At 36.4% G+C, this 72,089-nt stretch overlaps 2 protein-coding genes and 2 non-coding genes across 4 annotated transcripts; 2 read left to right on the forward strand and 2 right to left on the reverse strand.

Moving 5' to 3' along the window:
• Positions 1 to 15,308: 15,308 nt before the first annotated feature.
• Positions 15,309 to 18,779, reverse strand: LOC127093070 (pentatricopeptide repeat-containing protein At5g11310, mitochondrial). Its single transcript, XM_051031968.1, has 2 exons — positions 18,082 to 18,779; positions 15,309 to 16,875 (listed from the first exon to the last, which is right to left on the reverse strand). The coding sequence occupies exons 1-2, from the start codon at positions 18,674 to 18,676 to the stop codon at positions 15,656 to 15,658; spliced, it is 1,815 nt and encodes a 604-aa protein (XP_050887925.1). The 5' UTR covers positions 18,677 to 18,779; the 3' UTR covers positions 15,309 to 15,655.
• A 19,826-nt stretch (positions 18,780 to 38,605) lies between these two features.
• LOC127096909 (photosynthetic NDH subunit of subcomplex B 3, chloroplastic) lies at positions 38,606 to 41,843 on the forward strand. The gene is made up of 6 exons (XM_051035442.1): positions 38,606 to 38,897; positions 38,980 to 39,093; positions 40,647 to 40,700; positions 40,871 to 40,933; positions 41,352 to 41,414; positions 41,608 to 41,843. Exons 1-6 carry the CDS (start codon positions 38,745 to 38,747, stop codon positions 41,641 to 41,643), a joined length of 483 nt encoding a protein of 160 aa, XP_050891399.1. The 5' UTR covers positions 38,606 to 38,744; the 3' UTR covers positions 41,644 to 41,843.
• Positions 40,134 to 40,229, forward strand: LOC127099483 (small nucleolar RNA snoR1). The gene has a single exon (XR_007793979.1). It is a non-coding gene; the product is annotated as a small nucleolar RNA snoR1 (small nucleolar RNA).
• A 26,098-nt stretch (positions 41,844 to 67,941) lies between the features above and the next one.
• LOC127098840 (small nucleolar RNA R71) lies at positions 67,942 to 68,048 on the reverse strand. Its single transcript, XR_007793528.1, has one exon. It is a non-coding gene; the product is annotated as a small nucleolar RNA R71 (small nucleolar RNA).
• Between the last annotated feature and the right edge of the window lie 4,041 nt (positions 68,049 to 72,089).

Consider the following 72,089-nt stretch of genomic DNA (forward strand, 5'->3'; position numbering starts at 1 on the left):
TGGGGAAAGGGTACTTCATGCATAAATAAAAAGTAGACAAGACGGGGCTCAGTCGGTTAAAGGTTGGTCGCCCTATAATCATATTATATGAAGAAGGGACATTGATAACCATATCCCTAACCTTTATCTCCTTAGCTTAATCATCTTCTCCAAATGTTATCCTCAAGGTGATATATCCCTTTACATGTACATGTTCTATGGAGAATCTAACCAGGGATCCTCTAAAGGGCTTTAGGTCTTCTGAGTTGAGGCAAAGTCTTTCAAACGCCTCCTAGTACAATATGCATGCAAAACTCCCCTGGTCAACGAGAACTTTATTAATCTTCTAGTATTCACGATTGACAATAATGACCATGGTATCGTCCTTATGAGTGTGAAAGTCGGTTGCATATTTCTCCGAGAAGGCGGTCTTAGCTTCCGAAGCTTCGAGCTCGCCTTCAATATTAACCCGCGGGAGGTTTTCTACACTCAGTATTTGGCGAGCGTACCTTTTTCTGGAAGAGTTGGTTTCCCGCCCTCCGATGAACCCCCTGCTATAGTTTTGAGTGTGTGGTACATAACTTTGTTATTCTCTCCCTAAGATGCCTCTTTGGCTTTGTTGGGCCTTGGGCTCCCATTGTCGTCTCTCCTACGCGATCTAGATTTGTCTAATGAACGGGAGGAGTCTCACTTCATATATTTTTTTAGGTATCACTCATGTAATAGTCTTTTAATTTCCTTCTTGAGGTGAGAGCAGTCATATGTATGATGTCATACTACCCTGTGGAACTTGCACTATCTTCCTAGTTCATAACTCGACATATCTCCCTTAGGGGAAGACGATGTTGTGATGTTGTGCAAGTGGAGTACCTCGCACAAGATTTTCTCATGGTGAGTGCTCTAAGGTGTGAAGCTCTCTATCGTCTTACCTACCCTTTTGAATATTGTCTTGCCGTTTATGGGCAAGGTTTAGTTGCTCTTCCTCTAGTGGTGTGAGCTCTTGGTGTTGGGAACGCGCTCCTTGATGTCACGTGCCTTCTTTTCGGTGTTGCTTTCCTCACCCTTTATGCAACACTCAGCTATGGAGACCACTTCTGCCAGCGATAATGTTGGCTTCTAGGCGAGGGGCTCGTTGAAGTGTCCTTCCTTAAGTCCATTTCAGAATGCTCGCATAAACTTTTCTTGATTTGGTGGGATGACCCTGATGGTAGCTTTGTTGAAGTGGGCGATATAGTCCCTCAACAACTCCATGAACCCTAACGTAAATTAAACAGGCTAGTAGTGGACATCTTCATGTGGTGGTTGGTGGCGAACTAGTGTACCAGTTTTTGATAGACGTTTATAGAAGCATGGGGTAAACCCATATAACATATGATGGCGGTCTCCCTGAAAGTTCTAGATAGCTGCTTGCATTTTAGGGAATTAGGCACTCCTATGATGGTCATCTATGTATTTATGGAGTAAATATGCTTGTAGGGATTGTTACGCCCATCAAACTTTGTTATGAAGGTAAGTTTGAAACCATTTAGGATAGGTGTAACACACTGATCCCTTACTCGACATTAATAAAATAATTCAACGTATAGGATATTACACGTACTTCACCAAAACATAATCTTCAATAAAATATAAAGACTACTAATGCAGCGAAATAAAAGCATAAAGTTCGACATGAAAGTCTCAACACCAAAGGATAGTAACCTAATTCAAAACATCCCAGATGAGAACATAACATAAATAGAACAGTTTGTCCCTAATGTTACGTATCAAAGTGACTCCACTAAAAGACCTGAAAAATGATAAAGTAACTAAATAGGCCTCAACATCGTCCTTTAGCTCAAAAGCAGCTACTCCTCTATCTGAGTATTTATACCCCAAATGAGCACAAACACCACAATAAAACAAACAGAGGTGAGAAAATGTTCGACAAATGTTAACGGTGCATAAATTTGATAAAGGATAACTATACAAAACATATCAATGTATTCATATTATTCACCTTCATCACCAATCACTAACCTGTTCATAACTCGAGTACAATCATCACCAAATACAATTAGATATGTCACTAATTTTTATTACATTCATCGCCAATTGCAAACAATCGTCACCAAATACAATCACATATGTCACCAATTATAATTACATTCAATACCAATTACAACCAATAACCACCAAATACTATCACATATGTCACCAATTATAATTACATTCACCAATTACAAATTCAAATGTATATGTAATGTACTTTTCACCTCATCACCATATACATGTGGTATCGATCCTACTCACCAATTGGATGTTCGAGTTTTATTACTGAACAATCTCATCACCAATATTTGGACATCAAAGTTTAATTACCAATTAGTCCCATCACCAACATTTTGACATCAGAGTTACTAATTTGATAAAGGATAACTATACAAAACATATCAATGTATTCATATTATTCACTTTCATCACCAATCGCTAACATGTTCATAACTCGAGTACAATCATCACCAAATACAATTAGATATGTCACTAATTTTTATTACATTCATCGCCAATTGCAAACAATCGTCACCAAATACAATCACATATGTCACCGATTATAATTACATTCAATACCAATTAAAACCAATAGCCACCAAATACTGTCACATACGTCACCAATTATAATTACATTCACCAATTACAAATTCAGATGTATATGTAATGTACTCTTCACCTCATGACCATATACATGTGGTACCAATCCTACTCACCAATTGGATGTTAGAGTTATATTACTGAACAATCTCATCACCAATATTTGGACATCAAAGTTTAATTACTCATTAGTCCCATCACCAATATTTTGACATCAGAGTTACTAATTTGATAAAGGATAACTATACAAAACATATCAATGTATTCATATTATTCACTTTCATCACCAATCGCCAACCTGTTCATAACTCGAGTACAATCATCACCAAATACAATTAGATATGTCACCAATTTTTATTACATTCATCGTCAATTGCAAACAATCGTCACCAAATACAATCACATATGTCACCGATTATATCTACATTCAATACCAATTACAACCAATAGCCACCAAATGCTATCACATATGTCACCAATTATAATCACATTCACCAATTACAAATTCATATGTATATGTAATGTACTCTTCACCTCATCACCATATACATATGGTATCAATCCTACTCACCAATTGGATGTTAGAGTTATATTACTGAACAATCCCATCACCAATATTTAGACATCAAAGTTTAATTACTGATTAGTCTCATCACCAATATTTTGACATCAGAGTTATATTCTTGATTTAGTCTCATCAACAATCCCTAACTTCGATATATATGATGCATGAAAATCCCACACAAAGAATATTTAACCCAACACCAATAGTTCTTATCGAAACTACATGTTTCACCATGATACAACACCATAAAGTAACTCATTAGTATATAAGAAACACCATATAAACTCACCAATAAACATGCAACACCAACAGTATATAAGTAACACTATATGGACTAACCAATAAACATGCAATACCATCAATATATAAGCAACACCATATAAACTCACCAATAAACATCCAACATCATCAGTATATAAGAAATACCATATAAAATCATCAATAAACATACAACATCATCAGTATATAAGCAACACCATTTAAACTCATCAATAAACATGCAACACAATAGATTATCTCACTAATAATTAATAACATGGAAACAATACATCATGAATAACTAATTCATCACATAACAGCGACTCAACTCCCCACCAGAAGATAATAAATTCAGGTTTTCATGTACATATTTAACCTTACAATCCCTTAATATATGGTAGTCTTACGCGTTAGCTTCCCAACGCTTCAAACCGCGCCTCAAACGGAGTCACGTAACTCAGGTTATGATGAAAACAGTATTTTGAACAAAATCTGCATTAATGATTTGAATGAAGTGTAATTTGGGATTCGAATCAAATGAGACAGAGGCATCCATGAGGTTATGCTTCGAATCAAAATTTCATAGTACACAATCCCATCACCGATATTTGGACATCAAAGTTATATTACTGATTTGTCTCATCATCAATATTTGGACATCAGAATTATATTACTGATTTAGTCTCATCACCAATCCCTAACTTCGATATACATGATGCATGAAAATACCACAAAAAGAAATACTTAACCCAACACCAATAGTTCTTATTGGAACTACATGTTTCACCATGACATAACACCATAAAGTAACTCATCAGTATATAAGCAACACCATATAAACTCACCAATAAACATGCAACACTGTCAATATATAAGTAACATTATATGAATTAACCAATAAACATGCAACACCATCAATATATACGCAACACCATATAAACTCATCAATAAACATGCAACATCATCAATATATAAGCAACACCATATAAAATCATCAATAAATATACAACATCATCAGTATATAAGCAACACCATATAAACTCACCAATAAACATGCAACACAATAGATTATCTCACCAATAATTAATAACATGCAAACAATACATCACCGATAACTAGTTCATCATAGTATACTGACTCAACTCCCCACCAGAAGACACTAAATTCAGGTTTTCATATACATATTTAACCTCTCCCTCCCTTACTATATGGTAGTCTTACGCATTAGCTTCCCAACGCTTCAAATCGGACCTCAAACGGAGTCACAAAACTCAGGCTATGATGAAAACAGTATTTTGAACAAATTTTGCCTTCATGATTTGAATCAAGTGTAATTTGGGATTCGAATCAAATCAGGCAGAGGCACCCATGAGGCTATGTATCGAATCAAAATTCATAGTATACAATATCATCACCAATATTTGGACATCAGAGTTATATTACTGATTAGTCTCATCTCCAATATTTGGACATCAGAGTTATATTATTGATTTAGTCTCATCACCAATCTCTAACTTCGATATACATGATGCATGAAAATCCCACACAAAGAAATATTTAACCCAACACCAATAGTTCTTATTGAAACTATATGTTTCACCATGATACAACACCATAAAGTAACTCATTAGTATATAAGCAACACCATATAAACTCACCAATAAACATGCAACACCGTCAGTATATAAGTAACACTATATGAACTAACCAATAAACATGCAACACCATCAGTATATAAGCAACACCATATAAACTTACCAATAAACATGCAACACCATTAGTATATAAGCAACACCATATAAAATCATCAATAAACATACAACATCATCAGTATATAAGCAACATAATATAAACTCACCAATAAACATGCAACATCATAGATTATCTCACCAATAATTAATAACATGTAAACCATACATCACCGATAACTAATTCATCACAGTACACCGACTCAACTCTCCATCAGAAGACACTAAATTTCGGTTTTAATGTAAATATTTAACCTCTCAATCCCTTACCATATAGTAGTCTTACGCGTTAGCTTCCCAACGCTTGAAATTGCGCCACAAATGGAGTCACGAAACTTAAGTTATGATGAAAACAAAATTTTGAACAAAATACACCTTCATGATTTTAATCAAGTGTAATTTGAGATTCGAATCAAATCAGGCAGAGGCACACATGAGGCTATGATTCATCAGAATTCATAGTGTAACCCCATGATTCAAATCAAATAAGTCTGCAGCGTTTTTCTGCTAATTTTTCACGGAATTCCAATTCTAAGCCATGTTTCTCCAACCTAGACCTATCCCAATTCAATTTTTAACATGAATGATCACACATACTCATGTGTATACAATATAAAACTCACAGGCAATAATTATTATTATCATTAATCATTAATTCAATATTATCTCATCAATTCATCATACTTTTTCATCAACATATAACCTAAGCATATGAACTACATCATCTCTAATTTTATCATGACATTCAATCATACAAAGCCCGCATCCAAAAATAGCCATTGACAAGTTACAACATTGAATAAACAATAGAAACCTAAGGGTTTTTCACAAACCCCTTCAAGATCCAAATTTCTCAACAATGAAAGAAGAGGGTTAGGATCCCTCATATCCGTTATAATTACGTACACCCATTAGAGAATAATCCATCCCTCTTACCTGAATTTTCCAGCAAAGAAACTAAATTTTGGTTATGGATTCTCCTTCCTAGAGCTCTCTTCAGAGCTCCTTGCCTCTTTCTCTATTTTTTTTCCAACTTTTCATATATCAGACCAAATTGTCCACTCATTTCTCTCTTTCTATTTATTTAACCCAATTTTCTATTATTTTAATATTTCTATTTTCCTTCCCTCACCTTATGTTTTTCTTTCACATTGTCCCTTCAAATTCTTCAGTATCTCACTTCTTACCCCATATCCCCTTATTTCCTTATTTCTCTATTTAATTCAATTCTCTCTATTTTATTTTAGTTAAGAAAATATTGAATAATAATATAAATTATACTCCACCTCCCATAATTCCACCAAAACATCCAAAAGACATCAATAGATCATATAATTATGTAATGACTCAATAGAATAGTTAAAATAAGTTAATTAAATAAAAATCTCACAAATTCCAATAAACTCAAAAAATACCAAATAAATCATATCAAAACACCAACACTTAAAAATAAATAAATAAAAGCGATTAAAAATTAAAATAAATAATTAATTGAAAATCGGGGGTGTTACAACAGGCGCACTCCATATCTCGTCCGAGAGTGGTTGGGAGTTCAACCATTACATATCCTCTAGAGGGTTGAAATCTTGTTGGCGTTGTCTGATGTTGTGGGCATTTTCTTTCAACGTCTGGTTATGATGGCGTAATTCGTCCATGACGGCACACATCTCCGTCAGCGCGTCACCATCACCGTTACTGTTGGTATCTTCCGACGTATATGATGTATCTCTCCTATTAACTATAGTTGAATGTGTCTAAGTATAGGAGTGAAGGGTAGCAGTGGGAAGGGTGATGGTGATAAGGAGGGTGTGGCCCAACTTAATTTTACTGGGGGCCCATGATGGGCGTCACTATACTAGTAAAAAAGTAAAGTTGTGTATGTTCCCTCTACAAGGGCATGGTGACTCGGAGGCCATAGTAGGTTTATAACACGATATGGTGAGTAAGAGTTGCCCATGAAGACAAGAAATCATGTACGGTGGCGTTTTGAGGTAGTTTAGAAGTCCTGCTCACGTGAAATAAGAGGTTTTGCACGTGATCAGTGACGTTTAAGAGCGAGTGTATGATTATGGTCAATCACGGTATTGTGACCTTAGTAAGCGTTATTCTCTTTTGGGGTGTAAATATTGATATCATTTTACCCCTTGGGAGAAAGAGTATTTATAGAGACTCTTTAGACCTAGGGTTTGAGTCCTCCTCAGTGGTATCAACTACTCCCCTCTAATCAGGGGTGGTTATTGACCACCTACTTTTCAGGAGTCAGTGGAGACTCCCTCTTTCTTGACCCACATGTTATGGATACCTCTAGGCAGGTCTTCGAGTCATCGCCTGAGGGATACGACTCCCGGGCGAGGGCGCCCTAGTTTAGGACTTCCACAAATATAACACTACAATGTCCTTGAAAAGAGTCGGAACATCGTGGTTCTATAGAAACTTGTAGAAGTTATTCTTGATTTGCAAGAGGAAAGTATTAAGAAACAAGTTGCACATTTTCAAGCTCAATCTCTAACTAACATGGAACTTAGGATCTTCCCAATACACCCCTCATGACCAACACTCTATTGGACTTTGTGCGTGGATATAAATGGTTGACGATACATGGGGATCGATAGAATCTGCTATCATATTAGAATTAAAGTTTGACCTAACTCATCCCTATAAAATCGGCTTGTAAGGTGAAAATGTTACTTTATATAAACTCCTTAAACGCTCTATGTCTAACCAATATGTGATTTGAGATTTTCTCAATACACCTTCTCACGTCCAACACTATTGTGTTTGATATGTGAATATAAACGAAAGATGACCATGATTCAATCGATAAACTATAATACCATATTAAAATTAAAGTTTGATATAATTCATTACAAAAACCAATTTGTAAGATAATGAGTGTCATTATATATAAAGCATTTTCAAGCTCATTCAGATAGGATGAAAAACTTTTGTAACCACACTTTGGGAGTGAAAATAACCATAAAGTTGTTAAAATTGTTTCACCTTTTCTAAAAAAGAATCCAAAACATTGTCATGCATAAGCACTTTTACGAGAACAATGAAACCAAATGCAGAGTGTTCATGTCACTTTAATTTTGTCACATTTATAAGATTTTTATATGTTATAAACTTACATGTTGTTAGTATATTGATATACTCATACTTTTAATTCTAGTCTTATTAAATTTGTGTTACTTTCGATACACTCTATCAATTTAAATGGATGAATATTATTTGCTTAGTTTAAACAAAAAAGTTAAACGACATCAATCTTAAAATCTAAGAGTTGTCATTGTAGTTGATAATTTTATTAAATATTTTTTATTAAATAGCTTACTGACTCAATAACTTTAAATATGAAAAAATTCCATTCGAATTCAGATGTATATTTTACCATTACTAATTGAACCATACTCGGAGATTCTCCGAATAATTAATAAAATATACTATGAAGTAGTTAAAAACGATTGCAGAGAGTGTAGATAGAAAATGCAATCAAATAGGTCCATTATATGAGACAAAAACCGAAATTGATTGCAGAAGAGGTACTATTTACTAAATAAAAAAAGATTAAGAATGGCAGCAAGGTAGTCGGCACCGACTGTATGTCTCTTTCAAGTTTGCATGATATAGAAATGTGTGTGTCGTATTATGATGTTGGTTACCATTCCAAATGGATTCCTTATTCTCATCCATTCATGCAATCAAACATCTTTGGTATCCAATAAAATCATATGGTTTGTGTTAGTTTAGGCAGAGAAAGAATTTGAATTATTAATCTTTTGTCAGATTTCGTGAGAATATTCTGCGACACATTAGTTTCTTTCGATTCACTTGTATAGAATCAAGGAGTGACGGTTTACTCCGCATCTCAGAAGGAGTTTCTCTCGATTACTATGGGTGATTCTTACTTTAGTGGAGAGCATTCAAAACTTGTTGGCTTTGGAATGACATGTCCAATTTTAGCATACTTAGAAGAAAATAAATAATTGTGTTAATTGCTCACGTTTAATCCTCTCTCAAGTATTTCTAAATTATAATTATGTAAAGTCTCCTTCTAGTGAACTTCATAAAAAAATTAATAACATCATTAGTGTTTGCATGTCTAGGGATGCCCTTTGAGATATGTGATGTTATAGCATATTCTTTGAATAATATAGATAAGCTCATTTATTACACTATTTCTTTTAATGAATTGAATATTCTTTTAGTCGATATCTCTATCTCAAATAAGAATTGAATTGAATATCGCTATCTCAAATTAGATTTACTGATGTTATCCCATTAGAATAATTTAATACATTTTTTTGTTAATATACTTTTTTTATATTTTAAGTCATCTAACTATTCTATTAATTATTATTAATTAAAATCTTTTAATGAATAAAAAATATTTTGGTTATAAAATCAACAACAAATAATTATTTTTAAGAATAAACAAAATTCTAAAAAGGAAAAATACCTAGTTTAAAACGGAGCAAGTAATTTCTTTAAAATCTCTTTTATTAGATAGGTTAGAATTGTACGAAAATTTAAGTTGTCATCTTCTAAATTATATCTGACATCCCTCGTATTTTTATATTGTCCAGATTGTTTATGATTGAAAATTGAATGAAAAATTCAAACAAAATTTTTGTTAATAAAATTTCTGATAGTTTAAAATTTATGGTAATACATTTTAAATTTTTGATATATTGGATATTTCAAAATTTCCAGTTTTTTTCATTAATTTCCAAAAATTTGAAATTCATATGTGGCTGTCGGAAATTTCAACCTAAATGAAATTTCCGATAGGGTTATTTATTTGATTTTTTGGACGTTCAGGATTTTTTCGACAATTTTGGATTGCTGTGATTGCATCGACAATTTTGTATGGTCTAGAGTAAATGCAAAGTTGTATAAATAAGGGGTCACATGTTTGATAAAAACATCTCAAAAAATGTCTCTTTCTCGATTTTTTATTAAGGCAGAAGTGTATTTCAACGGAGTTTCACCTCCCGTAGAGTTCCGACTTCCAGATGGCACAACATCTTTCGCCAACCTAACGTCCAAGTTGAATGAATTATTGTCTGATACTGATACTAGAAAAGTGGGAAAGATCGAGTTTCGTGAAGATTTGATTGATACTGACGTGAGGGTGAAATATAACCTTATTGAGTTGAAAATCGACAAAGATGTGAAGGAACTGTGGAGATCATTTCGTTGTAGGATAATAAAGGGGTCGATCGAGTTAGATGTTAGGCTTTCAAGATTTGTTGACGACATAATGGATATGCTGAAACGTTCAGAATCATCTGATAGTGTTTAGGTTTTTATTATTTATTATTGTTTTTTTAAGTTATGTTTAAGTTATGTTTAAGTTAATGTTGATGTTGCATTTGTATTTCAGTTAATGTTGATGTTTAAGTTATGTCATCAAAAATATTATGTAATAAAAAGTTATGATGAAAATGTCTGAATAATATACAAATAATAAATAATATATGAAATCCATGATATACAAAAGATGTCTAAATAGGCCCCCCATAGGTTATATATGCAGTCTGAGATAATCCAGTATAAATCTCACCATCTGGGTTTACCAAACTCGTGATGTTATCCATAATAACTGCAATCATCTAGAGGCACTGCTAGGCATCAGCATTAACTGCATGAGGCGGCGGCACGTCATCAATAAGTACCCCAACATCAGAAGTCCCCGCATCAGCAGTAGGTGGGATGATACGAGGGTGTGATATAGTGACGTACCACTCTAAGTAACCATCCTCACACTGCGATGGGTGATGAACCCTAACTGCTTGATCTCTAATGGCACGACCGGAGCTGATGAAGTTACTCTGAAACCACCAATGCCCGCATATGGTATATCTGGAACTGGTCATTGGATACTCTGAACATAACCATATTGTCGCATACACCTCTCAAGCAAGTGTCTAGCAACCATGGTCTTCCATCGCATATAACCTGAATATAATGACGACTCCTTGAACTCACTTTGGACTCTATAACTAGAGTATGATGTCCATATGATATCATCTATAGTCAGTGCATTAAGCCTCCTCCTTTACTCAGAAACACCATCGAGATGTGCTTGTCGGTCATTCCATCTCTTCGCCCGTGCGGACCCCACTAGGCAATGTTGCACCCTTCTATCACAAATGGTGGGGAAATGCTCGTATATCCAGCATTGATATCAAAACAGAGACAAAACACATAATAAATAAGAAATATTATTCGTAACAATTAAATAAGAAATCAATAACAAATAATAATTTCAAGTATACCTGTAACAGACTCAAATAGCCAGCAAGTTGTTTGGTCTCAAAGACTGTCGCCACTCCAAAGGTTGTATACAGAAGTGTCAATGCAACACACACCCAGGCCCAACTGGTATCCTCGAGCCTACTGAAGAGCACACGTACCAGGCATCGATATAAACACCAGACATGTCCGTAAAGAGAGTACATGCTACTATATATAGCATGAGCGCCCTAGCGGCAGACTCATAACTCCCATCCGCTATAAGCTCGTCGTACGTCTTTCGAAACCAACCTCCTCCAAACCAGTCTTCTCAACAACCTCCTCAACCACAACAACCGGATCTGCAGCCTCCTCAACCATCAGATCAGCCATAAAATCGGAAACATTAGCATTTGGCACCACCTCATCTCTAGTCTGCTCTACTGATCATACTGATCGGCATCGAGTGCAACAAGGTGCCCAGAACTGACCCTGCTCAGCCAACCGCTTCCGGTGTGAACCGATTGGGGCCACTCGTCCAACCCGTATCTGGAAAGACTCAACCTTAGCACCCCTGGCAGCCCTAGCCTGGTCTACCTCTCGATCAACAAGTTTCCCTGCAATAGTGTCGTCTCTGCCTCTGATTAATCAAAAATGGCAAAAATATCTTTTGTCTTGCCACGAACTGCGAAGCTTTTAGTTCCTCATTGTATTGGAGGATACGTAGGAGCAAGACTCGTAATCTTGTCAAGCACCCTAATAAAAACATTTTTTGTGACCCATTTTCTTTTTCTTTTACACTTTTGATCATTCGAAGAAAATAATTAACGATAACCAACATTCAATCACAAGTTTAACTAAAAGGTTCCCGTTGAGTACAACACACGTGAGGGGTGTTAATACCTTCCCCTTGCGTAATCGAATCCCGAACCCGAATATGGTTGCAACGATCATTTTCTTTTTCAAAGGTTTATCGATATTTTTCCTTTCCTTCATTGAAATCAATAAAATTCGGTGGCGACTCTGTTCGAATCATTTTTTTCCGCGACCATCGTGAAGGATCATATTTTTCAAGATGCGACAAAGAGGAAATATTTTATAGGGTAGTGAGAACCATAAAGTATCTTTTGAACTCCCTCATGGTTTTGAAAAAAAAAACTCAACACGTTTCTGATATGTGCCACTAACGATTAAGGTCTCGAAAAGCAGGCCATCATTGCTTATATTAAATGAAAATAAGTGTGACAAGCTAAGTGATTGATTGATATCCTCGACTGACATTTTTTAGCTATTCAGGAGACATCTGGAAGATGACTCATCCCTCAATTAAGGTCTTACGCAAATAAAAAGGTCACTTTCAACTGAAGGACTCACCCTTTAATAATAGTTGCCTTCAGTTGAATTACTCACCCCAAACTAAGGGACTCACCCTTTAATAATATTCGTCTTAAATTGAAGGACTTTCCTTAAGTTGGGGGACTCGCTCTTTAATAATAGTCGCCTTCAGATGAAGGACTCACCCCAAGATAATGAACCAACCCATTAATACATAGTCTTCCTCAGACAAGGAACTCACTAAAGGGGCAAGAGGCATACCTCAAATGAAAAGGCCTTAAAAACACTTTGTCCTTAGCAGAATTTGTTGTGCTTGACGGACTATGTAGTGCTATATTTGTGAGTAGTGTTATATTTGTGAGCGTCCTAAATTATGGCATCACCGCCCAAAAGCGTTACTGTCTAGGCGATGACTAAAGGACTCGCTCTTGACACATGACGTGCGTAATATAGTTAGTCAAAGGAGAGGGAGACCATCATTAGTCCTTAAAAGTTAGGTGGTGAACAACTCCTTCTGATTAAGAGGGAGCAATTATCACTCAGGTTACCCAAACATATGCTCAAAAGGCCTCTATAAATACACCTCCCTCGTATGAGGAAGGGATAGATCATAGATCATATTGATCACACCCCTCATACGCTTACACTTAAGCACATCATCCATCCACAAAGTCTCTCACCTCACATGGCTTCTCGTTGGCAAAGCCTAACTACCATACAATATAATATATATGCTAAGATCTTTGAATCCCCTTACCCTTGCATGAGGAACACATATGTATTTTTTAACCCATACATAATAATTGTTTGTCAAATTAATAAGTAGTTGGTTTTTAAAAAATCAAATTTAACTCTCTTTTAACAACCTAAGAACTTTATTAGTGGATAATATGTAAATATTAATGTTAACATTCATTGAATATTAAGACCGAACTTGATCTTGATAAAATTTTAAGATCCACTCACCTAAATAATTTTATAAAAAAAAAATTATACTAATATTTTAAGAGAAATAAATGCTAACCTCCCCTATTTTAAGGATACCCAACATATTTGAAGGCTTAGTTGAAAATATTGTTAGAAATCTCGAGAAGATTAAATAGATTCAGGTTGAATAGTGAACAAAGTCACTTTCCTTAAAAGTATTTCAAGCACTCTCTTTGATGTTTTAGAGTCGGAAAGCAAGAATATTCAGGATAATTCAGCCTTTTGATTGAGTCTGCACAAGACAGATGAAGAACTCGAATGCAAGGAAGTGTGTCTGGAATATTTAAGAGGATGTACAGATTTTGAGTGAGTCATTTTCGAATTCAGAAACATGTATTTATAGGTCATGCATGTGTTGTTTCATAAGTTTTTTTAATTATTAAAAAAAATACTAATATATATTTCAATCTCCATCTTTTTAATTTTATGCATAGTGTATTTCTATTTAGGATTTCCTATAGAACTATTTCACTATTAATAGTCAAAATATTAAATGGATTTACTCTGAAACTCTCCCTATTCAAGACCACTTTTCTAATATTACCTATGAAGCTACATTTTAGATTCCCCTAAATATAAGAATCCTCTCACTTTTATTCAAACACTCTTTCAAGTCTTTAAACAATTACAATATGATTGAAAAGATGAAACAATCATAACACACAAATATTTTGTTCGCAAGCTTATAGAATTAATATCTAGGAACAAAGTATTACAACCAAACAAAGACTCGACTAAAACAAGATTCTACTAATGAGTAGATATTTTTTCCTTAAGCTATGAGTCTTCACAAAGGAGATTGACACGCCGCAAGTGTACAGCTGTGCGAAGTAGTATAAAAATAGATTACCGAACCACAAATATCAAAGGTTTGATTATCAAATCCTATTTTATCGGTGTATATCTAAAGAGATCGAAAACTGATGTTTTGTAAAACAACTTAAATAAAAAACACTTTTTGAAAACAACTTAAATAAAAATCAATTAAAATATTATGAGAGAAATAACACTTAGGGTTCATGGTTCATATTTTGACATATCCATATAATCAGTTTGCTTCTATACAGCAAACTATATGAGAATTTCAACATTGTTATAGAAAAAAGATAAATGTGGACAACGCCTACTTTCATCAATGTGTTGTCCTATCTATGGTGAATAATTCGTCTTCTTTCGCACATCCAAATTATTCACCAAAGGTTCTTTTCTTCACGCGATATAAAAGATGAGACTTTTCTCAACCGCGTCCGAGCACTTTCGTTGTTTTGGATTCAATTGTTTAAAACCCTGTTCTCGGCTACTAATGCATATCCTTTTAGATTATAATCGATATCTGAAAACTCTTTACTTTTGTATAAGGGTTGGATTGAAAAATCCAAGTTTTAAAATAACATGTGAATAAAATTCTCGTAAGTGAATTGTGAAGATTCATATCAATAGTCATGAGATAAGTCTCACAACCCTTAGTCTCTAGTGAACTACTCAGTCATGGTGAGCAACTAACACATACAGAGCAATAATTGCAATTGAAAACATGATGTAAATGATGATAAATATAACCGGACCGATAACAAAATATATTGAATTGATAAAGATCTAGGTGCTCCAATTGTTTATGTTAATGATCTCTTTCTTTCCTGGCAAGTAAAATTTACAAATTTAAAAAAAAAAATCTGGATTATGGCTCCAACTAAAAACAAAGCTAATCAATTCACAACCTCTGTAAGGCCACTTGAACTTATTAATTTAATTCCAGTTGCTGGCCACCTCCATCGATATCCAGAATTTTGCTTACAATGAGCCATTTTCTGTATAAAGAACTCCTTTAAATTTTCATATGATATTGCTGGTTAGACAACAGTGAATCAGTTCAGTGACTACTGCTGTGAAGCATGATAATAGCACAGTGAATCTTTCATCTTACATCTGTCTTTTTCTCAATATCCTCTATCAAACAGTTTGCACTTGAGACAGCATCTCCCGATGAACTTCTAAGCTTATCAAGTTCTTTGGGGTCCTTCAGCAAATCAGAAACTGCTTTGGCTTTCTGAATTATAGATTTCCTACGTGCATGTGCATTATCTCTGACTTCACCATATGTATTTGGCAAGTTGGAAGAATGTGGAACAGACGACATCAACTGGCAAAGTTTTCGAGCCATTTCAGTCATACCTTGTTTCTTTAGCTCAACATTCAATTTTTGAAATGTAAGATATTGAGGAACTATACCTCTTCTTATCATGCTCTCAAATTCTGCAAAAGCCTCTTCCAACTTATGCATTTTGCATAGCAAATGAGTTAACATGGTACTCGTAGCCAAGTCCATGTCATGTCCTTTATGCTTCATTTCCTTGCTAACTTGAACTGCCAACTCTAACTTCTCCTCTTCGCATAACATCTTCAACACAAGATGGTAAGTTAGACGATCTGGGTTATGTCCAGATTCAATCATCTTGGTATACAGGTTCATCCCTTCATCAACTTTTCCGCATCTTGAAAAGTACCTAAAAAAGTAATTATAGGTAGTGGGGATTGGAAGGAAACCTCTACTTATCATCTTTTTTAGAATCTTACTAGCACCTTCAAGATCTCCTGCCTTACAAAAACCCTTCACCAGAGAATTGTAAGTTGAAAGAGTAGGACCTATTTTCAAAATATGAAAACGCTCAATCATACCCAAAGCCTCTTTAAATCTCCCATCTTCTGCCAATGCATCGATTATAGGGTTATATACAATTGCATTTGGTTCAATTCCCTCTTTGGTCATTTCGCCAATCATCTCAAGTGCCTTTTCAACACGGCGCATCCGACAATATCCTTCCACAAGAGTACCGTATGTCACAACACTCGGTCTCACATTCTCCTTCTTCATCTCTTCCCAAAGTCTCTCAGCATGTTTGAGTTTCCTCGCTCGAAACCATCCATTTAACAATATGTTATAAATCCGAATTGAAGGAACCCAACCCAGATCTGTCTCCTTCCTCCTAAAGAAATACTCTGAAGCTTCCCTAACAGACCCTTCTTTGCAAAGTGAATCAACCAATATCCCAAATAAACTCATTTCTGATCCTGAATCCACAATTGACTTCTTATCTTTAGCAAACTCAAACGTCCTAATAGCAGCCTTGTGCATACCTACAAAACATATAAATCAATAAAAAGCTTGATCCCTCATCACAAAAGGAGAATAATTGATGAAACTACACTACAATTTGTGATTAACAAAATTCAAATTAATTATTGTACAGTTTGAAAAATCTAAAATTGCATGGTTTTGTCACCCAGCTCTAAACAATGATTTGTTTTGCTGTTTTTGAGACGAAAACAAAATCATTCTCATAATTTAAAGTTACATCATTACTGCAAGCCATGTTTGGAAAATAAAATACTCATGTATAAACTATTTCTATACCAAAACATAAAATAAAAGGAAATTGTTTTCATATTAGCTATAAACCGTGTTCGGAAGCTATCCGGGAGAGCTTAATAAGCTGAAAGCAACTTATGGACGTTGCATAAGCTGTTTCTATAAGTTCTCTCAAATAATCTCAAAAGTTTTTATGTCAATTAATAAGCTCAAATAAGTTGATTCAAACCGACACTAATTCAAAAATATTTACACACTGATGTTAATAATTAATTTTCATCAACAAATCCAAACATCAATGGTACCAATATCAACTTTAAATATTTTCAAGCCAGTGTCACTATCTATAAACTCACTATCTGTATGAGCGCATGTGATTAGCTTATTTGAGTTTATCAACTAGAATATGCAATTTGGGAGAGCTTATAAAAATAGTTTCGATATGTCGACATGAACGGACAAAATAGAAAGAAGTGGAGCGGAATGGAAAGGAGCGGAGTGGAGCATAATGGAACCGGGAATGGAGATTCATTCCATCATTTGAATATTTTACAAGGAACAAGAGAAGTACTTCATTCCGCCCAAATCAGATGGGAAAAAATATGATGGTAAGTGATGGAATCTATACCACTTCATTCTCCATTCAATTTTGCTTAATCTTATACCAATCCATTTCATATCATTTCATTCCACTCCATCATTCTAAACAAAACCAAGAGTTTTTAAGTTTAATTTCATAAGCTACTTATATGAAAACTTGCTTTTATCTTTTGTTATAGAAAAGACTTATACTTAAGAACTGACCGAGGCTTATAATCAAGTTAACAAAACCTCAAGTTACTGTAAAATCATGTAAAATCATGTAAAATCAAGTATGCAAACTCTAAACCCTAATTCAAATACACAATTCAATTCGAGCAATAAAAATTGTAAATTGAAAACCTAAACCAGGAAAAAAGGTTTGTTTATACTACCTGCACGAGCATAGCGTCGAATCATGATAGCAAATGTACCAACCGAGACCAATTTCTCATCTTCTACGTCGTCTCTATCAATGCGATCAAGAACAAGAGTCCAAGCGGAGTCAAACTCCCTCATTTTCGCAAGAGCGTTAACCGCTGAGTCAAACAGACTCGAATCGGGTCTGAACCCGGGTTGATTCTCAGCCCATAGGAAAAGCGAGTGTAGTAATTTGGGCGAGGAGGCGAAGTGTTGGAAGACGGCGTGAATGAGAGGGGAATCCGGTTTGATTCCGGTTTGGTTTAATTGGGCGTGGAGTTGTGAACCGGGAGAGATGGATGGGTTGGTGAAGAGGTTGGAAATGAGAGAGAAATCGTTGGTGGAAAAAGTGGGGTTGGGTGGAGGAGTGTCGGGTTTTGGAACCGGGTTTGGGTTTGGAGCGGGTTTGGGTTGGTTTGGTGGGAATGATGGCCAGTGAATGAGTGGGTTTCCGGGTTGGGATAGCCATGAAGAAGAAGAAGAAGAGGAAGAGGAGGAGAATGGTTTGAGGGTCGATGATAGGAAGAAACGAAGGGAGAACAGTGTACGATGAAAGTTCAGAGAATGCATTTGTTGTTGTTTTTGGTTGCAGTGTGTCACGAGCAGAAATGTGGGAGGAACGGGAAACGAAGAGAGAGAAAAAAAAGCTTCAATTCCGAAATTATCCTCGTTTATATTATTTTTAACAATATCTTTAAAGACTAAATATCTTAATTATTTAGAAAATCTAAAAAGTAAATTGTCTCTTATATAAATAAATTGTATTTCGGTTTTTCTACCGAGATAATCCAGTTTTTCAAAAAAAATTCCAAAATACCCTAGATTTCAGAAAAATTCCCAAACTAGCCCACTTTTAGGAGGAGGCGTCAATTGAATTGGCGACTCCTCTTAAAAATTGAATGGAGGCGCCAATTGGATTGGCTAGGGCAGGTGCCCTAACCAATTCAATTGGCGCCTATGTGTAAGTTTTAAGAGGAGGCGCCAATTCAATTGGAGACTCCCTTAAAAAAGCCTTAAATGATAAAACCTCCAACATGAAAGTTGTAGATCTTTTCAAGACAATTAATTTGGATATAAATTTTGCATTATTTGGATTTTTTATGAGAAAGTTATGGGTAGTTGAAGTTGGACTTCTGATTTTTTCAACTGTTATCTGACCTATAATATTTTGTATTATCGCATGTGTTTCTTTTAGAATTATGAAATTTTGTCCAACATAACATTTGAAGTAGACATCTCAAATTTTGCAATGCACTTAGTCCCACCTCAAAATAATTAAAAATGAGTGAGTTAGGTCCTTGCGAACTTGACCCAAAATTAGGGTTTCTGTCAAAACATGTGTATGTGAATTTTGCCAAAAGGGACCAACTTCAAGCCCTTCTGTTTGAATGATAAAACCCTCAAATGACAAAACCTTCAACATAAAAGTTGTAGATCTTTTCAAGACAATGAATTTGGACTAAAATTTTGCATCATTTGCATTTTTTTTAGAAAGGTATGGGCACCTGAACTTGGACTCTTTGACATTTCAATTGTTATGTGGCCTATAATGTTTTCTATTATCACATGTATTTATTTTTGAATTATGAAATTTTGTCCAACATAACAATTTAAGTAGACATCTCAAACTTTCCAATTCACTTTGTCCCACCTCAAAATCATAAAAAATGAGTGAGTTAGGTTCTTGGGTAGTTGACCCAAAATTAGGGTTTCAGTCAAAACATTTGTATGTGAATTTTGCCAAAATGGAGTTTAGACAAAGAAACCTAATGTTTGGAGTTTACACAAAGATAAATTTGATATAATACGACTTGATATTAATAAAATTTGGAGTTTATACAAAGAAACCTAATGGTGATGACCGGGATCACCTAACCGACCTCCGGACCCACATCCCCTAGTTACCCTAACCCTTGGCCCTAACCCACGTTGACGATTCTGCACCGGTGTTTGTTCATCTGAGGGGCCAGGAGCGTCATTACCTCCTACAAGAGAAGATCCGTTGAGGTATTCAGCCAAGTCAGCATAGTCTTCAGTATTCAATGATAGTGTACCGGCGTAGCTGAGCTCATGACCCATGCCAGAGAAGTTGGGATGTGGTTGACTCATGGATGGGCGACCGGGATGGTTGAAGGGAGACATGGGTGTGAATGATGCGTCTAGGAAAGGTTGGAAAGGTTGTTGGGGTGTTTGGAAGAGATAGGGTTGTGGGATGTTTTGGTTTTGTGATGTTTGGGCTTCTTGGCTACGGTAGGAGGAGGGGCGGTTAGTGTTTTGGCTAAGGCGACTTTGGTAGGGTGATGGTGTGGGTGCGGAGCGATGTTCGGTCTGAGGTTAATGGTCAATTTGTTGGTGGTGGTATGGGGTATGTTCTTGGTATTGGGGTTGGGTGAATGGCATGTTTTGGTTGTATGTTTGTGTGTTTGTGGAACGGAAAGTTTGACGGATAGGGGGTTGTGAGTAACCGGGCTAAGAATGTTGTTAGGGGTTAGATGTTGATCCTTCTTATGTGTAACTTGTCTGGCGTGGGTCATAGAGGTACATATCATCGGCGATGAATTGAAAACCAACCGATCTGTACCAAGCCATATAAGTACGACTTGGTTTTACCTCATTTGGCATGACTGCGTCAGTTAAGACATGGTCATGACTGTGCTTCCACTTGCGACACTCCGATCTTGCGAAGGTTTGCCAAGGGTTGAAGTTCAATTGGTCGTTCACTTTACGCATATGCCATTCTCCTAGGCTAGCTGGGGGATGTGGGATATTCTGGATCATACCGAACTGCAGCTTCACACGATCGGTGTTGTGCATCTCCACAATTGTGAACCGTATTATCGGTGTGCATGTTGTCCATACAGCTGCGTCTTCAACGTTGACCTCATGGTCATGATCCAGATTAAGGTATGGACGTCAAATAAATTGAAATGTTAAAGAAGATAGGATTATAATGAATGTAGAAAAAGTTAACATAATATGACGAAATAATGAAGTTATTTTGCTTACGTCTGTCGGTCGAAGGTGATCCAACAGGTTGCGATACTGAGTAATACAGTATCTCGGACATCTGCTGTAACTCATACCACGTGTCGACCATCTACACCAAAAAGTTAAAAAAAAATAGTTTGAGGTAATAAACTTTAAGGAAGTAAGTAAAGATATAGCAATTTAAACAACTTACTTTTTTGCATATGGAAAAGTGAAAGGGTTGTTATTGACCGGTGCTAGAGACGGTAGTCTTGACCAACCCCATGCTTGTAGCAAAACAGCACATCCAGAAAATGTAGATGTGTCTTTGTGGGAGTTTTTGCACAACGAACTATAGAGATAGGCTAGACAAGCGGATCCCCAACTGTAACTACCTATTCTATCTACATGTCTAAGTAGAGGTAAGTACATAATATGCATACTAGAACCACTACCTTCGGGAAATAAAAAGGATCCTATTAACAGCATAATGTAACACCTAGTTTTTATTATTCGAGCATCTTCGGTAGAATGCTCATCTAAATATAAACTATTATAATATGACTTTAGGCGTGAGAGTAGTATACCTTGACCTCTAGCATTATCATCTAACAAATCAGTGTCTAAAAGCTCCATGCAAATTGAATTTGCATAGTTGGTCTTACCATTAACAGCTTTGCCTTCAATTCGTAGTCCTAAAAGCATGTAGACGTCTTCTAACGTCACGGTACACTCACCGGTTGGAAACCAAAATGTGTGTGTCTTTGGCCTCCATCTTTCGCATAAGGCTAGAATGAACTTGTTATCTATAGACCAAGACATAATCTTGCTAATATGACCAAAATCGGAGAGTTTAACATAAGGTTGAATCATCGGGTCCATTGGGACAAATTCGTGGACTCGAGTTCGAAACCTTGATACATCCTATAATAGAAATAATATAACACTTGACTAAGTTGGTATTTCAAAATAAAATGGGGTTGGTGAAGATGAAAGATAAAAAGTTAACAAAAGAAAAAACTTACATATGTTGCGATGTTTGCAACTGTTCCTCTGTGTGCTTCGCCCATTGTGAGTAAAGACATATTGTTGGGGAGTTGGTGTAGATGAAATTGGAAGATGTTGTTGAAGATGAAATTGTAAAAGAAGTATTGTAGAGGAAGTAGTGAGAATGTTGGTGTGGAAGAAGTGTTGAAGGAGTGGATATATTTATAGGCAAATGGATGAGAGCATAAAAATTTGTGTTTGCATGGTGTCTCCACCTCATTTGGCGACCATGTACAATCCTAAAGAGGGGTCGCCATTCAAATTGGCGCCTCCATAGGGACATGCATGCAAGGCTAGGTCTGAATGCTTGGTTTCGAGGTCTGATTGCATGGGGTCGCCACTTGAATTGGCGACCATGTACAAGCATTAAGTGGAGGCGCCAAACCATTTGGCGACACCATCTGCATGTCTGACACATGGTTGTCTTGTCTCCTGCATGCTGAACAAGTCACTTGTGGATGGCTTGCATGGTTGACACATCATCTCTGACTATCTTACATGTCCGACACGTGGCTGTCTTGTCTCCTGCATGCTGATGACTAACTTCTTGATAGCTTGCATGGTTGACACATCATCTCATACTGTCTTGCATGACTGACACATCATCTCAGAACTAGCTTACATGTCAGATATGTAGCTGTCTTGTCTCCTGCATGCTGAAGAGTCACTTCTTGATAGCTTGCATGCTTGACACATCAACTCACACTGTCTTGCATGACAGACACATCATCTCAGAACTAGCTTGCATGATTGACACATTATCTCAGAGTAGCTTGAATGTCCGACACATCATCTCAGAACTAGCTAGCATGTGAGACATTGATACCATCTATTTAAGTGTCTTACTATCAACATCCAAGACACTTGACTCACATTCATCTGCATTAGGAAAATAATTTTCATCTCCACAATGTCATCTTCATCATTATACAGTGTCAACGTTCACTGCAATGGTGAAACTTTTGAGTCTGAGCTTCATGGTTTTTGTTTTCGAAACACTGATACCATTAGAATCACGATGAAGAGAAATGCAACCTTTTTGCATTTGAAAAAAAGAATACAATCCTTTATAGGATCAGGTATTGTGTCAAAGATCACATATCAAAATCCAATATTTTTTTAGAATGGTCAATGCAAGTTTTTCCCCCTTAAGGTACGAGACGATGAAGATGTTGAAAACATGTTTGTTAGTCATGAACATTCAGGCAACAATTGTATCGAGTTGTACATTACTCTACAACCATGTATACCATCTCAATAGTCTCAACTAACCGATCAGGATGAAGCTGGTGAAGATGATGCAGATGATGCACAATGGTCAGATGAACTCAACCCAGAAGAAGAAGTAGAAGTCGACGTTGTTGATGACGAAGAAGAGGAGACCGAGATACAGGTTGATCACATGCTGAACAACGACGATGAAGATGATGATCAACCACCACCAATACCTCCTAGTCATGCCTACAATCCGCCTCAACATATGACAAATATGGATCTTCACGATGATGAAACATCCGACAGTGTCTTCTATAATCCGTATCCGAGACCAGTAGGCGAATTAAAGGTGGGAGACATGTTTCGTACCAAAGAAGAATGTGTTTTGGCAATCAAAAAATTCCACATGAACAACTTTGTTGACTTTACAGTGAAACACACTGATTCTAGAAGGTATGTTATCGAATGTCGTAACATGCTTTGTAAGTTTCGTTTGGCTGCGTCTTACAAGAAGAAAAATGACTCTTGGGAGATCGCTTCAATAGACCCACCGCACAGTTGCGTTGCAACTAACGTTGAACAAGATCACCGTAAGCTGAGCACGGCTTTGATATGTCAAGACATTCTGCCATTGGTAAATAAAGACCCATCAATGAAGGTGAGTATAATTATATCCCATATCCGAACAACATATAATTATACTCCATCTTACAAGAAAGCATGGATTGCGAGGACAAAGGTTGTTGAACAGGTTTTCGGCAACTGGGAGGATTCATTCAAGGAATTGCCACGGTTTTTATGGACACTAAAAACATATGTCCCAGGAACTGTGGCAATTATGGAGACAGTGCCAGCAACGATGCCAGACGGAACCTGTGCTACAGGTAATAGAATATTTCACCGTCTCTTTTGGGCATTTGACCCGTGCATCAAAGGTTTCGCTTTCTGCAAACCTATCTTGCAAATTGATGGCACTTGGTTATACGGAAAATACAAGGGTACTTTGATCATGGCGGTTGCACAAGACGGTAACAACAATGTCTTTCCCATTGCCTTTGCTCTTGTTGAAGGTGAAACGGCTGGTGGATGGGGTTTCTTTCTTCGACATCTCAGAACGCATGTGGCTCCACAAGCCAATCTATGTTTGATTTCTGATAGACATGCTGCCATTGAGAGTGCCTACAACAACCATGACAACGGATGGCATGATCCTCCTTCTACACATGTCTACTGTATCAGACACATTGCACAAAACTTCATGCGTGCTATAAAAGATAAGAATATTCGCAAGAAGGTGGTGAATGCTAGGTATGCTTTAACTCAACCGTCATTTCAATATTATCGTGATGAAATTAGACTGTCTAATGAAGACGCAGGGAGATGGATAAATAATATACCAGTAGAGCAGTGTACAAGAGCATTTGACGGTGGTTGTCGATGGGGCCACATGACAACAAACATTGTGGAATGCATGAACGGGGTTTTCAAAGGAATTCGAAATCTGCCGATAACCGCCTTGGTAAGATCAACCTATTATAGGTTGGCTTCTATGTTCGCAACCAGAGGTGAAAGATGGAGTGCAGTGTTAATGTCCGGACAAGTATTCAGTGAGTGTTGCATGAAGGTCATGAAAGAGGAGAGCATCAAAGCTACGACACACGCTGTAACAGTCTTTGACCGTCATAGACAAAATTTCAGCGTCCAGGAAACAGTGGGCAACAACGAGGGGAGACCAAATTTAGCCTACACTGTTAGACTACACAGAAGTTGGTGCGATTGAGGAAAATTCCAGGCCTTCTGCATACCTTGCTTCCATGTCATTGCAGCATGCACTTATACTCGTCAAGACGCTTACACCCATTTATCTGATGTGTACAAGGCCAACACCATCATGAATGTAAATAGTCAAAGCTTTTCAGTACTACCAATGGAGGATTACTGGCCTCCATATGAAGGAGATATTGTTTGGCACAATGAAGAGATGCGTAGAAAGAAGAAAGTAAGGCCAAACAGCACACGTATCAGAACAGAGATGGATTCCACAGATAAAATGATAAGATTATGTAGTATCTGTCGTTAACCAGGACACAACAAAAACAACTGTCCCAATCAAGGAGCATCATCTAGATCTTAAGCTTTTTGTAACATTGTATTTCTGTAACAATCAATCATTATATATCATTAAGTTCTTGTTACGACAAGTTTCATAACAAACATCAGTACAAAACATCTGAAAACATAAATAATTCTAACTGATTACAACAATCAAATTAATGTCGTCTCGACCGAACATCATTTCCCTAGCATCCTTATCAGTCTTCATTCGCACCCAACCAAAGATACTGTCAAGTCTCTCAATACTTCTGATTTTTCCCCTTTTGGTATTTTCCCGTCTAACCATCGAACCAGCTCCCTCTTCAGTTGATCGAACTTGGTGATGTTCCAAAACAGCTTCAGCAATTGAGGTTTGTCTCTCGCATAAATCATTTTACCGTATCGGCGACGAACACCAAACATGATAGCCAAATGATTATATGAGTTGTGGAACAATTGGTCACACAACGCATCTATTTATAAGACAAAAAAGGCATTTTATGAGGGAGTCTCCAATTGAGTTGGCGACTACTCTTAAAACCTACACATAGGCGCCAATTGGATTGGCTAGGGCACCTGCCCTAACCAATCCAATTGGCGCCTCCATTCAAGTTTTAAGCTGAGTCGCCATATGAACAACTTTCATGTTCATCAAAAATCCATTTGAAACTTGGAAGCTCATCATTCATTTCAAAACATTATAGGTCATTTTGATAGAAACCCTAATTTTGGGTCAAGTTCGCAAAGACCTAACTCACTCATTTTTAATTATTTTGAGGTGGGACCAAGTGCATTGGAAAATTTGATATGTCTACTTCAATTGTTATGTTGGACAAAATTTCATAATTCTAAAAGAAACACATGGGATAATACAAAACATTATAGGTCAGATAACAGTTGAAAAACTCAGAAGTCCAACTTCATCTGCCCATAACTTTCTCATAAAAAATACAAATGATGCAAACTTTATGTACAAATTCATTGTCTTGAAAATATCTACAACTTTCATGTTGGAGGTTTTGTCATTTGAGGCTTTTTTAAGGGAGTCGCCAATTGGATTGGCACCTCCTCTTAAAACTTACACATGGGCGCCAATTGGATTGGCTAGGGCACCTGCCCTAGCCAATCCAATTGGCGCCTCCATTCAAGTTTTAAGAGGAGTCGCCAATCCAATTGGCGCCTCCTCCTAAAAGTGGGGTAGTTTGGGAATTTTTCTGAAACCTGGGGTATTTTGGGAATTTTTTTTGAAAAACTGGGTTATCTCGGTAAAAAAAATCTAGTATTTCATTTAAGAGATGCGTCCATGCAGTTATAATTCAATAATCAAAACATTTTAAGTTTTATTCTCGCTCCGTCTCACAATGAAAGCCGCATTTGGAGAAAATCAGTGTCCCAAAATAAATGATTTATTTCAATTTTTAATGCATTTTTTCTAATTATATTATCTAATTAATACTTCCTCCGTACTATAATGAGTGACACATTTGAAATAAAAAAAAGTGTCGCAAAATGAATGACTCATTTCAATTAAAAAAAACTCAAACTTTTATAAAGAATTTAAGAAAGAAAAAAAAGATGAAGAAAAAAATAAAAAAGAAGAAGATGCAGTAGAAAAACAACATAGAGGCAAAGGAGTATTATTCTAAGCAAAAAGAAGTAAAAAATTTAAAATCAAATTAAATAGAATTACATGGTACTATGATATTGGGATACCTTGTTATCTTGATTCTATTAAAATTGTGATGTTGTTATGTTGCCTCTATTAAGTTTTTTTACAAAAATAATCCACTTTTTCAAGGAAATTCCCAAGATACCCCTGGTTTCAAAAAAAAAATCCAAAATACCCCACTTTTAGGAGGAGTCTCCAATTGAATTGGCGACTCCTCTTAAAACTTGAATGGAGGCGTCAATTGGATTGGCTAGGGCAGGTGCCCTAGCCAATCCAATTGGCGCCCCTGTGTAGGTTTTAAGAGGAGTCGTCAATTCAATTGGAGACTCCTCCTAAAATACATTTTTTATCTTATAAATAGATGCGTTGTGTGACTAATTGTTCCACATCTCATATAATCATTTGACTATCATGTTTGGTGTTCGTCTCCGATACGGAAAGGTGATTTACGCGAGAGACAAACCTCAAATGCTGATGCTGTTTTGGAACATCACCACGTTCAATCAACTGAAGAAGGAGTTGGTTCGTTGGTTAGATGGGAAAATACCAGAAAGGGAAAAAATCAGAAGTATTAAGAGACTTGATAGTATCTTTGGTTGGGTGCGAATGAAGATTGATAAGGATGCTAGGGAAATGATGTTCGGTCGAGACGACATCAATTTGATTGTTGTAATCAGTTAGAAATATTTATGTTTTCAGATGTTTTGTACTGATGTTTTTCGTGAACCTCGTTGTAACAAGAACTTAATGATATATAATGATTGAATGTTACAGAAATACAATGTTATAAAAAGCTTAAGACCTAGATGATGCTCCTCGATTGGGACAGTTGTTCTTGTTGTGTCCTGGTTGACGATAGATACTACATAATCTTATCATTTTATATGTGGAATCCATCTCTGTTCTGATACGTGTGCTGTTTGACCTTCCTTTCTTCTTTCTACGCATCTCGTCATTGTGCCAAAGAATATCACCTTCATATGGAGGCCAGTAATCCTCCATTGGTAGTACTGAGAAGCTTTGAGTATATACATTCATGATGGTGTTGGCCTTGTACACATCAGATAAATGGCTGTAAGCGTCTTGACGAGTATAAGCGCATGCTGCTATGACATGGGAGCAAGGTATGCGGAAGGCCTGGAATTTTCCACAATCGCATCAACTTCTGTTTAGTCTAACAGCGTAGGCTAATTTTGGTCTCCCCTCGTTGTGGTCCATTGTTTCCTGGACGCTGAAATTTTGTCTATGATGGTCAAAGATTATTATAGCGTGTGTGCTAGCTTTGATGCTCTCCTCTTTCATGACCTTCATGCAACACTCACTGAATACTTGCCCGGACATTAACACCGCACTCCATCTTTCACCTCTGGTTGCGAACATAGAAGCCAACCTATAATAGGTTGATCTTACCAAGGCAGTTATCGGCAGATTTTGAATTCCTTTGAATACCCCGTTTATGCATTCCACAATGTTTGTTGTCATGTGGCCCCATCGACAACCACCGTCAAATGCTCTTGTCCACTGCTCTACTGGTATGTTATTTATCCATCTCCCTGCATCTTCATTAGACAGTCTAATTTCATCACGATAATATTGAAATGATGGTTGAGTTAAAGCATATCCAGCATTCACAACCTTCTTGCGAAGATTCTTATCTTTTATAGCACGCATGAAGTTTTGTGCAATGTGTCTGATACAGTAGACATGTGTAGAAGGAGGATCATGCCATCCATTGTCATGGTTGTTGTAGGCACTCTCAATGGCAGCATGTCTATCAGAAATCAAACAGAGATTGGCTTGTGGAGCCACATGCGTTTTGAGATGTCGAAGAAAGAAACCCCATCCACCAGCCGTTTCACCTTCAACAAGAGCAAAGGCAATGGGAAAGACATTGTTGTTGCCGTCTTGTGCAACCGCCATGAGCAAAGTACCCTTGTATTTTCCGTATAACCAAGTTCCATCAATTTGAATAATAGGTTTGCAGAATGCGAAACCTTTGATGCACGGGTCAAATGCCCAAAAGAGACGGTGAAATGTTCTATTACTTGTAGCACAGGTTCCGTTTGGCATCATCGCTGGCACTGTCTCCATAATTGCCACAGTTCCTGGGACATATGCTTTTAGTGCCCATAAAAACCGTGGCAATTCCTTGTATGAATCCTCCCAGTTGCCGAAAACTTGTTCAACAGCCTTTGTCCTCGCAATCCAGGCTTTCTTGTAAGATGGAGTATAATTAAATATTGTTCTGATATGGGATATAATTATACTCACCTTCACTGATGGGTCTTTATTAACCAACGGTAGAATGTCTTGACATATCAAAGATGCGCTTAGTTTACGGTGATCTTGTTCAACGTTAGTGACGCTCCTGGGCCCTCAGATGATCAAACACCGGTGCAGAATCGTCAACGTGGGTTAGGGCCAAGGGTGAGAGTAGCTAGAGAATGTGGGACCGGAGGTCGGTTAGGTGATCCCGGTCATTACCATTAGGTTTCTTTGTGTAAACTCCAAACTTTATTAATATCAAGTCGTCTTATATCAAATTTATCTTTCACTTATACGATAAAACACAAAAAAATGCATTTTAGGAGGAGTCTCCAATTGAATTGGCGACTCCTCTTAAAACCTACACAGGGCACCAATTGGATTGGCTAGGGCACCTGCCCTAGCCAATCCAATTTGCGCCTCCATTCAAGTTTTAAGAGGAGTCTTCAATTCAATTGGCGACTCCTCCTAAAAGTGGGGTATTTTGGGATTTTTTTTGAAATTAGGGGTATTTTGGGAATTTCCTTGAAAAATTGGGTTATTTTTGTAAAAAAAAACCCTCTATTAAAACTAAACTTAAAATCAACTAAAAATATAGCAAATTTAAACACTTGAGTATTTAAGCACATGCGACTACTATCTATTATGTTCTATTTTGACTTTATGATTATGACAATACCATGCTTTACTAACTAAATTTTTATAATATGAGTAGTTATTATGATTTAAGATAAGTATGGTATAATGTCAAGTGTAGTAGATGTAACTACATCTTTTTTTATTAATCTTACCGGTGTAGTCTACACAATATTGGAACTACCAATTAATGATAGCTTTAAGTTTTATGATTAAATAAAAATTTGGACAAGTCCATGATATCTACCGGAGTTAAATGTAAATAGTAGAAAAACTTCAAATGTATCAACTAGGTGAAACACTATTTCATATTTTCTATTCAATAATCTAATATATTCATTTTCAAGGTAAAAAATCTTAAAAGTAGAAAAAAAAATTATACTTCAAATTATCAAGAGATACGTCAACTAAAGTAGTAGAAGGATGAAAGTTGTTAAAGTTTAAACCAAGTTTTTTTTCAAGAATATTTTTGACAAACTATTGATCAATCATCTCCAAATAATAATTTTAATTCATTCACATCACTCTCTTATTTAAGAAAACTTTCAACTTGACTTTCATTTATCACTTTTTCTTTAACATCAATATATCGTGGGAATTTCTCTTTAGTAGGCACTTCTTCAAACTCCACCTTAAAAGAATTTTGCAAACTTGACAAATATTTAGGGTGAGAAAATAGGGAAGAGCTTTCAAATTTTGTTGAAAAAATACTCTCATATTATCTATTTTTGTCTCTTAAATTATTTCCCTCATTCTGTTTCTTTTGAAATATACTACCGAATTTTCATTCAATCTTTTCTTTTCTTTTCTCATTTTCTCTCAAATCTAACTTCTCTAATTTTCTTTCTACTTTTGTATACCAACTTTCATAAATATATTTTGCATACTCTGGATAAAATATAGAATCTTGAATTAACCCTCGTCACATATATCTATTTTCTTTTCTTCTTTAACACTTTCTTCATATTTTCTCAATCTTCTCTCTATTTCATACCTCTTCCTCCCGCTCTAAGCTTTCAAGTCTTTTTTCTTTTTCTCTATGTCTCATTTCATACCTTATTTTTTCCTCATCTTAATCTCTAGCATCAATTCTCATCATTATACAAAAAGAAGTCAGTAACAATAATAACAAAATAAAAGGACATCTCCACTCAATTAAGTATTTATACTCTTGAATTTCTCACTCATATTTCACTCGATTTATGACTTTTTAATGATATTAATTCTTGAGTTTTTCCATTCAAAGTTCTCTTTTCAAGTTCTTAAGAAAAGAACTCAAGCAATAATCACAATCAACCGATACTAAACACAATGCAACAAATCTACAATGGATTTTAATAAAAGAGCTCAAATAGAAAGTAGTTAAGACAAGAGAAGGAGAATTTTCTAAGACAAACGAGAAAGTTAAGCATAAAAAGACATACTCAAAGGAGTTATTAATGAAACAACTTAATGAAGGTTGAAATTGACTATGTGATTCGAGTATGTAAATGACACAAATATGGAGAAAGAGATGTGCTAATGTCAAACTTGCAATGTATAATAGAGATAAACAAAATTAATGTATTAAAATGAACGATTCCGAAAATTTAATTATTTTTTTTAAATTGACCTTTTATAAGTTCTTTTGGGCATAATCACTTTTTTTATAAGTTCTTCTCATTTTTCTAATAAATATAGAGTTTTGAATTTTCACAATCAAACTCTATTGAAGAAATAAAATTAAAAACAAATTTGCAAATGAAATTATGGATCTTGCAATAAAGAAGATGAAACCCATATTTTTTTCTGTCTCAAAAACAACCGTCCATATTTTGAATCTAATCAAAACTGAAGCAAGTAATCAATCAAGTAAACCCTCCAACATATATAATAACACTTATAATCAACAAACAATTCAAGAATGAACAAGATTTGGAACAAAATGCAACAAAATGAAGTTAAATTTTCAAAATTTTCAAGAACACAATAATTAAAATAGAAATTAAGAATAAAGATTGTCACATGATAACAAGCTCTCGAGACCACATGATATAGGAGAAGATGCTTTCATATTTAATGAAGATTTAATCAAGTGAGTTTTCTCGATAAAGTGACACATAAAATAGAAAAATACAAAATATGGATGAGGTTAAGAAGATGAAGTAAAAGGATGTCACAACCTTAAAGATTGATAAGCCTATGAAAAATCACTACAGTAGTAAATAATTCAAAGATTCCATTAAGATTTCAATTTAAGAACCAAAAAGAGGTGACATAACTTACTCACATTTCTCATGAGAGTAAATTCTAATTAAATTGATCATAAATGACATCAATTTATAGACATGCATTGGGTTACATCAATTTTTTTCTAAAATAAATATAACGAAACAAACATTAACTAATTTTAAGTTAAAACTATTAAAATTTCAAATTTGAACTAAATAAATTATTATAAGGCAAATTAAAATAAAATATTTAATTATTTTCTTCATACTTTTGATTGGTCTTCATCAGTGTCAAACAAATGAGCAATCATTCTCAAACGAAGAAGGCAACAAGGTTAGTAGCAAAGTACATTATAGTTGCAAGTAAATTATACAAGATGAGAAAAACTATGCCAATGCTAGGATACTTTGTGGAAAAGTCAATTTTCCCTGATGTTAATGGATGTACATGAAGGTGTATACCCAGTTTTCAAACTCCTTTTTGTACGGTTTTAAAAGTTCGGATATGAATGAATGGTGCATATATTACTTTATATATATTTAGTTTTCAAACTCCTTGTTGTACGGTTTTCCAAAGAAAGAGCAGGTGTTTCACTCGAAGAATTATGGAGCAAATGTGAGGTCTCCAAATGTTCATCAATATATTATGATATGAATCTGGATATTCTGGTATGAGTATATTGGTGATAAATGATGAACATTGTTCATCAATATATTATGGTATGAATCTGGATGTAGTTTAATGGTACACAACTACTCTTAGTAATCATGGTGACTATGGTTTGATTCCGCCTAAAAGTAAAATTTTGGGATTTTGTTTTTAATTTAGGTGAAAACTCTGTGTAATATCTTGAAACAAACTGACCATTTTTATTGAATTTCAATGACAGAATAAATAGCCACAGGCTAAACAACCATCCCACAATTTTAGGCTGATTCTAACTGACCACTAGCCCACTCCTAAACTTGCTGCAAGCATAAACTAACAGACTTTGACTAATTCTAATTTAAAGGGAAATAATAGACTATATTAATTAATTAATAACCTAATGCATACTAAGTTGCAGCTGGAAATATTCTAACATCCTCCCCTGAACTGAAGCCTCTTCATCCAAGATCTTCAGTTCACTTCCTCATGATTGAACTCTGTTAAGTCACGCATGCCGAGCTTTCCTCTGAGTCTCTGAAAAATATCCAACTTGACTACCTTAGTCATTACATCAGCAACTTGTTCATGTGTTCCACAGTGCTCCAATTCTATTATGCCATCTCTAACTAAGTCTCTTAGAAAGTGAAACCTTACATCAATATGTTTACTCCTTCCATGGAGAACAGGATTCTTAGAAAGCTTAATTGTGGAACTATTGTCACACCAGATCTTTGTACCTTCCTTCACACTTGATGTCCATCCCATCACCTCCAGAATTCTCTTCAACCACACACACTGAGTAGCACATTGAGATGCTGCAACAAATTCTGCCTCTGTTGTGGAGAGAGTGACGACAGGCTGCTTCTTAGAAGCCCATGAAATAGCTCCTCCTGCTAGAAAGAACACATACCCACTTGTACTTTTCCTATCATCCCCATCACCTGCATAGTCACTGTCTGTGTAACCCAATAGACATTCATTCCCAGCATTTTTCTTGTACCATATACCATAAGTGAGTGTCCCCTTCAGATACCTGAGAACTCTCTTTGCTGCTAACATGTGTTGTCTTGTTGGGGCTTGCATATATCTACTTAGCAAGCAAACTGTATACATTATATCAGGTCTTGTGGCTGTGATATACAACAGACAGCCAATGAGCTGCTTGTATTGAGTTGCATCAACAGAGATACCATCACCTTTTACAGATAACTTAACACCGGGTACCATCGGATTATGAACAAAATTGCAGTCCAGCAACTGAAATCTTTCCAGAATCTCCTTTGCATACTTTTGTTGACTGATAAATATTCCCTCCTTACTTTGAAATACCTTCACACCCAGAAAATACCTCATTTTTCCTAAGTCTGTCATTTCAAACTCAGCATTCATTGATGACTTAAACTCTTCCAATAATGAAGTAGTATTGCTAGTGTACATCACATCATCCACATATACACTTACCAACAACACATGAGCTCCCTTCCTTTTGATAAATAGTGTGTGCTCGTATGTGCACCTTTCAAAACCAGCCTTGAGAAAGTATTTCTCGATTCTACTGTACCAAGCTCTTGGAGCTTGTTTTAACCCATAAAGTGCTTTCTTAAGCTTATAAACCTTTGATTCCTCCCCAGCAACCACAAACCCTTGTGGTTGCTCCACATAAACATCCTCGGCAAGCTCACCGTATAAGAAAGCACTCTTCACGTCTAGCTGACAAACAGGATAGCCATGGTATGCAGCAAAAGCTAGGAAGACTCTAATTGTGTCCCACCTAGCCACAGGAGCAAAGACTTCAGTGTAGTCTATACCTTCCTTCTGAGCGTACCCTTTCACAACCAATCTTGTTTTGTATTTATCAACACTACCATTCTTCTTCAACTTTGTTTTAAACAACCACTTCACCCCAATCTGCTTCACACCTGATGGTAGCTCAGTAAGACGCCATGTATTGTTCTTCTCAATTGCTTGAATTTCTTGCTTCATAGCAATTCTCCATTTCTCCTCCTTCACCGCATCTTCAAAAATTAAAGGATCCTCTGCTGAAGCTAGCATTGCACATAGATCTGTTTGACTGAAACTCAGATCATAGTCTTCCAAGTACGAAGGAAGTCTCCTTTGCCTCGGTTCCAAATCTGTAGCAGTCACATTTGGCTCATTCTGCACAAGGTGATCCTCCGCTTCATTTGTAGGATTCTGATTACTTTCCTCCTCGTTGTCATCTGCATCTGAATCACAATCTTCATCAATACATCCTTCCCATATCAGTGTTGTTGATGAAGAACTACTTTCAGGCTCACTATCCCATCCCTTCTGCTCATCAAAGCTAACATCTCGACTAACAACCACCTTTTTAGTGTTGGGATTATACAGTCTATATGCCTTTGATTCTTGAGACATTCCAAGAAAGAAACCTCTCCAACTCTTATCATCAAGTTTCTTCCTTTGCTGATCTGGAACATGTACAAAAGCAACACATCCAAAGACTTTAAAATGCTCGACTGAAGGCGGATTACCTGTCCAAAGTTCTTGAGGAGTTTTATCCTTGTTAGCAACTGTGGGACTTCTGTTGAGAATGTAGGCTGTCCAGGAAACTGCTTCAGGCCAGAAAGTAGTAGGTACCTTGGTATCTTTCATCATGCATCTGACCATATTCATAATGGTCCTATTCTTTCTTTCTGCTACTCCATTCTGTTGTGGAGTGAGAGTTGTAGTGAGCTGCCTTCTGATTCCTTCTTTAGCACACAAGTCTTGGAACTCTGTAAGAGTAAACTCTCCTCCTCTATCTGTTCTAAGACATGTAATGGCAGATCCTGATTCCTTCTCAATTTGAGCCTTGAATTTCTTGAAAACATCAAATGTTTCTGATTTTTCTTTCAAGAAAAAAACCCATAGCTTTCGACTAAAATCATCAATCACTGTAAGAACGTACCTCTTCCCGCTGCTTGATTGAGGAGTGATAGGGCCATATAGATCTGCATGAAGCAACTGCAACCTCTGGGTGGATTTCCACTTGCTTTGCTTTGGAAAAGCCTTTCTCTGCTGCTTCCCTACCATACAAGTTGAGCAAATTTCAGAATTTCCGGTTAGCTTGGGCAGACCTGTAACCAGTTTCTTCTTCTCTAACTTCATTAAATTTTGATAGCTTAAGTGTCCAAATCTACGATTCCATAGAGTCAACAAATCTTCCTTGTCACCTGTAATTTGCAAACATTGATCTAAGCTTCTTTTCTCACTTTTCTTTGGCATAGTGTGAAGCACAAACATTCTGTTTGTCTTCATTTTGATTTGCAGTAAAAGTCCTTTCTCCTCATGAAAGACTTTGCATACATTGTTCTTGATAAGAAAGGTGAGTCCTTTCTCCTGCATTTGGCCAACACTAAGCAGATTTGTTGTCAAACCGGGTACATAGAAAACATCCTGAACCACAAGCACCTTTTGTTCTGTTACCAGCCTTGCACTGCCTTTGCCTACAACTTCAAGTTTGTCGCCATTTCCCAACTTGACAGATCGCCTGAATTTCTCATCAAGAGTGACAAACCATTCCTTGGTTCCACTCATGTGATTGCTGCACCCAGAATCTAGAAACCACCAGCTCTGCTGACTCTCAAAGCTTTGATCTCCATAAACCATTAAGCTCACTTCTTCATTCCTGCTTTGCACTTCTTCAATAGTCGCCATAAGGAGCACTTCCTCTGTCATATCATCATGATGATATCCTGCATTGGAATAATTTGCTTGAGCATTCCAATCAGGACATTCATTTTTGAAGTGTCCGAGTTTGTGGCAATGGAAACACTCCACTGTATCACGATTCCAGGGCCTTGCTCCTCTACCTCTTCCTCTGCCCCGAAAATTTCCTCTACCGTTGCCTCTTCCACCTCTGCCACCATAGTCATGAGTAGCTTTTAAGGCCTGATCATCTTCACCACTCTTCCTGTTGAATTTCTGTTCATGTACCAACAATGAACTCTGAAGTGCATCAACCGTTAGGGTGTCAATATCTTTTGATTCTTCTATAGAGCAGACAATATAATTGAATCTCTCTGTTAGGGTGCGAAGAATCTTCTCAACCACCTTCACATCATCCATTGTTTCACCACAATTCCTCATAGCATTTGCCACCACCATGACTCTTCCAAAATAGTCATTCACTGACTCACCATCTTTCATTTCCAACACTTCAAAATCTCTCCTAAGAGTCTGCAGTTGTGCTCTCTTGACTCTTGCATTGCCTCGATATTTGTTCTTCATAGAATCCCACAATTCTTTGGCAGTACTCTTCTTGGTGATCGTCTTCAGAATAGTCTTGTCGATTGAATTATAAAGATAATTCTTTGCTTTGAAGTCCTTCAGCCTCATATCCTCCTGCGCCTTTGTTTGAGCTGGAGTAAGCGTATCTCCCTGCGTCGGCTCAGTGAAACCATCGGTGACAACTCCCCAGAACTCTTTAGATCTGAGCAAGTTCTCCATCAACAAGCTATAGTGATTGTAATCACCGTCGAACTTAGGTAGGCATACCTGTGCAAAATGACCATTCTCAGTCATGATGAAAATCCTCTCAATCACTCCTTTTTTTTTTTAGGTTACAGTTTGTTCCTCGCTCTGATACCACAATGTGTAATATCTTGAAACAAACTGACCATTTTTATTGAATTTCAATGACAGAATAAATAGCCACAGGCTAAACAACCATCCCACAATTTTAGGCTGATTCTAACTGACCACTAGCCCACTCCTAAACTTGCTGCAAGCATAAACTAACAGACTTTGACTAATTCTAATTTAAAGGGAAATAATAGACTATATTAATTAATTAATAACCTAATGCATACTAAGTTGCAGCTGGAAATATTCTAACAAACTCAGCTATGACGTGTATATAAAAATAAACGTCTTTTGAACAAAATAGATGGAAAAAACTATTGTGATACTATTTGAATAATTAAAAAATCAACTTAAATTTTTTTAAAATTAAGGGATCAAAATGGATCCTGAGATAAAATTAAAGAAATAAAAAGAGTATTTTGCCTAAAATTACTTCTAAAAAATTGCAGAGGTGATGGGTTTGGAATAATTATTTATTCATATGTTTGTGGAAAAGTCAATTCTCCCGATGTTAATGGATGTACATGAAGGTGTATACCCAGTTTTCAAACTTCTTTTTATACGGTTTTCAAAGTTCGGATATGAATGAATGATGCATATATATATATATATATATATATATATATATATATATATATATATTATATATATATATATATATATATATATATATATATATATATATTTCAAACTCCTTGTTGTACGGTTTTCAAAAAAAAGAGCAAGTATTTCACTCCAAGGATTATGGAACAAATGTGAGGTCTCCAAATGTTCATCAATATATTATGATATGAATTTGGATATTTATTGGTGATAAATGATGAACATTGTTCATCAATATATTATGGTATGAATCCGGATGTAGCTTAATGGTGCACAACTACTCTTAATAATCACGGTGAATTTGGTTTGATTCAGGCTAAAAGTAAAATTTTGGGATTTTGTTTTTAATTTAGGTGAAAACTCAGCTATCATGTGCATATAAATAAATGTCTTTTGAACAAAAAAAAAAAAAGATGGAAAAGACTATTATGATACTATTTGAATAATTAAAGAATCAACTTAAAATTTTTTTAGATTAAGGAATAAAAATGGATCTTGAGATAAAATTAAAGAAATAAAAAGAGTATTTTGCCTAAAATTACTTTTAAAAAATTGCAGAGGTGATGGGTTATTCATATGTTTATCTTTAAAAAAACAATATCTCAAACTTCAAAATACAATTTTTAGCTCTTTTTTTTTTGTTGTGTTTTTCTTATAAAGCATATATCAGAAAAGAAAATGGCTTCTATAAATATATTCACCCCGGCTCCACTCACCGCCGGCGGCATCCGGAATCCAACTAACAACTCCTCCCGGCGGCGACCCAACTCAGTTTCTTTCGTTTCTAATTCGCCGGAATCTCCTCCCGAAATAGAACTCGATTTCATTGCGGTATCTTTTAAATCATTTACATATTCTCATGTGCGGCATTAACTAGTTTACAAATTGAAGTTGAAATGAAAATTGTTTGCAGCCTAAACCGGACGGCGAGGGTTCGTTTCCGGTGGATAAAGCGAAAGCAATAAGCGGCGAGAAGCTGATGAGGAGCATCATGCTGGATAACAAGATTGAACTTTATGCCACCTATGTACGTTTCACACCACAACCTTCCAATCAACAATAATCCACCACCATGTACTTTTTTTTATTTTTCTCTTTTTAATTTTTCTTATTTTATTTCAATTCTCACTTTTTTTTAAGAGTATTAAATTCAATCTTCATAATTATACTTAAAAAAAATATTCTGTCAAAAATCCATATCCCTCCATTCTGAATAATATTATACCTTTTTATTTAGTTTTTTTACAAAATTTTCTATATCATATAATATCAATAATTGTAGAGTTTAATTGTTATGCATTTTTTAGTGTAAAATTTTTACACTATCCATGATCACACTACGGTATAAAATATTTTTACACTGTCAACCAATCTGTATTCCGCCAAATCACATATTTAATTTTAAAATACTAATATGACATGTTAGAATATTATAATTCTATTGAATGATGATGTAAAATTAGTTTACATCGAAAATACACTATCTTTAATCTCATTCATAATTATATATCAATAATTCATGAAGTTTGTTTAAAAATCTTTTTAACAAGTGAAGGAAGACGTAATTAATTTAAAAAAAAAAAAGCAAGAAGTTGAGTTCATTTGCTACGGATCTAACTCATATCCTTGGTTATGTCCCCACAATAATATGAGTTTAAAATTGATAAATACTTCACACTAATAATATGATTATGAAAATATCTAAAACCAAAAGGATCTATTATTTTAGAAGATATAAATGACTCTGGATAGAGTTATGGTTTTAAAGCGCGATTGCAGTCATTACGCTGTGCCATGCATTGCAATGCAGATTTTGCAGCGCAAATATTGTTTTGAGAGAATGGTTATTGTTAAGAGAGAATGGTTATTGTTTGGTTAGTAATTAGAAATGAGAGGTGAGATAGCAAAGTTGTGTCTTGCTTTGCTACGGTGGATTAGTATTTTTGATGCAGCATAGGGGAGGGGAGGATGACTTGCAAGATTAGCATTACAACGCTTGGGTTATTGAAAAAGTGTACGAGTGAGAGTGGAATTGAATATCTGGATTAGTATTTTTGTTTAAACAAGGACGAGGATGAAGAGTGCTCGGTATATTCTGAGACCTCTTATATGAGATGAATCAGAAGATTCATCTATTAGCAAATAAAGCAAACTCTCTGAGTCCTATGCTAAAATATGATATCAAATAACTGCTTTTCCTAAATTTTCTCTAATTAGAGATTCTTTTCTCCTCGGCTTCTTGTTGAGGCAGTTAATCTTCTGTTTGGATGAGATTAATAAATTTATGACAGGCTTATTACAATAGATACTTGCAATGCAAGTAACTAACCTAGGCCTAGTTACAAGTAAAGCCTTAATAAATATGGGCCGAGAGGTGCTTCAAAAACACATATTTAAATTGAGATTTTGCATTATATCAGAAGATGATTGAAATTTGAGAAGTTTGGTTTTTTTTAGTGAAAACAACCTAAAAACATGGTCAAATTTGTTTCTTACAGTCAAAAGAAAAGGAATAAATTGCATTTAAGAGTTTTCATTATTATTGTGGTTTTTGCAAACTAATGTTAACTGTTACAACAGGGAAAGTTGATGAACTGTGGGGGAGGTGGTAGCTGTGGAACTTGTATTGTCGAGGTATGGATTTCTGTCTCACATCAAATTAACATGAATCTGTGCTGCTTATAAAACATAAAAAGACATGACATTGTGCGCAATTTTGTTTGCTTATCAACTCGAGTTATTATCAGTTTCGATGTGTTTGTGTACGTGCCCGTGTCAATCCTTCATATTGATTCATGTTGCAGATAATTGAAGGACAGGATCTTTTAAATGAAAGGACAAATACGGAACTTAAATATCTTAAGAAGGTATGTTGCGCGTGTGTCTCTCTCATGCACACACACGAAACACTGCAGTTTTACTAGTATTTGAGAGATGATCATTCCTAAAATACTTAGCACATTATAATCTAATCTATTGGAATCAAATTGTATGTAAATTCAATCACATAGATTGAATTAGTGAAATGTTTGAGCCTTAATCGGTGAAGGTTGAGTTGATTTGGATGATGTTCCGAAAAACTTGTAACTGATTCACATTCTAATTTCTAAGTGATTTAACTCGCTAATCAGGTTTTTAAAACATTGATTCGAAGGTTGTTAAGCCAGTGTAGAAATATTATAATCTCTTCGAAATTATGGACTTTGAATTGAACTCATTTCAATAATAATATGGTGCTAGATTTTGAAATTAAGTAATCTTTTGAGCTGTGTCTGTTTTAAACAGAAACCTGAATCTTGGAGGCTGGCTTGTCAAACTATTGTTGGGAACAAAGAAAACTCTGGCAAGGTATCTTTCAAAATAAACCCGAATCTATGGTTTGTTCTTATTGGATGCCAATTTCATCAATTTGATGAAGACTATGGAATCTTCTTCAGTTCTTCTGTTTGTGTTAAAGAATGAAATAATGTTAATTATGACTGATTTTCAATAAGTAGAGTAGTTATAATGGATTAATGTATTTGCTATGTTGGGGTTTTAGGTGGTTGTTCAAAGGATTCCTCAATGGAAGAAGTAACATACCAAGCCAAGTACCATATCATGGATTTTACATCATTCATTTATCAAAAATCTTGCTTTTATTTATAATGTAAGTTTGATGTTGTATAATGTATAATTTCCCTTACACGTTTGAATATAATGCATGCTACTTTACTTTCTATTCTTTGGGGTACAATATTGTAATATTGTAATAATTATTATTAGATTTTGATTTAACTGTGTGTTAATCTTACTATGAAGTATACTAGAATTTTTTTAGTATAATAATAATATTATTATTTCATTTGTATAAAAAAGATTGGTTTTAAACTCTCAGCATCGCTCTCCATCACCCCTGTGTTGACCTTGAATACTATTGGGCCTTTTCTTAATGGATCTATATTGGGCTTGTATGGTCCATTCTCAATCTCTTTTCATTCTTACGTGTGCATTACACATTCTTGAAATTTTGAAAAAGCTTTTTATATTTTTGGAAATGCAAGATACACAAAAATCACATCATCTTTTGTTTTTCTAAGATCCATCTTATCTTATAAAAAATATGATCAGGAGATGCATATCTGTATAATATTTAGATGTATCTGGAGATGCATCTTCGAAACACTTTATGTATTTAATTGTGGTATTTTTATTTAATGTGCTGGTTAAATTAACGACTCAGTGATATTTTCGGAGTTGTATATCCGAAAATGTCGAACGAGAAATTGGATAAAACGTCACCTTGCATCATCTTCTTCTTCATGCTAAAAATATTCTTCGTTTTCAAAATCCTTAAAAGATTTATCTCATTCTCAGTCAACTTTTCAACATAAAACGTCATTTTTGTATTTCATCACATCACATCAAAGGGAGAAAAAAAGTTAGAATTGCAGATAAAATTTATTCATTTCATCCCTCATTCCTTTCATTAATATGATATTTGAGCTGAAAAAAGAACGTTGAGTCTGAATATGTATCTCTGGACAAAGTTTGGTGTGGTCAGGAGATGCATATCTGGATTTACCTGATACTTTGAGTTTTAAAGCTATTTTTTTTCTCCTGTTTTTGGTGTCATTAGATATGGTGCACCTGAATATGTTTTCCAAAACTATTGTGAATGTCAATGTTTAACCAGTTGAAGTGAAGCACGACGTTAAATCAGACGAAGTTAATGATGGTGTTAAACCGGGTGCTCAACCGGTCGTTGTTGAGGTAGATGTTCATGAACAATTTATAAATAAACAAGAGTTTATTGTTCGTGAACATATGATACAATGGACCCGAATGGATGCCGAGAAATTGAGGGTTGGAGTTGTAATTGAAAGATACGATAATGATTCGGATCGAAGACAAGCATTTATAACAATGAGGTGTGAAAGAAGTGACACGTATCAACCACAAATTAGGAAGTTGAAACGAGATCGAGAAAATGTGAGTGTCTGTTTAAATTGCGAGGATACCGTATGACGGATGAAACACGGAAATTTAATGTAATTTCTGATTTACATAATCATGTCTTGTCTGACAAGTTAGTCGGTCATCGCATTGTATGTCGACTTGTTCCGAAGGAAAGGGAACCTGTTCGGACATGACTTTAAACATGGTGACGTCAAAAAACATACTCGCATCTTTGAAACGGAAAAGACCTCTAAATATTTCAAATATCAAACAAATATACAACATTTCTGCCCGAGACAACAAGGTGGTAAGATGGCCATCCTATAGAGTGCATCTCATACCTTTGGAAACTCAAAAATATCTATATTGTATCTAGAGATGCATTTTCGCACGCACACCTATAATATATTCACCACGGTACTTTGTGAGTGAGCCACCATATTTTACTCAAATTTAATCCAAATATACATCTCCGAACAATTTTGGATTCGTAAATGCACTGAAAACTTTATTTTAAAATCATAGATTCTTTACTATTCAAGCAAGCGTCATCTATATTAATATTACTTTGTAATTATGATTTAAGTAATATGTTTTTTCATACTCTTAGTGCTAGTTCTAGAATTGTCAAATATGACTTAAGTAATATGCTTTTTCATACTCTTAATGTTAGTTTTAGAAATGTCAAATATTATTGAAATTTAAATAAATGATTACTATCATTAAATAACTTTGATTGAATGCTAAAGAAATTGTTAATATTTGTATCGTTCTGAATTAAATTTATTGACTATTTCAACTACTTAGTTAAATAAATGATGTACTAAGGCTATCTTTGAATATCAAAAAATGAATTGAGCGGAATGAAGTGAAGCGGAGTGGGACTGAACGGAATGAAACAGAGCGGAGTGAATGCTCCATTCTATTGTTTGAAAATTTTAAAATGAAGTAAGACAAGTTGTTCATTCCGCTCAAATTGAAGGGAAAGAAATATGGTGGTAAGTGATGGAATGAAATGAAATCCATATGACTCCATTTCGCTCCGTTCCACCGAATTTTAAATAATTCAAATGATAGAATATCATTCCACTCCATCTCATTCCACTTCGTTCCACATCATTCCATTTCATCTCATCCCGCGTTCCATAGTATAAGTATAATAAATAATGAAATTATTGTGATAAAAATTATGAAAATTTGAAAATCTACTCTCTTAAGTTTTCAATCATAGTTCTATCAGAGAAAAAAAAGAGGTTATGATAGTATTAGTTTCACACTTTTCATGCACTGCCATGAAAATTGGTGAATGTCGATAGTTATGAATAACGAAAAATAAACAGTGAACAAAGTTGGATAAAGAACTATTTGGGTCCTCCGTGTCTCATTAAATTTCAATGAAGTGCCATATGGTTAGATAATCATATAATTATCACTGTCATTATGATTCAAAATTGAAGTAACCGAAGTGCATTTCAAAAAATTCCGGAGATAATTTTAATAAAAATGAGTGACACTCAATTTGTGTTCGGGAATGAGTAAAAGAAAAACAGATTTGAAGATATATTTTAAAATTTTAAAAACAATTGTGACTTCACCTTAGTGGAAAGCATTCCTAAGGATAAAAACAATAACCCCTTTAATTAAATGCTATTAATTTGCTCTATTGTGTGTGAGGATAAATTCTTATTAAATTTAATAAAAAGTTATTTATTTTATAGTTAATAAAATATATTTTGTCTATGAAAAATAACCTATTAAGATATGTGTATCACTTCTAGTTTGATTATGTGAATCTTTTGTTGTATAGTAGAGGTAAAAGTTTGATCAATATATTCTTCATACATGTATTTTAATTTAAAAATTGAAATTTGGTAGGTTTGCGGTTTATTTCTATCTCTTTTTTAATTGGCTCTAGAATCCCTTTTCCGTCATGTCCCAATAGTGGCGTGAGACTTTTCATCATTTTTTTTGTGGTGGAGTGTTCTTTTGGTGTTTGGATGTTTCCATGTCGGTTGATAATGCTTATTGGTGTTAGACTCTAGATGGTTTTCTCTCGACGGTTTGGTGTTTTTGTTGGTTTTCTTCTCGTTCAGGTTTGTTGTTGGGAGGACTTTTCCCCCTTTCTTTTTGTAGTGGTATGTGGTTGTTGTTATTCGATCTTAGATTTGTTTTATGTTATTGACTCATATCATAAAATTGGTCACTCCAAAAAGGATTGTTCCGAGAGTGGTGACTAGAAAGCTTTTGTTCATATTATGGTTGACTCATATGAAGATGGTTATGAGAGTGCTAGAGCACTAATGGTGACAAGTTTGAAGACATAAAAAAGTTGGATCATGGATTAAGGATGCTCTTATCATATGTGTCAAATGAAATAATACTTCAAGAATTCGGAGTTAAAAACAGGTGGATTTGTTTGAGTAGGTAACAATAAGGCTCGCAAAGTTCATGGTATTGATACTAGTATACTTCAAATGTTTGATGATCCCGAGTTCCATTTATGTAATGTAATAAATATTCCTGAGCTTAGGTTTTTTTTCCATAAATATGTTTAATGATTTAGGCTATTGTACTAAAATTGAAAATGGATTGTTGAAATTTTTTGTATGGTGCATTGATTATGGCTAAAGGGTCTAAATGTGTGGGTTGTATATTTTAGATGGTTCCACTATTATTGTTCATGTGTCATTATCTATTCAAGAATTTAATGATAAAACCAAGTTATGGAATTTGAGATTAGGGCAGTGAAAATGTTTGGTTGAGCTAATGAAACAAGGTTTGTCAGGAAGTTTGAAATTGAATAAATTGAATTATGTGATCTATTGTGTACTAGGAAAACAATATAGGGTGAAGTTTGAGAGTGATGTGCATAATTCTATTAGACCATTTGAGTATGTTCACTCAAATCTACGAGGTTCAACAAGGGTGGTAACTCATGGGGGTGATTTATATTTCCTCACTATTATTGATAATTTTTCTAGATGAATATGAGTGTGTATTTTGGAAAATAAAAGTGACGCCTTTAGAAAGTTCAAAGAATGACATACTCTTGTAGGAAACTAGTTGGAAACTAAACTGAATGTGTTGAGAACTTATAAAATCCTAGAGTTTGTTTTAGAGCAGTTTAATGAGTTTTGCAAGAAACAAGATACCAATAGACACATAGTTTTTGATGGCATACCTCAACAAAATAACCTAGTTGAACGCATGATTAAGACAATTTTGGAGAGGGTAAGGTGGATGTTGTTAGAAGCTGAGTTACCAATGAGTGTTTAGGGTGAAGTTGTTTCTACAAAAATTACCTGATTAATAAATTTTTATCCACAAGAATAGACTTCAAGACACTTATGTAGGTTTGTAGTGGAAAACTAATAGACTACTCTAATTTTAAAATCTTTATATCTTTGAGATTTACGCATATCAAGCACCATAAACTTGATGCTAGGGATCTGGAGTGTGTCTTTATTGGTTATCCATAAGGTGTGAGGGGTTGGTTACAAGTCACGGTAGATGGATCTTGAAGGATTAAATTTTATCATAAGCAGAAATGTTATTTTTGATGAGCATAAATTATAGTGGAGAAGACTCAATTAGAGATGGAAGTTCTTACTATGGAAATTAAAGATGACGAGGAAGTTGAGGCTCCTGCTTCTAGTAATAGATAGGGGCAAACCATAATGACTCCTAATTATCAATTGACTCGTGGTATAGTTAGGAGAGAAATTGTACCATCTCATATATATGATTATGTTTGCCTTATTTTCCATGCTTTGAATGTAGTTAAAGGGTTGAAGACTTAGAATCAAAGACATTCACAAAAGCATTCAAAAGCAAAAATAGACAAAGATAGTTGAAGACGATGAATGATGATATGCATTTATTGAAGAATAACTATACTCTAGAACTTGTGAGACTACATAAGAAAAAAAAAGGGTGTTTGGATGCAAGAGGATTTTCAATAATAAGGAAGATATCAAAGGAATTGAAGAACAAATATTTAAAGTAAGGTTTGTAGAAAATGAGCTTACTCAGGTGGAGGGGACTGGTTACACTGAAATTTTCTCATGTGTGTAAAACATTGTTTTATAAGGGTATTTATTGTAATCTTGATTTGAAGTAGATGAATGCTAAAACAATTTTCTTACACGAAGACCTTGAATAAACAATCTACATGAAATAACCTGGAGATTTTGTAGAGAACAATTCTAAGGTATATTTGTTGAAGAAATATTTTTACGAGTTGAAATAAAGCCCAAGGCAACGGTATAGCTGATTTTACAAAAAAAATCCTAGTTATGATTTTGTGAGAAGTATGTGTGACAATTATGTATACACATTGAAGATAAATAATAAAGTCATTCTTTAACTTCTCTTGTATATTTATGATATTATGATGGAAAGCTCTAGTAACATAGATATCAGTAAGTTCAAGGATATTTTGAATGCTGAATTTGAAATGAAAGATCTTGGTGAAGCTATAAGAATTTTAGGGATGAATATCACAAGAAATTTCAAAATGAGTGAATTATTCTTATCTAAATCTAGTTATTTGAAGAAAGTTTGAGTAGTGTAAAATACAAGATGCTAAAATTATCAAAAACTTGTTTGGATCATCACACAAAGCTTTCAATTATGCAAAATTCTCAAACCAAAGAAGAAAATAATATGGTAGAGAGTACTCTCTATGCAAATGAAGTTGAAATCATCATATATGGTATGGTTTGTAGTAGACCAGACTTAACATATGCATTTAGCATAATAAGTCGATTTATGGTCAATCTTGTTCAATTTAATTGGGAACCTTTGAAATGTGCATTGAGATATTTGAATGATTCATTAAAAGGGTGTTTTGAATTACATAAAGGCTTCTCACGAGAAAATGTGGACACTAAAAATTCTATTACTAGTTTTGTGTTTATGTTGTTTGGAATAGCTATAAGCCGGAAAACAACCAACAATCTTTGGTCATGTTCTTTATAACTCAAGCAAAATCTATTGTCCTTGTTGAAGAGGTCAATGAAGACATATGGTTGAGAGACATGATTTAGGAGTTAGGAATCACTCAAAAATATGTGAAAGATACATTATGACATTCAAAGTGTCATTCACTTAGCTAATCATCGAGTGTATTATGAGAGGACAAAGTACATTAACATTGTTTGTACTTCATAAGGGACATGATTGAGTCGAATGAGACTGTAGTTCAGAATGCGGCTTCATAAGAGAATCTGACGAATGTGTTCATCAAATAACTGTCTGAGTCAAGGTTTAAGCATTGTTTGGACTTGATAAAGTTTATTGACAAGTGATTCAAATTTTGGAGGGAGCAACAAAGTGATTGATGGATAAATTAACATCATCGTCGTTTTAAAGTCATGGTAGAGAATTATGGAGTTTAACTTCAAAAATCTAGGGAAGTTTCGCAAAAACACACAACACGTGGCATAAACGCAACATGTTCGGGGAGAGCGACATGTTTCCCGATTTTACATAAATGCATTGCATTTCCCTTGACATCTAGAAAAGGTATGTTTCAACCTCTTTTTAGTACGAAATTGAGAGATGTGAAATCCTAACGAGAGAAACTTATAAAGGTAAAGAGACACTATTAGAATGCATTGTTGTAAGAATTGGAAGATCTTTAAGAATATTTAAGGGGATTGAAAAAACTTTTAAACACCTTAGATTTGTGTGATTCATATATTAAATAAATGAGAGATTGAGAAATACGTTGATAGGAAATAGAAGGCGCTCACATGAACTTGGAGGATTATTTTCTTAAAATTTATCTTGTAATGTCTTGTAACAACTCTTGAACATACTAAATTGAAAATTTATTTTTTCTTTAGAGTAGATCGTTTTGATCAAACTGAATATATAAATTATATGTGTTTGCTCGTCTTTATTTCTTCTTCTTGTTGGTCTTGTGATTTGCTTACACACATTTTCAAATTTATTTTTTCTTTAGAGTAGATCGTTTTGATCAAACTGAATAAATAAATTATATGTGTTTACTTGTCTTTATTTCTTCTTGAATAAATAAATTATATACACTTAATCCACCACAATTTAAAAGATCTCTTCCCAACTAAAGATGGAGGGACGTAAATTGCATGTAAAGTAGAACGACCTCTCAATATATTTATAAGAATTCAATCAATTTTAAGAATATTAAACTATTTTAATAAATAGTATTCATTGAATAGTAAAAAGTAGATGAAACGAAACAGTTATTTACTTCTGTGTCAAAAGTTCAGGACCACTTGCTCAAGCTCCAAAACCGAAACATGTTTTCAAAATTCAAATAATTGAGTTGTACATATGGCTGCACTTTTTGTAACTTGAAAGATACATCTCTGAAGTTGGTTTTTATTCAACAAGGTGGTTGCTTTAAATTATGGAAATTCTTTACTTGAACCTTTTTTGTTGGACTTAATCAAGAAATACAGAAAACGCCAATGTGAGACTTTGGAAACATGTCTCCACAAGAGCCTCATATTGTCAAGTCAAACAAGACATTTACATTAAAAAAAACCTAAGATATATATGCTTTTCGTAAGAGTTTCAATGAGGAGTGTTATTAACAGTAAAACAACTCTATAAAATTGTATAGAATTTAAAAATTATTTTATATTTTATCATTTTACTCAATTGACATGGAAATCGTTTGGATTCCTTACACATTAACATAAATAAATTACTACTATATGTAGAGTGAAGTGGGCATTGAACTTTAAGCTTAGTAAAATTTGAATCTAAAATACTGTAGAAAAATATCTTCTAAATCAAATTATTGTGACTCGTTTTGAATAAAACCTTACATAACTTTTTCGCGAATCTTTCGCTGACTGGTCAATACTCATTGGCTGAGCTTTGTCATATAGTAGTTGCGTATTTATAGTCTTTTAAGATGGTTTTGACTTCTAAATGTTTGAGTTTAAAAATTAAATTTGTCTCATTTATTAACTAGTTGATAGATTATCGTATTGGTCCGTCAATTTTATTTTTTTATAATTTAATTTATTATATAATTTATAAAATTATTAACCGATAAATTTTAACAATGTATTTACATGTTATTCAACATAAACAAAATAAAATATCGTAATTATAATATCAAAACGGGTTTGTCCTCGACTCGTTTTACAAGCGGATTAGGTAGATGGACCAACTTAAAATACCCAATAGAAAATCTTCTCCAATTCACCAAAAATGATGGGTATTTAGTCGGACCCGACCCATTTTACCATCTCTAGTTGTTATGCATGGATATTCGCATGACTCGAATTTGAGACATTTTATTTATTTATTTATTCATTTTTTAAGAAATGAAATTTTAATTATAATTTTTTTTAAATATATAAATAAAAGAGGATGAAGTTTTTATTAAATTTATTTTATTTAATATTAATGTATTTATGAATATCATAAAAGTAGAGTAAAAAAAATTTAATTTAAATAATGCAAATAAAACTAATTAAATAAAATAATTAGGATAAATAATAATTAATTTTGTTTTAGAAATTAAGTCTTATAGAGAAAAAGTTATTTTAAGAAAAATGATAATATTAGGGCAAAATTTTATACGACTTTGTTCTCAAATACGACGAACAATGAAATATATATATATATATATATATATATATATATTTTAAGGGGTACCGATTTAAAATTATGTAATTAATCAATTTTATATCTTATTAATTAATATTTTACATTTTACTAATCAACTTTGTTTTATTATTAAAAAAATATTTTTTATATCTTGGCGTTTGTTGACCAACTTCATAACTTCATTAACCATCTTTTTACATTTTATTAACCAACTTTAATTTACTATTAAAAATTATTTTTAATATCTGAGCGTTTATTAACCAACTTTATCCCTTCATTAACAACTTTTTATGTTTCATTAACCAACTTTATTTTACTACTTAAAATCAATGTTCACAACATTGTTCATGATCATTGTTCACACATTGTTCATGTTATTGGTCACTGTTCACTATTCATGTCATTATCCACCGTATTTGTGAATAGTGATTACAACATAGTGTATGATGTGTTGTGATATAATCTAAGTTGTAGCCCAAACCCAAGTTAGTTAGGGTTAGAGTTTGTTATATTAGTTACTTAGTATACAAATAACATAGTTGTATATATACACATGATTGTAATTCAGTTTTAACACATTCAATAATAATAATTCTTATTCTTAATCCACTCTCTCTCTCTCTCTCTCTCTCTATATATATATATATATATATATATATATATATATATATATATATATATATATATATATATATATATATAACCTCACTAAAAGTGTCCTCGCGCTCTAACAAATTGGTATCTAGAGCTTCTGGTTCGTGCTCTTGATCGTGTTTTCAAGAACTTCACGTTTATGGCCATGTTTCCAGGGATTGTGAATCGCAGTTGTTGTAGAGATTAATGGTACCACTGAAATTTCGGGTTCTATTCCAATTCTTGACGGCAAAAACTGGAATGATGAAGTAAGCAGATGAAATCTTTGTTGGATTTTCATGAAACCCTAGAAGTGCTCAACAATGGCATCCTGAGCTTGCTGACAATGCAACTGATGCTCAGAGAGTCATTCACAAGGATGCGAAGAAGAAAGATTGCAAGGTTGCGTATTGTATTCAATCTATAGTAGATGCGATGAACTTTGATCAGATTTCTCATGTTGAATCGGTGAAGGAGGCATGGGATATTCTTGTCAAGTATTACGAAGGAGGTGAGAAGGTTAAAGTCGTCAAATTGCATACGTTGTGAAGGCGTTATGAATCACTATATATGGGAGAAGAAGAAAAGATTGCATGATATGTCTCAAAGGTGCAGAATCTAGTCCATCTCATGAAAGATTGTGCTGAAACCCTAACTGATAAGATGATAGTTGAGAAGGTAATGCATACGTTGAACTCTCACTTTGATCATGTTATCGTAGCCATTTAAGAATCCAACAATCTTGAAACCATGAAATTTGAAGATTTGGTTGGTTCCTTGGAGGCACATTAGATGAGGATTATCGAAAGGAAATATGTTCAAGATTCGATACAATCTCTATAGGCTTAGACATGGAAGAAACATGGTGGTTTCAACAAGTTGAAAGGAAAAATAGATAAGACTCGGAGCAAAAAGTCTTGGTCAAACCCTCAAAAGCCTAAGGTCGATGATGAGGCTTCTGAATCCTCGAAAAGAGGAGAAAGAAACTCCTATCAAAAAGAGAAAGAAGAGAAAAAAAGATGTGCAGTGCTATAACTATGAAAAATGGGATCACTTGGCCAAGAATACTTGGTACAAGAAAGACAAGAATGAAGGAGTGAATCTTGCACGCCAAGCTTCAGATGATTCTGAAGACATGATGGTTATGGCTGCAGTTGCAGATGAGCATGTGGACACCAATATCTGGTTTCTCAACACAAGTTGTTCGAATCACATGACTGATCTAAAAGTGTGGTTAGCAGATTTTGACGAGTCGAAGAAGAGCAAGGTCAAACTTGCTGATAATAACTCATTGCAAGCAGAGGATATTGGCGACATGGTTATTCAAATGAGCAATAGAGGAAAATTTATGATCAAAGATGTATTCTATGTACCTAGAATGAAGTTCAACTTGCTAAGTTTTGGACAACTGGTCGAAAAAGGTTTCTCAGTGGTTATGAAAGATGGAGCCTTGGAATTGTTCGACACCCAAAATAGTTTGGTCTTAAAATATCCTTTATCGTAGAACATGACATTTAAAACCATGATCAGTTCGATTGAGGTATAATTCCTCAAAACAATTGTCGACCACAGGAATTGTTGGTTATGGCATTTGAGGTTTGTCCTTTTGAACTTTAGGCCACTTAATCAACTGATTACTCAAGATATGGTAACTGATATTCCAAGTCTTAAGATTCCCGGAAAACTATGTGAAGGTTTCTTAGTAAGGAAGCAATCCATAAATTCTTCTGTTTCGACTACCAATGATGTCTTGTTGCATACTAGAAGTAGTCCATTCATATGTATGTGTCCTATTTGGAGATCATGCCATTTGTGGAAACAAGTATTTTGTCTCATGTATCGATGAGTATAGTCTAAAGCTTTGGATCTATGTGATCAAGCGAAAGGACTAAGTATTTGAAATCTTTAAGAAATTCAAGATTCTTGTCGAAAACCAGGGTGAAAAAAAGATCAAGGTTCTGCAAACGGATGGAGGTGGCGAATACACATCCAAGATATTTAAGGAGTTCTGGAGAACATGGTATTTATCATGAGGCAACTGCTTCTTACACGCCTCAACATAATGGAATAACATAAAGAAGAAATATGACCATATTGGATATGGTGATATGCATGCCGAAGTAGAAGAACTTGCCAAATTACTTATGGGGTGAAGTTGTCACCAAGATTATTTATATTCTGAATAGGTTCCCTACCAAGAAGATGAAAACAAGGTTCCAAAAGAAGTTTGGAGTGGAAAACGACCATTAATGAGTGATATGAAGGTGTTTGGCTCTATTTGCTACAAACATGTTTCTGATGCAAGGAGAAGGAAGCTTGATGATAAAAGTGAACCTATGATTCTGGTAGGATATCACAAAATTGGAGTTTATAGGATATTCAATCCACTCAATGATAAGATCGTGATGAGTCGAGACATTGTGATTGAAGAGAATTTTGCCTGGGATTGGAATTCAAATGATGCAACTAACAAGTCATTGATGAGTTATGGCGTTGATGAAGAAAATAGTGAGCACGAAGGAATTATGGTTAATGACACTCTAGAAACAATCAAATTTGAAAATGATAATAGAGTCGAAGTTGAAGCAGATAATCGAGAGGGTGTGGCTAACACAAGCCAAAAACCTCAATGAACTAGATTTCTCCTAGCAAGGCTTCAAGACTGTGAAGTGGTTGGCGATGATGGAGTCACAAAATATGGAGAATTAGTTCATTTTTCTTTAGTTGCAGGTGGTGAACCAATAAACTATAGTGAGACTTTAAAGAATAAACAACGGAATTCATGTATGGTCGAAGAGTTACAAGTGATCGAAAGAAATAACACATGGGAGTTAGTCGAGTTGCCAACACATACAAAAGTTATCAAAGTGAAGTAGGTGTAGCGGGGTATTCGTTACCATTAGAGATATTGACTAAATCCAAGGTAAATCATACAAGTCGAGTCGCCACCGCACTTCTATTTATCCAAAGGAATGGTTAGAAAGCGAACAAAAACCTAAAAGTTTTATCGAATCAAAAACTAGTAAAAATGTCAGAGATCTGGGTAAGGGGGTTGGTTATGCAATGGGAAGGTGTTAGGCACCCAAAGCATCCTAGGTACTCCTAGGGAGCCCTTTTCACATTTGTTGCAAAGGTTATTGTTTTTTTTGAAAATTTATTTGTGCAAACATGATTGAAGGGATGAGAAAAGCGTGTATGTTTATCTAATGTACTACTTACTAAAAGAAGGGTCAAAAGAAAATGACTCGCACGGACGTCGCATCCACTGCATACGTATCTCATCTGAATCTGAGAATCAGAGTCTTTATAGCTCGGCTACCTATGGGTTAAAGAGGAGTGTGCTCGCTAAGACATTGCGTCTTATGCATACGTATCTCATCTGGGATGAAAATTAGAGCAAAACGTAGTTCGACTAACTACGGGGTAAGGGTTGAACGACGTTACTACGCGATCTACCGGATGCTCGACCTTTGGAGACTTACTCGCCTGTAGTAGAAGGAGTAAACGTGTTCTTAGGAGAAGAAAAACCAATGAGTTTGTTTGCGTTGTAGGAACGCTCGTGCAAAAAGGGCAGTCCTAGACGAAGGAACCGCGCTACCTTACTAATATGCATAGAAGTAAACACACGAAAACATTGCCTCCTATCGAGGTCTTCCAGCTAAGAAAGTGGTAAAGTACGAGAAAAAAGGTAAAAGTACCACACGGATAAAGATCCGAAGTAACAGCAACTAAGGGGACAAGAAACCCCGAGATCTCTCAAGCTGGTATCATCAAAGAAGGCGAGTCAGTACAGGTAATCGGAATAAACCTTTAGGGGGTATCCCATAAATAAAGTGGAATACCACGCAAGCCATCTCTTTTGAGGTCATGTGAGTCCTCACAAAATCAGCAAACAGGTTAGGATAACAAGAGAAAACAATGCCATGACGAAAAACAAAACAGGTTAGGGCAAACAGAAAAACAAATGTTGTCGCGATCGCTGTTGCGTCGCCTAGCGAAAGCTTAGCGAAGCTTCGCCGCGTGCTCGCCTAGCGAAGGTGCTAGCGAGCGCCTGCGGGTTTTGGATTCTCCATGGATAACAGTACGATCTCAGAAACCCAAACCCTATGGCAATCATCTCAGAAACGAAACGGTTAAACATTCAAGATATTGTTTACACATTCATGCATATCTAAACCCGGGGGCAAAACTGAACGATACCTCATACATTTAGAGCATTCAAATTGAAAGTAATGGGAATAAGGACAAACCTGATTAGAGAGACCGATAAAAATCAAATGGCACGACTGGATTTGCAAGGCAATGTTAGGGTTTACGTGAGGCGGAGGTGAAAAAGTGTGTGAGTCAGGGTGAACTTTTCAGAGCTGCCTGGAGGTTGCTGCAGATTAGTTCGTAGGTTTCCCTTCTGCCTCTTTCTACTCTTTTTGTTCTCTCTACTCTTTCTGTTCTCTCTACTTTTTCTGTTCTCTCTTGTCCAGGTTTTGTTTCAATGAAAACTCTAGTATTTATAGCCTGATATTGGTGACTTGGTGGGCTTCAAATGAGGGCAACTCAAGCCCATGACTTTCTGTTATTTTCTGAAATACGCGCTCTTCGCCTAGCGAAGGATCTGCTCACCTAGCGAGCATGACAGTTATCTTCGTTGAGCGAACCAGTCTGCTCGCCTAGCGAGCATGACAGCTCAGGAACGGATTCTCGCTCCTTCAGGATTAGCATTTTGAATGATGAATAGATCCCATTGGAACATGTTGGAAGTAACCCACGTCATTCCCTTGTATTGCCTGATCACCCTAATAGAATCTACAAAGGTGTCTTGGATGATACTCAAGCTTCAAACAAAAGAGGTTAGTGACACATTTTTGTGCTTTTGGTTAGTAAACAAAAATAAGAGAAACAATGATATATAATTCAAACATGCTTGGTGATCTCAAACCACTCACAAGGGATCCCACCCAAAGGTAAAGGGAACCAAAATGCTTATGATCCTTGAGGCAATGCAAATGCAATGTTATGATGCCATGAGGGATCTTAGGGTCAAAATTGGGGTCTTACAGATGCCCCTATTTAAGGTCATTCTAGCCGGAGAAGTGAAGGTTAAAATCTTCGTCTCGACGGGGTAGAATGGGCTTAAATAATAACAAAGAGACGAATTTTGGTCCCTAAGAGACCTCATGATGCAAATGTAGGTATGAAAAATGGTAACACTCTGTGGAGATATGTGTCCACAAAAGCAAAGAAATCAGAAACCACTGATAATCCATATGAGCAATTCATTCCATGGGACCAAGACCCTGAGGACTCTCTTGGGGATAGAAAAGGGATAAAAACGCGCGAGCAGGTCACGACTCAAAGCTTGGGGAACAGAATTCCAAAGGGAATAAATCCATTGGAAAGACTCGAGCTGACTCGAAGATGCAGGTATTGGGGAATATGTCAATACAGCAAAAATTATCCACAACAGATACTTCGGAGAAAAATCCGGACAAAGATAATCCACCAAGGGACTTCGCTGGGGATGTCCACAAGGACACTCCTGGGGAAGTAGCGGGACGAGGTATTACCGGTTACTGGGTAATAAGCTCAAGGAGACATGTGATCTGAACGCCAGGTATGAGGGTGAGAGATACAACATGCTCAGGAAGAGATGAATATCCAAGACCGGTATAAGGGTGAGAGATATCAAAACTTCAAAACGTCTGAGGAAAACCTAAAAGGTATACTTCAACTCAGGGATTCTGACTCCACAGGGGACAAAAAGTCATAATAGGGAGCAGAGAGGAAGGAACACCAGGGATACCGGTTACTGGGCATATAATAGGTGACCAACCAAGGCGTGAATTGGGGAATATTCCCAAAACACTCATCATCCAAAAGAGGGCTAAAAGCAAACTCGATTACAGGATGGATATTCGACTCCACAAAGGGGATACAAATCTTACTCAACTGGGGAAGAACAAAAGGCTTCAGACCTGAGAGTGCATGAGATATACTATCTATTACCGTCAGCACATAGATAATATACTCGTATGGACGATTATCCACAACCGGTTACTGGGTTAATAAAGGATAAATCGACCGAAAAGAAAAGGCATCGGGATACCGAAACTAGGTATATAATGATGACCAATTCAGGGGAGAAACAATCGTTACCAACAACAACAAGGTAGACGAGAGATGACCCGCTGGGGATAAATTGCGTAATCAGGGCAATTATCCAAGCAGATGAGGGGATATCATCACCGAATATTGGATGAAGATAACTGTCACTGATTAAAGATGAGCAAAAATAGTTACTCTGCAAAAAGGGATGAAATAGGATTTACAACTACCGGTATGAGGGTAGAGAAACACAGACTCCGCCGGGGATAATAATTACTAATTATTGAGCAATTATTCATTTACCACGGGGAAACAGGAAAAGAGTCTCAAGAGACCGATCTAGGATCAAACTAGATAGGCACACCAAATCAAGACTTGTCCCGGTGAGGATATAACTCAATGGGGAAAACCATCCCAGTATATGTGTTGGGAAGGAACAAAAACAATCAACATCCACGAGGATATAACCCGGTGGGGAATATGGAAGAAAGGATAGACGCTTTCTGCTTATGGAGCTGACTCTATATGGAGAGATCAGACACACACATCTGCTCGGGGAAGTATATCACCAAATAGCAGGAGACAGCAAACAACGATATATGGCAAAGAATGCAACATAAATATCTGAATGTTATAATTATGCATGAATATGCGTGGTTTATGTATGATGTATGCTGACAAACAGACATATCTAACACAACCAGGCTCACTGATCGATTGAACAAACATCCGGTACTACATCTCAAGAGAGAAAGCCAGACTCTTGAGGGACATCCTATCCGCTAGGGATCAGAGATACCAGGAAGCAAAGAACTCTGCAGGGGATGAATCATCAATCATTCCAGCTGGGGACGAGAGTTATCACAGACAAGGTCCACCACACCAACAACTCTACTGGGGAATCTATCCGAGGAGATAAAGGATTTATCAGGATCAACCACTAAATACCGCTCTTGCCCAAAAAGATCCAAGCTGCTGAGGAAGAAAGATTGCTACTTTGCTGAAGGGAAGAGAGGTGACTCTCAACAAGCAATCCACTTGGTAGGATAAACCACAAGGGGTTCCGGAGAGAGGAGATACAATCATGCCAGGAATATGGACAAAAATCTTACCCTGTTGGGGATCGTACCACCCTTGGGAGAGCACTGAGGATCTCCTAAGTATCCTTTCGTCATTGTGAATGTTCACTTTGTTTAAAAACAAATTATAAAAAATTTGATCGTTTAAAACAATGATGTTTTCTTAATCAAAACATGCAAAACATTTGTTGAGTAGAAACAGATAAGAGTGCCAATAATTGGATAAAAGGCTCAAATTTATTTGATAGAATGGTAGTCTGCGAATGGCAAGACTCCATAGATCTTTACAAATTTGAAATTGGTGATATATATTGGAAAAGGGCTACATTGAACATAATGACCATTTCTCCACCAATTCTGAATCCGATGTATTTGAAGCTTTGGCTGATAATGAGCAAGGATTTCTGACGGATGACGGTTGTAGAACAAAGTCTTGTCAGGATGCAATTACTTGCCAAATCCCTAATTTTTGCCTAGATTGCCCCAGGATGAGGTACTCAATCTAGCGGGATACCTACATTCATTTTTCATGTCTCTAACTTTTGCCTGGACCGCCCTTTCGGGTTTTCAATCCACCGAGACGCTCATTTTTGCCTAAGCCGCCCTTTCGGGTTTTCAACTTAGCGAGCTATTCAGTTTTTTAAATATTTTTTTAGGCGAAGTATTTCTTGACTGCATCTGAATTCACAGGACGAGTGAAATCCTCCCCATCCATAGTTGTAAGTATCAAAGCACCGCCTGAAAAGGCTCTCTTAACAACATACGGACCCTCATAGTTCGGAGTCCACTTGCCCCTGGAATCGGGCGCAAAAACTTTCTTGAGCACAAGGTCACCTTCTCGGAACACACGAGGCTTGACCTTCTTATCAAAAGCTTTCTTCATTCTCTGCTGATATAACTGACCATGGCACATGGCAGTCAATCTCTTCTCTTCAATCAAGTTTAGCTGGTCATAACGACTCTGAACCCATTCATCATCAGTCAACTTGGCCTCCATCAAGACTCTCATTGATGGGATCTCCACCTCTACTAGGAGTACAACCTCCGATCTTGACTTAGCGATCATATCGTCAACGTACACCTCAATCTCCTTATGCATCATGTCATGGAACAAGGTAGTCATAGCTCGTTGATACGTGGCTCTGGTGTTCTTTAAACCGAAAGGCATCACTTGATAACAGAGCGTTCCCCAAGGTGTGATGAATGTTGTCTTCTCCATATCCTCGGGTGCCATTTTAATCTGATTATATCCGGAAAATCCATCCATAAACGAGAAGACATTGAATTTAGATGTATTGTCTACCAACATGTCAATATGTGGTAGAGGGAAATCATCTTTCGGACTAGCTTTATTCAAGTCTCTATAGTCCACACACATCCGGACTTTTCCATCTTTCTTAGGCACGGGCACAATATTGGCCACCCATTGAGGATATATAGAAGTCACCAAGAACCCCGCATCAATTTGCTTCTGAACTTACTCTTTGATCTTCCTTGCCATATCAGGATGAGTTCTTCTGAGCTTCTGCTTTACAGGCATGCACTCAGGCTTTAGAGGTAGGAAATGTTGCACAATATCAGTATCTAGACCAGGCATGTCTTCATATGACCAGGCAAAGACGTCAACATATTCTCGTAGCAACTTAATCAACCCCTTCTTAACAGATTCTTCCAGAAATGCCCCAATCTTTACCTCTCGCACACAATCTTCAGACCCCAAGTTGACTGTTTCCAGATTCTCAAGATGCGGCTGAATAATCTTCTCTTCATGCTCAAGTAGCCGGGTGATCTCATCAGGAATCTCTTCAACATCATCTTCCTCTGCCTCAAATACAGGGAATTCAAAATTGGGAGATGGTGTTGGATCATTATGTTCAATGGGTTTGATCAACCTGCATAATGATTTTGGATATGAAAAGCTTTAGAATTCAAACAAGGCAAATCATTATGCATATGAAAAAGATCGATTTTATTCTATTTTTTTAGGGTTTTATGTGATCACCAATTTCATGCAAAAGCAAAAAGGAAAAATAATTGGAAAATAAACATTTAACATGAATTTATTGAATGAAAATATCATTGTACTTATGCGCCAACAATGTCATCACTCCTCCTTTTGGCATGGGAGAAGGGTTTTCAAACAAAGTGATTATTACGTTGACTTATGGACAACTGTTGGAATATCCACAGCGACCCAATTGTTGCAGACCCCTCCAGGGACGATGAAGTTGCCAGAATCCTTTGTATCTTCTTCTAAAACGGCAGCAGCCTCTTCATCTAGACCAGTGTGGATGAAACCTCCACTCTTGAATAACCCTTGCTTGTTGAAAGTACCAGAAGAAAAACCTATGTCAGCCCGGGACTCGTTGTCTTCTAACTCAATCATTTTTCCCAAACCAGCAGTTGCACCACACTCAATGGCCAGCTTCGCATCTTTGTAGGAGGCAAATGAATGAGCTCTTTTCTCAATAGGCTCAGCAATAGATAAAGCTTGGAAAGGAGTTTCAACTTCAACCTCAGCATCTATATAAGAGAAGGAAGACAAATGGCTAACCAGGAGAGCCCTTTCCCCCTACCACTACCAGTTTCTTGTTCTTCACAAATTTCAGCTTCTGGTGTAGGGTGGATGTCACGGCGCCTGCCTCGTGAATCCATGGTCTATCTAAGAGACAACTATACGATGGGTGAATGTCCATAACCTGGAAGGTAATCTGAAAATCACTTGGTCCAATCTTGATTGGGAGATCAACTTCCCCAATCACAGTTTTGCGAGACCCATCAAAAGCCTTCACAACTACTCCACTCTGCCTCATGGGAGGCCCTTGATATGATAGCTTTGAGAGAGTGGACTTTGGCAATACGTTGAATGATGACCCGGTGTCCACCAGTACATTGGACATGGCGTCGTCTCTATAACCCATAGATATATGTAATGCCAGGTTATGATCTCTTCCCTCCTCATGGAGATCAGAGTCACAAAAGCTCAGGTTGTTACAAGCAGTAATGTTTGCAACAATGCTATCGAATTGCTCCAAAGTGACATCGTGATCCACATATGCCACATCCAACACCTTCTGCAGAGCCTCTCGGTGTGGTTCTGAATTTAAGAGTAAGGATAACACAGATATTTTGGATGACGTTTGTAGAAGTTGGTCTACAACATTGTACTCGCTCCTTTTGATGAGTCTCAATATCTCATCACAGTCTTCTTTCTTATTGCCACTCGGGCCAACAGAAGTAGGAGTTTTTAGTACGGAGGAGGGCTTAACAGCAAGTGCCGGATTCGGAGAATTCACAGCGTTCCCGATCGGGCGTTCAACAAAATCAGCATTAATTTAAGGCTTCGGCGGTGCTGAAAATACACGGCCACTACGGGTCAAACCGCTAACATCGGCAATATTCACAACAGAAGAAGAGGGCAAGGACACCTCTTTCCCATTCTCTACTGCTACGGTGTTGTAGCGATAGGGAACTGCCTTTTCAGAAGAGTAAGGCATAGGACCAGCAGGCTTAATGATCAGAGCGGGAGAAGCCTTCTGCTTGCTACCATTGTACTTGATGATAACAGGCTCGGGTATCCGGAACACTGGGGAAATCACGTTGACCTCAGGCTCATTTTCATCAACATTTCTGTTTTGAAGGATCTCAATGACTCCTTCGTCCAGCATTTCCTGAACATCCTTGCGCACCTGGCAACAACCCAATCAGTTAACAGAGCAGACTCAACATCTATCATGGTCATGCTCATAATGACTGTAGTCACACAACAAACGATGCATCTGGACCAGAGACTATTGAATATGACTGACATATTTGACCTTGTATTTTCCAGGGCAACCCTGGACCATGTTGACAGATTTCCCATGTTCGGGCAATGGGTTCTTCTTCATATTAGGGCCTACGTCCTCAAAACATAGAATTCCACACCTCACAAGGTCTTGAACCTTGGTCTTCAAAGGGTAACAATTCTCCACGTCGTGGCCGGGAGCACCGGAATGGTAAACACAATGTAAGTCAGGCTTATACCACCACTGAGGGTTAGCAGGTATAGCCGGTGGGTCTCTCGGAGTAATCAACTTCCTTTCTATCAAAGAGGGATATAACTCTGCGTACGTCATAGGAATAGGATCGAAGGTGACCCTTTTCCTCTCGTAACTCGTGCTGGTTTGATTACTGTTTCGAGGCTGGTAGGCCTGCTGCTGCGGTCGGTGATGTTGTTGCTGATATTGCGGATGTGGTTGTTGATTGTTACTATGTTGTTGATATTGTTGATTGTCTCTGAAAACAGGTGCTATATGAGCCACCTGGTGCTGGTTACTGGCGGGACGCACAGTCTTCCTCTTCACAGAGGGTCTTCTTGGTTTCTCATGGGAGATCACAGCATGTGCCTCTCCATCTTTCTTCTTTGCAAACACCCCATAATGTTTGGCAGAAGAGCCTTCTTCTCTGGTTAACCGTCCTTCACGGACCCCTTCTTCTAGACGCATCCCCATATTCACCATCTCGGTGAAGTCAGAAGGAGCGCTAGCAATCATCCGCTCATAATAAAAATAACTTAAAGTCTTCAAAAAGATCTTAGTCATCTCTTTCTCTTATAGCGGAGGCACGATCTGTGCTGCCACCTCTCGCCATCTCTGGGCGTACTCCTTAAATGTTTCTTTATCCTTCTGGGACATGGCTCTCAATTGATCTCTATCGGGAGCCATATCCACGTTGTACTTGTACTGCTTGACGAAGGCTTCGCCGAGATCATTGAAGGATCAGATGTTCGCGCTGTCTAAACCCATGTACCAACGTAAAGCGGCACCGGACAGACTGTCCTGAAAGTAGTGGATGAGTAGTTGGTCATTATCAGTCTGAGTAGACATCTTCCTGGCATACATGACCAGGTGGCTGAGAGGACAAGTATTTCCTTTGTACTTTTCAAAGTCAGGGACCTTGAATTTCACATGAATCTTTATGTTGGGAACCAAGCACAGTTCGGCAGCAGACTTGTCGAAGAGGTCCTTTCCTCTAAGAGTCTTCAATTCCTTGTGAAGCTCAAGAAATTGATCGTTCATAGCGTCCATCTTCTCATAGACATCTGGACCCTCAGACGGCTCAGAATGATAGATGGTGTCGTCTACCCTGGGCAAAGTATACACGACAGGAGGAGGAACGGCAAGGACCGGGCTAGATGCCGGCAGAGAAGCAAAGGTAGGAACAGGACCCTCAGGCATGAAATTGGGAGGCATCCCCCACGGGAACCCGATTGGCATGGCTGTTGGAACAAAGTATGCACTGGCAGCGGGCACAGTAGAGGAGACAATCTCGGAGATAACTGTCCTCTGGGGAGGAGTTGAAGGTGTCGGAGAAGACTGGCTCTGGGAAGCCATGAGTGACTCCATTAGGGCAGTCAATCTGGCCACTTCCTCTTTCAGCTCACAGTTCTCTTGTTCTAGGCGATCCATCAGTCTTGAAATGTTGGCTCTAGTGTAGTACCGGTGAGTCAGCTTGTCTTCAAAATAAATGAAGGACACAGAGTTAGACCACAGGGCAAGGGACCGGAAACAAAACTTGTTTATGCATATGATGCATGCAATGCTTGTGCATATGATTTGTTTCTTATTTCAAAGGAACTTTAGAGTTTTATTTGCAAATTCGGGAAATATTAAGCATTTTATCACATATGGAAATATCTCATCAAATAATATCAGGGAAAAGAAGTGCAGCATCGTCAATCATATACAAGAGAAAAGGAAAATAATCGTCTTATGGATCCCTAGAAACAATCATCTAAAGCTCGGGACACAGGAAGATAAGATGCGCGAAGCCTCTTCACCTCCCCTCGTAGGCTGCCTCCATATCGGCCTTATCTTTGGCGAGTCGATCATACCTCCTCTTCCAGAACTTAGAAGACTGAGGAAGTAGATAAGTCCATACATCATCAGGGTCATCAATAACCTGATGCTAAAGAAACTCAATCAACGCATCCTTCTCCTTAATCTGCTGAAGCAACTCTTCACGTTCACGGATCCAGGCACGTGAACGGTCTTCATCTCTCAACTCCTCTACTCCTTGATTAGGGAGGGTTGAAGGCCCAGCCATAATCATAGGTGTAGGTCTCGGATACTCGTAAGGCATGAGATACTCAGACGCCCTCTTCCTAACCCAAACAGTGTAAGGCTCCAAAACGATGCAATTCTTAGGACCCAACTCTTTCCTTCCTTTCCTATGAATCTTGCACCAAGCGCGGACCATCCTAGCTTTCAAGCCTTGGGGATCTTTACCATCCTGAAAGAATACACCCTCTAATAGAATGTTATTGGGTTTATCCTTTAAGGGGAACCCAAGTTGCCGACGTGCCAAAACAGGATTGTAGTTAATCCCACCACATGTACCAAGAAGAGGTACATTGGAGAATTCGCCACAAGAGTCAATAATCTGCACACCATCATACACACGGTTATACCAAGAGATATCATCATTAGTGAGAGACATAAGTCTCGTGGACCATCGTAGACATTCCTTGTTCTCCTTGAAAGCGACCATCTGAGGTAAGTGAGAAATAAACCACTTATACAACAGAGGCAAACAACACACAATGGCGTCACCACCCTTTGCATTCCTCATATGCAAAGAGAAGTAGGTATCGCCCAACAGAGTCGGAACGAGATTAAGAGTGGAGAAGATCCTAATAGCGTTCACATCCACAAACTTGTCGATGTTGGGGAACAATACCAATCCATAGATGAGAAGTACAAATATGGCTTCAAAGGCATCCTCACTCATGGCCTTCCCATATATAGTAGCTTGAGCAATGAGGAACTCAGAAGGGAGACCTTGAATTCCATTTTTGGTAGTCATATGAGCACCAACCAGAGATTCATCTATGTGTAACATGTCAGCTATCTCTTGAGAAGTAGGAATACTCTCCAAGCCACTGAACGGCAACTGGTCTAGAATAGGTATACCCACAAGGTAAGCATACTCCTCAAGGGTAGGCAAAAGATGGAAATCCGAAAACGTGAAGCAACGGTACATGGGATCATAAAACTGCACCAATACACTCATCAATCCTTCATCCACCTGAGTAGTCAGAAGAGGAAGAAGCTTCCCAAAACGAGCTTTGAAACCCAAGGGATCTGATAACATGAAATTATATCACATTTTAGGACTTAATTCAATTAAATTATATTATTATTTACTTTAATTTATTTCATTTTATCAGATATTACGCGGTATTTCCTTTCTATTTATCTCAGGGATCTATTTGAAGCAAAAGTAAAAAAAGGAAGAAAAGGAGGTGCAAAAAGAAGTTTTTGGAAACAAATAGCAAAAGTCAAGCCCAGCCCAAAGAAGGCACAGGCGTTGTGCCTGTGACGAACGTCACAGAGGTTGTGACGAGCGTCACGCTATATGCACTTGTGTGACGAGCGTCACACATGGTGTGACGGACGTCACACCATTCCCCTATATTTGAGGCACAAGGAACGCTTCAGAGACGTTGAGAGAGAGTTGAGCCCTATTTCCACGCCCAACTATTCTGCACGTTGAATTGAAGACTTTTGACGCGGAAGGCAGTTGCAGGGGGTAGCATATAAATAGTAGCTTTTTGGAAAGCTGAGGGTCCGACGCTTTTTCCAGATTTTTGCCGTTTTCACATTTTTCTTCTTCCAGCAGCTTAGGCATATTTTTACAGTATCACTTTTACAAATTTCTATATTGTTTTCTTTTGCAATTCTATTTTCTTTTCTAGCTCTTAATTAATTTTTTGCACAATAGTCTCTACATCGGAAACTATTATGTACCTTTTACCGGATCTAACCTTACGTTAGAATCTAGTTTTTTATTCCTTCGTTTTATTTTTCTGTCTGATTGAAGAACTCAAGAACAAATCCAACCGGTCTGTGGTGGAGTGTTCAAGACTGCTGTTTAATTATTCAGGTTCTTTATTTATTTGTTGAATTTATATATGCTTGTTTTTATTATTAATTTTTGCTGCTTGCCTGTGATGAATCTGTTTATGCATGTTATTTATTTAAGTCTGTTTAGCATGTCTGGCTGATTTATTTAGGTATCGGTATGTAAAGTAAGCGGAATGAAGGAATCAAAACTAAGTTGGTTTAATTAAGTTTAAAATTAAAATCACTCTTTTTACGGTCTCAATTTACAGGTTTAATAACAAGGTTTTTGTACGAAAGTAAAAGACATAAAGAAGTTAAAATCAATAGAGCGAGAGTTTGAGGTTTTGACTGGACAGTGTAAATTGGACATTAATTCTAGATCAGGGCGAGAGCAATTTTTAGAGTTAATTAAATTCTAACCTTTTTCAAAAAGTATTTTTAAAGATTGAATGTGAGGGAGAGAGTTAAGCATTTGAATTTAATTATATAACCTAAGTCAACAGAGCGAGAGTTTGAGATAAGGGTGTTTAAACGATTAGTGTTTTCTTAAAAAGAGTTTCTACGGATTCTATTGTTTTCAAAAAGTGGTTTTTGACTTAACTATAAGTGACAGCTACGTTAATATAAAATCATAGTTTATTCAACAGAGCGAGAGTTTGAGATAAAACTTTTAACTAATAGCGTCAACTGAAAAGATTTACTTTAAAACCAAGAAACCAATAAAGAATTGATTCCCTAATTACGACGAATTACATACCGATATCCGCTTTATTGATATTTAATCTAGAATTTAGTTTAGTTTTAATATTTCCCCCAAACAATTAAAATATCATCTGCCTTAGCTTTACGAAGTAACCTTAGATAACGGTATATCGATTCATAAGTCCCTGTGGGATCGATATCTTTTAAAACTACGCGATAGAACTGTGCACTTGCAGTTTGTACCCCAATTCGACTCATAAAGTCGAGCGATCAAGTTTTTGGCGTCGTTGCCGGGGACTTTTATTTAGTCGATATCGTAACTCTCCTGTTACGCTGTAGAGACTAAGGCTTTTCTTTTTTCTTTTCTTTCTTTCGTTGATTTGTATGCCACGCACTCGCTCACAAGGCGAACCGCTCTACTTACAAATCAACGATATCAAACTATATCTCCGAGTCTTACGACGAATTCGGGAATATCGTGCTGCAAACAATCTCCCTCCTGTAGAACTTCCTGATTTCAAAAATATTTTCCCTTCGATACCCGAGATGGCAGAACCAGCTCGTGCTCTTAGAGATTATGCCGCTCCATCGCAAGATGAACCGCATTCAAGTATTGCTCCACCCGCAATCAAAGCAAACAACTTTGAACTCAAACCTTCACTGTTGCAGGCAGTGCAACAGAACCAATTCTCTGGAAATCCTACCGAGGATCCTAACCTTCATTTATCCGTATTTGTCCAATACGCTGATACTGTTAAAGCTAATGGTGTCACTTCAGAGGCAATTCGACTTCGTCTTTTTCCTTTCTCACTAAGAGATAGCGCTAGAAGATGGCTTCAATCTCTTCCTTCCAACTCAGTCACCACATGGAACGAGTTGAAGAAAGTTTTTCTTGCTCGATATTTTCCGCCAAGCAAAACAGCTATGTTAAGAGCCCAAATAAATGGATTTAAACAAAAAGATAACGAGTCTCTTTTCGAAGCATGGGAAAGATACAAAGACATGATGAGACTTTGTCCACACCATGGTTTAGAAGACTGGTTAGTAATTCATACATTCTATAATGGTCTCCTGTACAACACGAGGTTAACAATAGATGCCGCCGCAGGTGGTGCGCTAATGAACAAACCTTATGCAGACGCTTACCAACTTATCGAAAGCATGGCTCAAAACCACTATCAGTGGGGAACCGAACGAACAATGGTGGAAAAACCTCAAACGAAGACTGGCATGTACGAGATAAGTAACCTTGATCATGTTAATGCAAAAGTGGATGCTCTGGTCCAGAAAATTGAAAGTTTAAATGTATCACCTCCAGCCACAGTAGTTGCCATAACTCAGAATTGCGAAGTCTGTGGAATCCAAGGTCACACTCCTGCAGATTGTCAACTCCTAACAGGAATCCAAGCAGAGCAAGTAAACTATGCTCAAGGAAGCCCCTATTCGCATACCTATAACTCAAATTGGAAGAATCATCCAAATTTTTCATATAAGAGTAATAATGCTCTATACGCACCTGGACAATCTCCAAATCAAGCCCCAGCTATACCTCCGGGATATCAGAAGCCGACCCCATCTACATCTAACAATAACGCCCCTAGGAAATCCAACTTGGAAATCATGATGGAAAACTTTATAGCTTCTCAACAGCAAACCAATAAAGATTTCTTAAACCAGAATGTACACACTGGCAAACAAATTAAACAACTAGCAAGTAAAGTAGATGCCCTGGCTACTCATAACAAAATGCTGGAAACGCAAATATCACAAGTAGCTCAACAACAAGCGTCTACTGCTGCCCCAACTGGTACATTTCCTGGCCAACCCCAACCTAACCCAAGAAGCCACGCTCATGCAATTATACTGAAAAGTGGAACGGAAGTGGAAGGACCGTCTGACCCAAGGATAGAAAACCAAAACTCTGAAAAGTCAACTGAGGAAAGTGAACCTAAGGAAAAGGCAGAGAGTAATAAGGAAACCGTAGAAAAGAAGGAACCTTATGTACCTCCACCACCTTATAAACCACCTATCCCTTACCCTCAAAGGCTTGTTAAAACCAAAGATGCGGGCCAATTTAAAAAATTTGTCGACCTACTAAAGCAATTAAACGTCACAATTCCGTTTACAGAAGCTATTACGCAAATGCCCTCAAATGCCAAGTTTTTAAAAGAAATTCTTTCTAATAAAAGGAAACTTGAAGATAGCGAAACCGTTACACTTACTGCTGAATGTAGCGCTATAATACAGAATATGCCTCCTAAACTTAAAGACCCAGGTAGTTTCTCTATACCCTGTCACATAGGAAAATTTGTCATTGACAAAGCCTTATGCGATTTAGGAGCCGGTATTAGTGTTATGCCTTTATCCATATGCAAGAGACTTGAAATGGGAGAATTAAGACCAACTAAAATGTCTGTGCAACTAGCAGATCGTTCCGTAAAATATCCTGTAGGAATTCTTGAAAACGTTCCAGTGCGCATAGGTCAATTCTACATTCCAACTGATTTTATAATTATGGATATTAGAGAATATGAAGTTACACCCATTATACTGGGTAGACCGTTCTTAGCAACTGCCGGTGCAATCATAGACGTAAAACGAGGACGACTCACTTTCGAAGTAGGAGAAGAGAAAATTGAGTTCATTCTTTCCCAATTTTTGAAAGCACCTGCAATAGAAGATACATGTTACTTCATGGATATCATCGATGAATGCATAAAAGAAACGGAGTTAGAAAAAGACAAATCATCTGACTACCTTGTAGAAGACAAACTTAACCAATGTTTAGCAATAACACCGGACCCTACGCAATGCCTTAAGAAACCAACCTTAGACCTGAAAACACTTCCTAAGAATCTGAGATATGAATTCCTAGACTTAGAGCTTGAACGACCAGTGATAGTTAATGCTGACCTAGGAAGACTCGAAACAGAAAAACTCCTGCATATCTTAAGAAAATATCCAACCGCACTAGGTTACAACATCACCGATCTTAAAGGAATAAGTCCTTCTATTTGTATGCACCGCATCATGTTAGAAGAAGACTGTAAAACTTCTAGGGAACACCAGAGAAGACTAAACCCGATCCTGAGTGAGGTAGTGAAGAAGGAAATAACCAAGTTATTAGAGGAAGGTATCATATATCCTATATCTGATAGCAAATGGGTTAGTCCTGTACACGTAGTACCAAAGAAAGGAGGTATAACAGTCATTGAAAATGAAAAAGGAGAAACTATAACCAAACGAATCGAATCGGGATGGAGAATGTGCATTGACTATAGGAAACTAAACAAAGCAACCCGAAAAGATCATTTCCCTTTACCATTCATTGACCAGATGTTAGAACGATTAGCAAAACATTCACATTTCTGCTATCTAGACGGTTACTCAAGTTTCTTTCAAATACCAATTCACCCTGATGACCAAGAAAAGACAACGTTCACGTGCCCTTTTGGTACTTTCGCTTATAGACGAATGTCGTTTGGCTTGTGTAATGCTCCTGCAACTTTCCAAAGATGCATGATGGCAATATTCGCCGATTTTCTAGAAAACATCATGGAAGTATTTATGGATGACTTTTCCGTATGCGGACAAAGCTTTGAAGAATGTCTTGAAAACCTAGAGAAAGTTCTAGAGCGATGTGTAAAAGTAAACCTAGTACTTAATTGGGAAAAATGTCACTTTATGGTACAAGAAGGAATTGTTTTAGGACACATCATCTCAAATAGAGGAATCGAAGTAGACAAGGCCAAAATAGAGGTAATCGAAAACCTTCAACCTTCGAAGACTGTGAGAGAAGTACGAAGCTTCTTAGGACATGCCGGTTTTTACCGACGATTCATTAAAGACTTCTCTAAAATAACTAAACCGTTGACCGGATTATTGATGAAAGATGCTGAATTCATATTCGACAATAAATGTTTAGAAGCATTTCAAACGCTTAAACAAGCACTGATCTCCGCACCCATAATGCAGACACCAGATTGGAATGAACCATTCGAAATAATGTGTGATGCCAGCGATTACGCTGTAGGTGCTGTTTTAGGACAACGAAAAAATAAAAAGCTTCATGTTATATATTACGCAAGTAGAACTCTAGATGAAGCACAAATGAATTACGCCACAACCGAGAAAGAACTTCTAGCAGTAGTGTTTGCGCTAGATAAATTTCGTTCTTACTTAGTCGGAGCCAAAATAATCATCTACACTGACCACGCTGCTATCAAATACCTCTTAACTAAAAAGGATGCAAAACCTAGACTCCTAAGGTGGATCCTGTTACTACAAGAGTTCAATTTGGAAATCAAAGACAAGAAAGGAACTGAAAACGTAGTAGCAGATCACCTCTCTAGACTTGAGAACCTTGAACCGGAAAGAACAGCAATTAACGATGATTTCTCGTACGATAAGCTTATAGCTACTTTAGAAGAAAATAACGCTGATAGACAGGTAGAAACTACCTTAGCAATATCTGTTACACCGTGGTACACTGACCTCGTCAATTACTTAGCTGCCGGAATAGTTCCATCTACCTTATCCTACCAACAGAAGAAACGATTCTTCTACGATATAAAACATTATTACTGGGATGACCCCTTACTTTTTAAAAGAGGTCCCGATGGTATTTTTCGTCGGTGTATACCCGAAGAAGAGGTAGAAAGTATAATCCAACATTGTCACTCCGCTCCTTATGGTGGACACGCAAGTACATCCAAGACCTGCTCTAAAATCCTACAAGCCGGTTTTTATTGGCCAAGTATATGGAAGGATGTACATGAAACTATTAAGAAATGTGACAGATGTCAACGCACAGGAAACATATCTAGACGTGACAAGATGCCACAAAAGGGCGTTTTGGAAGTCGAGATTTTCGACGTGTGGGGAATAGACTTCATGGGACCTTTTCCATCCTCTTTCGGCAACAAATACATACTCGTGGCAGTTGACTACGTATCAAAATGGATTGAAGCTATAGCTTCTCCAACAAACGACACACGAGTAGTAACTAGACTCTTTAAGAATATAATATTTCCAAGGTTTGGTGTCCCAAGAATAGTTGTCAGTGATGGTGG

This window comes from Lathyrus oleraceus, chromosome 6, assembly GCF_024323335.1.
Source record: "Lathyrus oleraceus cultivar Zhongwan6 chromosome 6, CAAS_Psat_ZW6_1.0, whole genome shotgun sequence".
NCBI lineage: Eukaryota > Viridiplantae > Streptophyta > Magnoliopsida > Fabales > Fabaceae > Lathyrus > Lathyrus oleraceus.

What these genes read in the sequence shown, in the direction of transcription:
- LOC127093070 (XM_051031968.1), bottom strand. Translation starts at nt 18,676, where the DNA reads ATGCATTCTCTGAACTTTCATCGTACACTGTTCTCCCTTCGTTTCTTC. An exon ending in TCGACGCTATGCTCGTGCAG is followed by an intron (nt 16,876 to 18,081) that starts GTAGTATAAACA and finishes TATGTTTTGTAG; the next exon opens with GTATGCACAAGGCTGCTATT.
- LOC127096909 (XM_051035442.1), top strand. Translation starts at nt 38,745, where the DNA reads ATGGCTTCTATAAATATATTCACCCCGGCTCCACTCACCGCCGGCGGC. An exon ending in AACTTAAATATCTTAAGAAG is followed by an intron (nt 40,934 to 41,351) that starts GTATGTTGCGCG and finishes TGTTTTAAACAG; the next exon opens with AAACCTGAATCTTGGAGGCT. An exon ending in ACAAAGAAAACTCTGGCAAG is followed by an intron (nt 41,415 to 41,607) that starts GTATCTTTCAAA and finishes TTGGGGTTTTAG; the next exon opens with GTGGTTGTTCAAAGGATTCC.